We start from the raw sequence: 72,089 nt of genomic DNA on the forward strand, positions 1-72,089 counted from the left end.
GAATGGTTCTCTTATTATTCTGATTTTCTTTCCTTCCCTTTCTTTTTCTTTCTTTCTCTTTCTTTCTTCCTTTCTTTCTTTCTCTTTCTTTCTTTTGTATTTTTGTGGCTGCATCCGTGGCATAGGGAGGTTCCCAGGCTAGGGGTCAAATAAATCAGAGCTGTATCCTGCCTGCCTGCACCACAGCCACTGCAGCGTGCAGGATCCGAGTTACCTCTGCACCCTCATAGCTCAAGGCAATGAGTTCTCACCGTGGCTCAGCAGTAATTTCATCATTTCTTACATTACCATATAGAAAAAAAGAATTGTATTTCTTTTAAGTGATAAAACATTAATTTCAAGTTTTCTAGGACCTTTAGTTCCTCTGGTTTCTTGTTTAAACTCAAAGTCAAAACATGAAATACTTTCATTGAGAACGTTTTCGGTATACTTGGTAAGCTTTTGCAATACTCTCCAGGTCTACAGACTACTAGTTATAACTCAGCAGTTGTTTGCATTTGTCTTTAACAGGAAGCAGCAAGTTGACAAGGGCTTTGAGGAAAGGGGTGGGGGTGGGGGAGAAGAACTTCTATATTGGAAATAGTCTTGAATAAAACAATAAAATGCACTAAGTAATTCTGTAGTGCAGATCTTGACATCAAAAGGTAGCACACACACCCCCTTTTTTTGTTCTGAAAGTATTCTTGGGGGAAAATAAAATATATTTTCATCTTTATTTTTTCAGCCTTTAAACTCTCCCTCAAAGTATTTTTGTGTGTGTGTGACATCATACGTTCTTTTAAATGGGGTGAGTAAGTATGCATTGAAGAAACAGTCTGATTTGTGGCATAAATTCCAGAGAATATCTTTATTTTCAATTGTTTCTTGCAGGCATGCCTTATTCCAGACGTGGAAGTTAACACATCCTTTATTTTCTGGTTTTGAAGAGCTCTTCCCCCAGGAAGCAAGTGATTATAGAACTAGTAACTGTGTTTCAGGGAAGTTTAAGAGAAGCCACTAAATCATTTATGAGTAATCAGGAAAGGTACTTTTACATTTACAAGTTTGGTTCCTTTCCTCTAAAATCAGTATCAGTGGGGAAAACTCAAACTTTCTTGATAAAAATTTAAATAAATAAGTTATAGTCCAAAACAGTACTGATATTAATAAAAAACAAACAATTCTCAAATCTTGAAACCCCTTCAGTGTCTTAGGGTTTTACAAAAATCTCTGAACAGAAGAGGGTCCTGTGGTTAAAAAAAATTTAGTGCCTTTTTTTGGTCTTATTGGTATTCTATGGTGTTCTTTGAAGGGGAAGGTAAAGAATGAAGCTTATTTTAACCTTTCTTTCTTAGTTTCATGAAATAATATATTTATAAAATCCTATTACAAGGTAAATATACTTTTTTTATTAGCTTCCAAAATTTCTCAAATAAGTTATGGAATTTTTGTGGTGAAAAGAAAAGGAGAAAAGAGAGGTAGTGAGAGAGAGAAAAGGAGGGGTAGAGAGGAAGAGGTCTATGACTCTGAGACTGGGTTCTTCTATAACTTAATATATCTTAGTGAAATTTCTCGTCAGTCTACCCCCATTTGTGCCAAAATTCCATAGCATGAATGTATCATGTTTTAACCATTCATCTATTAATGGACAATGAACAATTCTTTCCCCCATAATTTTAAATAATATTGCCATAAATACTCTCATGTTGAATTAATTCACTCTTTTTGGTATCCCACTCAATTTTTTTTCATGCTCGCCACCATATCTTTACCAGCTTAATTTCCCTGCTCACTTATACACATAAAATGTTCTGGCTAAAACTGACTTAATAACCATAATTGTTCACATTCTATAATCTCAGTTCATTGCCTGCACCCAATATTTGATTGATTTGGGATTGCCTCAAGTTCCTCTCTAATGTACTAAATTTTGTGCATTTGTCAGGTTTTATCTCTATTTATTTTCGCCAGCAGTAATTGCTGCCTCTTCTGTAGCATATAGTTATCATGCACGGCTCAGTTATGTAAGATATCTTTTATTAGTTATGTGCATACATGGATTATTTTTACTCTGAGTTATAGACCCTTTAAAGACACCTGACTGTCCCTTGAGTTTCTAGCATAATTGCATAGTTTTCTATGCATGAGAGACACTAAATTAAAACTTGAGAGAGTATAGATTCCTAGATTTCCTTCTTAGAAGCAATATTAAATTTTTTAAAAAGTGAAACAACAGGACAGGCAGCAACAAATTAGAGTAGATGCTGACTGGAGTGCTGGAGGAAATTCCTACAGCTCGCCTGCAGTATCAGATGCTTCTCTTTTAGTTGCTTGATTATGTGGAGATCAGATGTTCCAAGGAAGTGCTTGGGCAGTTACAGTCACTGAGAAGATATATGAGGGCTCATGGCACTGATTACATAATTAGAAAACCAACATTTTAACAATAGGCCATACCTGTGATGGAGAAGGTCATCAAGAGGACGTGACCGCAGGTTAACCCTTGCGCTGAAATTGGCAATCAGAGGCTCCTCCCCCTCTCTCCCATCCCCAGAATGCCTTTTCTGACCTTGCTTTTCTTTGCGGGAGCCGCTTGGAGACTGCAAACTTAAGAGCTTAATGTGCTATTGAAAGAAACTCTCTGGAAGGTACTACATGTGACTTAGCCCCATTAAGTGTTCTGTATAAACTCCTCTAAGATTTTGGAGGGTGGATGCGGGGATCTGCTGTTGTGTGATGCCCAAAACAAAACTCTCATCAAGATTGTTAAAACTGCCACCTACCCATCTGGTGTCCATCTCCTGTTATCTCCCAGCCCTTTGTGAAGAGGAGCCAGTTTCGGGTTTCACCATGGAATTCTTGAAGCTTCGAGCTAAAAAGAGGTGAGTAATGTGTGAATGTTAGCTCTGTTAACGGAAATTTCAGAAACGGAGACCTGATTGAAATAGAGCGGTGTTTATCTGGGGTTTGTTAGGACTGCCTGGGAGACACAGATTCAAGAGGCACTTCCGTTACTCAGGACTGCAAAATGAAGGAGCTTATAAAGGCAAAAAGGGGCAAGACCACAGTTAGTTACATGAGTTGTTGGTCAAGAATTATAATTGGAGCTGGCAAGAAGTGAGGGTCTTTGTTAAGCAAGGGTTGGTTGGGGTCCAGAATGGTTACATACTTACAAGGGGAGATCCTGAAACCATAAGGTTGCAGCTGGCAGGTGTTCTGAATATGGCTGGTTGGTGTCCTTGGTTCTGGCACTTTAAACTTCAGTTCTTAGTCCAGGAACATGAATGAGACCAGCTCCACAATGGGCACCTGACTCCATTTCTGTGTGCCTGATCTGTGATCACTCCACTGTGATTTCAAGTTGTGGACTGCCCTGTTTTTGTCATGTAAAAATTTACCATTATCAGTAAAAAACTGATGGAAGCAGATATAATAGAGATATTTGGTTTATTGAAAGTTGAATGGAAGTTAACCATTAAACAAGGAGAAAGATAGATAGTGCTGTGTATTATTCCAAGTTGAAAACTCATGAATGAAAACTCATGAAACTCTGGGATTCTTGAGAAATAGTGTAAACCTCTGCTCAGCTGAAGGCAGTGGGCAGTGGGGAAAGTTGGAAGTTATTGGAGGAGATTATAGATAGATTTGTATGTCATAAAGAATAATTTGGACTTTAGCCCATGAATGTGGAACTCTAGGAGTTGTGTAGGTCTGGGAATGAAATGAGTAGATTTGTGTTTTGAAAAAGAGTCAGTAATGGCTGTGTGCAGGAAGTCATGGGACCTTATGGGAGATAGGAATCTCAGGTTATCCTTTGCAGTTGATGAGGTAGGAGGTGATGCGTAGCTGAACCAATGCAATGAGGAAAATAAGGGAGATAAGTGAAGAGAATGTAATGGAGTCCAGAGATACTTAGAAGGTAAAATCCACAGAATTCTATAAACAAATGATGTGAAGCAGGTAAAAGAATGAGGTGAAAGAAATGTCAGATTCCCAGTTTTTAATGGATAATGTAATTAACAGAGATGAAAAATATGGGAGGAACATATATAAACCCAGCAGTGTTTATTTATTTATTTTTGAAGGAGTAAGGAAAGAAAATTGATATGATCTAATTATAAAGTGACATAAATAAAAATATGAAAAATCATTGTTAGTAGACAGTTGACCCTTGAATAACACAGGTGTAGATTGCACAAGTCCACTTACACACAGATTTTTTTCATTAGTAAATACTACAGAACAAGATTCAGGATTGGTTGAATCCATGGGGGCAGAGCTGTGGATACAGAGGGATTTTCTACTGCATGGAGTGGGGTATCCCTAACCCTGGAAATGTTCACTGAACAACTGTAATGTTCCTATGTAGGTTTTTATAGTTTGGAAATCTATTTCAATTTCAATTGTTCATATACTTTCTGTATAAAATAATATTCAGATTGTGACCACAATGCTGAATATTTATATTCTTTTAGGTGTGATCTCAACCATTTATTTGATAATATCTGTTTCTGACTCTTCCCTAATTAGAGTTAAAAGATAAAACAGTTGCGGCTAATTGAGTATGCTTCAAATGATATACATACAAAATATTTTTCTTCAAGAGATAACATATCTGTAAGATGGATAAAGTATTACCAAGTATGACTGGCAAATTAAAGCATATAAGTAAAACTTTCTTAGTGGGCTGAATGGTGGTCCTTCCCAAACCATATCCATGTCCTAATCCCTGGACCCTATGAAGGGAAAAGAGATCTTTGTACTTGTAATCTGGATGAGATGAGGATATAAGATCCTGGGTTATGCAGGTAAGCCTTAAATCCAATGACAAGGGTCCTTATAAGAGACACACTTGGAGGAGGAGGACATGTGATCACAGAAGCAAAGACAGGCGTGATGTGACCACATCAAGGAATATGAACAGTCACTAGAAGCTGAAAGAGTCAAGGAAAGGATACCCCATATCCTCCTGAGGGAATGCAGCCCTGCCAACACCTTGTTATTTTCAGATTTTTGGCCTCCTCAACTGTGAGAGAATAAAGCTTGTTTTTTTAAGTGACCAAAGTTGTACTAATTTGTTACTGCAGCCATAGGAAATTAAAACCCTAAGTGTTTTGGGTAAAGGTGTAGAGATCTATGGCCAAGATAGCAATTGAATAATTAGCTCATAGGCTGTAGAAAAACCATATTATCTAAAAAATTACTATGACAAATGTAGAATTGTCTTATAATGTCCACTTTACTTAAGCTGCCATGAGTGAGAGACGATGTCTGTTACTGGGGATTTTCCTTTCATGTCCCAACAATGTGGCTTGTGTAATGCTAAGGGATAACTTTGGGATCCTGAGGGAATGTCAGGAGCAGGGGTTCTCTAAAAACAACAGATTATACTGAAATATTTATGAAACTTTGGCGTGAAAAAGCACATGAACAGATTATAAAAATAGGTCTAATATTCAAAGTAAATAAAAATGCATTTTACACATGATTTCATTTTTGTGAAATCATCTTTGCCAAAACAATAACATAGAGAGTTAACCCTAATGAGCTATACATGTTACCACTGGACCTGATCTTTTCAGATCCAAATTAAGTACTATTCATTTATTTTCTGAATGCTGTTCAAGAGTATATCATAATACTTTTCTTTTGAAATACTTTTAAAAATGAATTGTATTGCTTTCCTAGAGCTGCTGTAACCAATTACCACAACCTGAATGGCTTAAAACAAAAGTAGTGTATTCTTTCACAGTCTGGGAGCTATAAGGCTGAAATTATGGTGTTGGCAGTGGTGTTTTTTGTTTGTTTGTTTCCTGGAAGTTCTGATGGAGATCATCCTCTCTTCTGGCTTCTGGTGGTTGCCAGAAATCCTTCATGTTTCTTGATTTATAGATGCACCACTGCAGTTTCTGCATCCATTGTCACGTGATTTTCTCTCTGCGATGAGGGCAAATCTGAGGCCCTAAGGAACAGGGGTAAAAGTTGGGATTGTTTTCCCTTTATTTCCTTGAGATTTTTTTGGGAAGTTTAAAGCAGGTGAAGAAGCATTACTTGATCTATGCCTTAAAAATCTGTGCTTTAAAATCCTAGCCTTTTGATAGAGATATTAAGGGGCCAATAATGCATATGGATTAGTTCAAAGGTTTTTTTGTTAATTCAGGAATATGCTGATGGTTTGAAATAGGGTAGTTACAGTAGAATTTTTTGGTCATGTTAAGGTATTGAAAACCCAGTAGAAAGAACTTTTCAGATCCGGGTAGGTGAAAGTAAGTCTCTTTCCTACAATGAATTCTCTGTACACTTAATGACATATTAGCTGTAAATCTTTTGAGAATACTAATTACCGATTTGCTAAATTTATTTAAAAAATGAAAGATCACCAGATATTGGGGTTGGTCATTTGCATATCAGTGTAGGATGATTAAATGTCATTTACTAATAATTTCAGGTTTGACTAAAAGTACACTTGGATCTGTTTTTCTAAAAGAAAAAAAAAATAATAAAATGTGTCATTTATCCTAAAGGGCAGACTTCAAATAATGCTTTTGTTTTCGAAGTGACAATTTGAACAAAAATCGTCTAAGATATGTCCTGGTAGGTTGGGTACAAATAGCTTGAAATATAAAGGTGTTAATTAGTTCAGAAAATGTTAACCTTTCTCAAATGTTCTTTTTGCTAGTATGTTTTTTTAATCCATCTTTTCTGAGGGGAACTGACAGAATCAAGGGTTTCTCAGTAGAATATAAATTTGGATGTGGGAAATTTCATTACTATTGTTGAGTTAATAAATATTTCTCCCATCCCTTCTACCAGCCAAACCCTAGGAGAGGGTCATGGATACAATGGAAGAATTTACAGTGATAATGCTTATGCGAGACTATTAACTTGTACAGTTTTTAGTTTGCTTGTTAATAGAGACTATTAATAAGCATTCTTTTATTCATTGTTATATGGGATTAATAATCTATGGAAAATTATTAGAACTTTGAAAAGTTATCACATATGTTTCAGTTATCATTGCAACATGACAAATTACAATTTTACAGTTTAAAACAACATTGTTGTTATGCTCAGAGATTCAGTCATCAGGAATTTGATCAGGGCCTAGCAGGAAAGACCTATGTTTGCTTTACAATATCTAGGGGTAGGGAGACCCAGTGTCTGGCATTGGATCTGTGACCAAGAGTGGAATCATCTCAAGACTTGCTTACTCACATGTTTATGGCCTGGGATGGGTGACTGGACATTTAGGGCTAGTGTCTAGACTGGAAGTCTAGGCAGTATTTGGTTAAGTTAAAAATGCACATATCCCATGCCATAGAAATCTTACCTCAAGCTATATTTAGAATAATTTCTTTAAAGAATACATGAGTAGGAGTGCTTTCTGCATCATTCCTTGTGATAGCCTGGTACACAGGACTTCCAAGCAAGGCAAGAGGTCGCATGAGCCAGCCTTGGAAAGTTGCACAGTATCACTTCTTCCCAACTGTATTCTTAATGCCACTGTAAATCTTTCCACATTCAGGGGGGAGGCAAGTATACCCTAATGCCCATTGGGTCTATGCTGTGAGAGGTCATAAGGGCATATGGGAAGGGAGATAATTTGCTATCTGAAGAAAATGCAACCTGATATGACATGTAGGATATTTAGCACAGTGTTTAACATATAAGAAGGATGTTAGTATTATAAGATAATAGCAGTGGTAAAATGTACTAAAAAACCTAAAAAAATGAGATTTTTAATTATTTATGTAAATGATTATAACAAAAGCTTTGCCAATTAAAAAACCCAGATTTCAGAAGGAAGTCCACATAATAGACTTAGGTTTTCAATTGGTGAGAAAATTGAATCCATTTAATGAAGTGTAATAATTAGATTTAATTATTACTTAAATTTAATTTCAGATATTTTCCACACTTCTTAAAGAAATAGTTATTGCTTTTAAAATAATTTTAAAAATGTATATAAATGCCACAATTTCTAGAGCAGCTTCCTTTTTCACAAGGGAAGTTTCAAAATCAGCAATGGAACAGTTTGACCACAGGAAAAATTTGACAAAATCAACTTTACATGAAATTTATAGATATAACATATAAATGAAGGGGGCTTTCAAAATAACAGTTATTTGTTCCATTAATAGTGTTTAGGTCTTTTCCACATGAAAATATTAAAATGGCACAATATTTATAAAAAATAATAAATGTATGAACTGATTGAAATAACTAAGATTAATGATTTTAAAAATTAATTTATACTGCCAGATCACAAAAATAAAAGCTTGTAAATTAATGAATTGGATTTTGCTGGGACAACCTTTAAATGTAGGTTGACTCCATAAGACAGTTTGGCAATATTTGACTGGGATTAAAATGCACATATACCATGTCATAAGAAATGCACTTAAAGATACATCTTGAGTAATTCCAGCAGAGAACATATATGTAGGAATGCTTCCTGCGTAGTTGTTAGATATTGGATTGTTTCCATTTTTTTCCCCTATTGCTATCAGTGAGGGAGATATTAAAAAGTCAGTCTATTCATTTGATGTTAACTGGATTTTTAAAAATAAATACATTTGGGGAGTTCCCTTTGTGGTTCAGGGGAAATGAATCCGACTAGTATCCATGAGAATGCAGGTTCAATCCCTGGCCTTGCTCAGTGGGTTAAGGATCCAGCGTTGCCATGAACTGTGGCACAGGTCACAGACAGTGCTTGGATCCTATGTTGCTGTAGCTGTGGTACAGGCCAGCAGCTGTAGCTCCGATTTGATCCCTAGCCTGGAAACTTACATATGCTGCAGTTGTGGTCCTAAAAAGACAAAAAAAAAAAAAAATTGATAAATATATGTCATTTTGAATATCCCAAATAGAGATCGAATATGAAAGGCTATTTGCCAAAAAATATTTACAATAAATTAAATATATGTGAATATTTCATCACCCAAAATATAACATTATTTGTTCCTGTGGAACCATACTTGTAACAAGATGTTCAAACCTATTTGCAGGCAAATTTGAATTTTGTTAGTGTTCACTATAGGAGAAAGAGAAGGACTAGACTGTGGGGGGAAATTTCAGGGGAAAAAATGTAATTTTAAAAATATTTTGAGGGCATTCCCGTCATGGATCAGTGGTTAATGAATCCGACTAGGAACCATGAGTTTGCGGGTTCGATCCCTGCCCTTGCTCAGTGGGTTGAGGATCCAGCGTTGCCGTGAGCTGTGGTGTAGGTTGCAGACGCGGCTCGGATCCCGCGTTGATGTGGCTCAGGCATAGGTAGGCTGGCGGCTATGGCTCTGATTCGACCCCTAGCCTGGGAACCTCTATATGCCTGGAGAAGACAAAAAAAAAAAAAAAATTTTTTTTTTACTAAAGTATGACTAAACGTAATCTTTATTTTGTCTGGCCAGAACATCACTACTTGTTATATTATCTACTATATGTTTCTGTATTAAAAGTTAAGGTGAAAGATATTGGAAGAGGGAAGTTATGCCTCTATCACTGATATCTTAAAAATCTGGCATCATTGTGATTATAATTATAACTGGAGAATTTTCATTTGATATGATCAATTTCAGTCCCTTGTTTAAGGTTATTGAATTTTAAATAAGTATTTTAAGACTTTTGAAAAGAAATTGGAAAGGGGGAAACTAGCACTGTTTTATTTTCTTAATTCACTATCTAAAGAATTTCTATGTAACCATATGTCAAAGCTCTATACTTAATTCCTAAAAGGATAAACATCCCTGGAGTAAACACGGATAAGGAAAATGTATCAGGAAAATCAGGAAAGATTATATGAAATACTAAGCAGTGGCTATCACTGTGATTCTTTAGTTATTAGAAGTGTGAAATATTATTTAACCTCTCTGGGTTCTATTTGAGAGATACATACATATGTAATTTTATAATAAAGCTATTTCTGCTTTGTAAGTTTGGGGTTATCTCATCATACTCCCTCTGTGTGTGTGTGTGAGAGAGAGAGAGAGAGCAAGCAAGCCTTCATCCTCTGAAATAGTGCTTTTCAAAGCACAAAACATGGACTGTTAACTAGCTGATAAATTATTTTTTACCAGTCCACAGCAGGTTTAGGCACTTGTAACAGAATGTAAATCAGTCATACCCTTGAGCACACTGTTTATTTCAGTTGTTTTTAAAAAATACGAGTTTCTCAAGGAAGCAGTGTATTTATTTCCATTCTGATACTGATAAGGACTAACACTTGGAATAAACAGCAAGACAAATAAAAGCAGAAGTTGAAGCAAGGATAAATTACTCATATTTTATTTGGGAAAAGGATATACAGGGTAGCGAGGATAAGGGTAAAAGAGAAGGGAGACATAAAAGAAATAATCAGAAGTGAAACATCACGCCATTTGGCACTGTTTTGCAAGGATCCCCAAAGAGACATGGCAGTTCTAGTCATGCTCACTTTGTCCACAGCACTTTTCTAGAAGAGTTACAAAGAAGTACTGCTCCTTGAAGTACTCTGTTGGGGCAAGAATGGAAGAATTTATCTTTCCAGATTTTTTCCATCATGCCTTAACCAAAGTTTACCCCATGCAGAGCTAACTCTTACGCCCTTCCACTTTATTTTATCCACTCTCTTGGTAGCCATACGGAAAGCTCCAAAAGATTTATGTTCAAAACCAGCTTGTGTGTATGTGTGCTTGTTTGTATGTGTGTATATGCATGCATACAAATGTATGCATTTGATCTTAAGTAAAAAAAAAAATCATCTGCTACAAATAGAGACTGTTTATGAGGCTTCTATGGAGAAAGACATTAGAAGAGGGAGTCGATGACAATTTTAGATATCCTGCATTTGATAAGGAATCAAATGGAAAAGACTGAACAGAATATTTAGCATTTAGATTTCCAGAGCTGTGATTTAGATCAGTAAATAGGACTAAGACCCATCAGCAAGCAATTGGCTTTTAAAACATTCCATAATTATGGAATTAACATGAAAGCTGTTATATAATAATGTGTTACATCATTTGAAATATTTTTAATTATTACAAATATTGAAACAGATTTATTGGTAAATACGGTGAATAGAATGGATATCAAAGCCTTTCTTCATTGAGATTGCTATACAATTTTCAACAGATAAAATTGTTGAAACAATTTTTGAACAGGCTTTTGAACAGATAAAAATGAACAATTCTAAAAGGAGAGGTCTTAAAGAAGAGGGCAAATGAATATTCTTTTACAAATAGAAAAGGACAGATGTTTTTATTAACAAAATTTTTGTGAAATCTATATCTATCCAGATTGTGAGCTTTACTCAACTTTTGAATTGAAATTCCGTGAACTTGTATAAAGTCCACTTTCTATTGGTAAAATAAATTGGAGTTCAGCTTTTAGACCCTTGTAAGACCATGGGGCTAAGCCCTGTATTGATCATAGAGCCTTGAAGATTTTTTAAACATAAGTTTTAAAGTTGTAAATCCTTTCTAAGTTGTCCAATTTCAGCTTTTTTGTTTCTCAAATTCTATTCTAAGTTGTGTCTGATAAGCCCAAGCTCCTGATCCCTCCCACTCCCTCCCTCTCCCATCAGGCAGCCACAAGTCTTTTCTCCAAGTCCATGATTTTCTTTTCTGAGGAGATGTTCATTTGTGCTGGATATTAGATTCCAGTTATAAGTGATATCATATGGTATTTGTCTTTCTGGCTCATTTCACTCAGTATGAGATTCTCTAGTTCCATCCATGTGGCTGCAAATGGCATTATGTCATTCTTTTTTATGGCTGAGTAGTATTCCTTTGTGTATATATACACCACACCTTCCTAATCCAATCATCTGTTGATGGACATTTGGGTTGTTTCCATGTCCTGGCTATTGTGAATAGTGCTGCAATGAACATGTGGGTACATGTGTCTCTTTTAAGTAGAGCTTTGTCCGGATAGATGCCCAAGAGTGGGATGGCGGGGTCATATGGAAGTTCTATGTATAGATTTCTAAGGTATCTCCAAACTGTTCTCCATAGTGGCTGTACCAGTTGACATTCCCACCAACAGTGCAGGAGGGTTCCCTTTTCTCCATATCCCCTCCAGCACTTGTTATTTGTGGATTTATTAATGATGGCCATTCTGACTGGTGTGAGGTGGTATCTCGTGGTAGTTTTGATTTGCATTTCTCTTATAATCAATGATGTTGAGCATTTTTTCATGTGTTTGCTGGCCATCTGTATATCTTCCTTGGAGAACAGTTTATTCAGGTCTTTTGCCCATTTTTCCATTGATTGATTGGCTTTTTTGCTGTTGGGTTGTACAAGTTGTTTATATATTCTAGAGATTAAGCCCTTGTCGGTTGCATCATTTGAAACAATTTTCTCCCATTCTGTAAGTTGTCTTTTTGTTTTCTTTTGGGTTTCCTTTGCTGTGCAAAAGCTTTTCAGTTTGATTAGGTCCCACACAACGGGAACTTCTGACATAATTTCTTTATGATATAATAAAATCACATCAAAAGTATTCTGGAATTCCCTGATGGCTCAGCAGGTTAAGGATCTGGTGTTGTCGCTGCTCTGGCTCAGGTCACAGCTGTGGCACGGGTTCACTCCCTGGCCTGGGAACTTCTGCATGCTGCAGGCAAGGCCAAAACAAAAAAAGTTTTCAATAAGCAAACAGTAATGACAGCAAGGGGAAAACAACTCAAATTGACACTAACTACTAGCAGTGGGTCATGGTGGGATAGCAGAATGATATTCTCACATAATATTCACAATTTGAGAAATCAGTTCAAATCAATGCATTAGGCATTTGAGTTCTGATATGCATATGTGTTGAAGGTGCAAGAACTAGAAAAGTGTAGACTATCGTCTTTATTACAGGAAGATTATGAAATCAGCTTTTAACTCCAGCTAGGGAGAGACACATGTGACTGATTACTTTTTTGAATTTATTCTCACATAATCTCCTAAATGATGATTCCAGAATACTTATTACTTGAAGGTTGAAATTTGCATGTCAGTATTTACAGAGATCAAGATGCTATTTCTCTCAGTGTTAAACATCTATGCATATTACAGAACATGGTTTTCAATATATGACCTTGGGGTAGGATGCTCTTATTCTAAATTCCTTTTTTCTTTAATTAAAATGGCAATCTCATATTCTGTTTCCAAAACAACTTTTTTTTCCCCAGAACAAATCTTTTTGTACACTAGTAAGTTAAATATATTCACTAAATTTGATCAGTGGTTTCTTGTGTCTGATTTTGCCTTAGTGTTACAATTTTGTCAATTTCCACTCATAAGACAGAAAAGGAGGAATGTAAATTTTTTTGAGAAAGCTATTCTTATTGTTCTTTTAGTAATATATTTGCCTAAGTATGTGATTAAACCACTGAATCATCAACTCACACAAGAAGGCAATACTCATAGCGTAAAGACCTTGGTCTAATCAGAGTTAAGTCAGGGATGATAGAAATAGTCAGGAAAACCCTCATCTAGTGAGTCAGAGATACAGGACAAATGGGAACTTGGAGGCTGGTGACAATGAAGTGTCCCGCCATTGATTCTAATTCCCAGCTCACTTTGTTGTAAAAGTTTGTCCTATTTGGCTGTCAGTAGAGAAGCAAATAAAAATCAAAGGCGAGGAGCTTGTTCCCAGATCTGTTTCTTGAGTGCCTCATTCCTTTTGAGATGACTTTTGGCCTGACCAGCAACTCATCTGAGAGCTTTTTTATGTGCTATGAGGTCAAGACCAGCTATGTTTTTGACATTTGAAGGAATTGCATACTTGAAGAGAAAGTGCTTATCCTGTACATTTAGGACTTTTGGTACAAATGGAAACACATTCCTGACCATAGAATCAACATAAATTGTTTGCTTGCTGAGAAAATGTGGTTTACTAAAGGACTGAAAAAATGACTTTGCTAACTACAGATGGCTAAAGGCTGTTTTCTTTGTCTTTGGTAGGATGACCTATAGTTAGGACTTCCCTAATTAGATAGGGAAGTGGAAAGGATTTAAATGATTCATTGAAGAACTTTTAGGACAGAATTACAAGTTAACCAAGGTCATAACACGTATGGTATATATATATATATATTTTTTTTTTTTTTGGTTTAGATGAATATCTAAAATCCTTCAGTTCAACGATTTTCTGTAAAAATCTTTGCTATCTGGAAAGCTGAATTTTAATGTAATAAAATGTGAAGCCAAATTTCATTCATTATGCCTTTTATACCTCTAGGATGTCATGTAATGAATCAGTGGCCTAGTGTGACATATGAGATTGTGAATATTTTCCTCTATATGAAGAGCTATATATATATACATATATATCCATAAAAAAGATTTATTATTTTCATTTTCTTTAAATTAGCATAATACACAGTGTTACCAAGCATATGACTGATAAGACACCACAGTTGTTCTAGTTTCAGCTTTGAAAGTGCCAAGAACATACCTAATATCTGGGCAAGTTAGATGAATATATTTCACTGTGTGTTCTGTTTCAACATTTAATTAGAAAATGTTGGCATTCCCGTTGTGGCACAGCAGAAACAAATCTGACTAGGAACCATGAAGTTGTGGGTTTGATCCCTGGCCTTGCTCAGTGGGTTAAGGATCTGGCGTTGCTGTGAGCTGTGGTGTAGGTCACAGACGCAGCTTGAATCTAATGTTGCTGTGGCATGGGCTGGCAGCTATAGCTCTAATTGGACCTCTAACCTGGGAACCTCCATATGCTGCAGGTGTGGCCCTAGAAACCAAAATAAAATAAAATGTATCTAAAAGACAACTATCAGAAGTTTCCATTGTGGCTCAGTGGAAAACAAATTTGACTTGTATCCATGAGGATGTGGGTTTAATCCCTGGCCTCACTCAGTGGATTAAGGATCTGGTGTTGCTGTGAGCTACAGTGTACGTCACAGACATGGCTTGGATCTGGAGTTGCTGTGGCTATGGTGTAGGCTGGTAACTGCAGCTCTGATTCAAAACATAGCCTGGGAACCTCCATGTGCTGCAGGTGAAGTCCTAAAAAGCTAAAAAAGGGGAGGGGCAGCTATCAGTTTTGCCTGATGCTTTCTAAAGGTAGTATATGTTATGTATAAAAATGGGATAGTAGGGAAAAATGATAGGCGAATTCATAGGTAGGCAAGCAGGAATTCTTGAAATTTCTACACTCAAAAAGAAATAAAAAATCATTTTTATAAGGCCATGATGACCTAACTCAGGCAGAAATGGAGTCTTAAAACATTTTCAAGAGAAACTAAATATAAGGAAGCTATCAAGGGAAGGGCTCTTTGACCATCTTGCCTTTTCCTACTTTCCAACATTTTCAGATTTCTTTATATTTCCGCGATACCAGGTTGATTGAGGGCTCATGTATTTCAATTAGGAAATCTTAGTTTCAGTAAAGACCAACCAGGAGTTTGTCCAGTAATCATTTACTCTCTGGCATTTGGGGGGAACATTCTTGTAACCTTTCAAAAATATCTTTTCCATTGCAAATGATATTAACACCCAAGAGAGAAGCAATTGTTTAAACAAATGTATTTTTTTTCTTTTTTTTATTTTCCCACTGTACAGCAAGGGGGTCAGGTTATCCTTACATGTATACATTACAATTACATTTTTCCCCCACCCTTTGTTCTGTTGCAACATGAGTATCTAGACAAAGTTCTCAATGCTACTCAGCAGGATCTCCTTGTAAATCTATTCTAAATTGTGTCTGATAAGCCCAAGCTCCTGATCCCTCCCACTCCCTCCCTCTCCCATCAGGCAGCCACAAGTCTTTTCTCCAAGTCCATGATTTTCTTTTCTGAGGAGATGTTCATTTATGCTGGATATTAGATTCCAGTTATAAGTGATATCATATGGTATTTGTCTTTCTGGCTCATTTCACTCAGGATGAGATTCTCTAGTTCCATCCATGTGGCTGCAAATGGCATTATGTCATTCTTTTTTATGGCTGAGTAGTATTCCTTTGTGTATATATACACCACACCTTCCTAATCCAATCATCTGTTGATGGACATTTGGGTTGTTTCCATGTCCTGGCTATTGTGAATAGTGCTGCAATGAACATGTGGGTACATGTGTCTCTTTTAAGTAGAGCTTTGTCCGGATAAATGCCCAAGAGTGGGATGGCGGGGTCATATGGAAGTTCTATGTATAGATTTCTAAGGTATCTCCAAACTGTTCTCCATAGTGGCTGTACCAGTTGACATTCCCACCAACAGTGCAGGAGGGTTCCCTTTTCTCCATATCCCCTCCAGCACTTGTTATTTGTGGATTTATTAATGATGGCCATTCTGACTGGTGTGAGGTGGTATCTCGTGGTAGTTTTGATTTGCATTTCTCTTATAATCAATGATGTTGAGCATTTTTTCATGTGTTTGCTGGCCATCTGTATATCTTCCTTGGAGAACAGTTTATTCAGGTCTTTTGCCCATTTTTCCATTGATTGATTGGCTTTTTTGCTGTTGGGTTGTACAAGTTGTTTATATATTCTAGAGATTAAGCCCTTGTCGGTTGCATCATTTGAAACAATTTTCTCCCATTCTGTAAGTTGTCTTTTTGTTTTCTTTTGGGTTTCCTTTGCTGTGCAAAAGCTTTTCAGTTTGATTAGGTCCCATGGGTTTATTTTTGCTCTAATTTCTATTGCTTTGGGAGACTGCCCTGAGAAAATATTCATGATGTTGATGTCAGAGAGTGTTTTGCCTATGTTTTCTTCTAGGAGTTTGATGGTGTCCTGTTGTATATTTAAGTCTTTCAGCCATTTGGAGTTTATTTTTGTGCATGGTGTGAGGGTGTGTTCTAGTTTCATTGCTTTGCATGCAGCTGTCCAGGTTTCCCAGCAATGCTTGCTGAATAGACTTTCTTTTTCCCATTTTATGTTCTTGCCTCCCTGGTCAAAGATTAATTGACCATAGGTGTCAGGGTTTATTTCTGGGTTCTCTATTCTGTTCCATTGGTCTGTCTGTCTGTTTTGATACCGGTACCACACTGTTTTGATGACTGGCTTTGTAGTATTTCTTGAAGTCTGGGAGAGTTATGCCTCCTGCTTGGTTTTTGTTTCTCAGAATTGCTTTGGCAATTCTGGGTCTTTTGTTGTTCCATATAAATGTTTGGATTGTTTGTTCAAGTTCTGTGAAAAATGTCATGGGTAATTTGATAGGGATTGCATTGAATCTGTAGATTGCTTTGGGTAGTATGGCCATTTTTACAATATTGATTTTCCCAATCCAGGAACATGGAATATCTTTCCATTTCTTTACATCTTCTTTGATTCTTTGATTAAAGTTTTATAGTTCTCAGCATATAAGTCCTTTACCTGCTTGGTCAGGTGTATTCCGAGGTATTTGATTTTGTGAGATGCAATTTTAAAAGGTATTGTATTTTTGTATTCCTTTTCTAATGTTTCCTTGCTGGTATACAGAAATGCAACTGACTTCTGAATGTTAATCTTATATCCTGCCACTTTGCTGAATTTATTAATCAGTTCAAGGAGTTTTGGGGTTGAGTCCTTAGGGTTTTCTATGTATAGTATCATGTCATCTGCATACAGTGACAGTTTGATCTCTTCTCTTCCTATTTGGATGCCTTTTATTTCTTTTGTTTGTCTAATTGCTGTGGCCAGGACTTCCAAAACGATGTTGAAGAGCAGTGGTGAGAGTGGGCATCCCTGTCTTGTTCCAGATTTGAGTGAGAAGGCTTTCAGTTTTTCCCCATTGAGGATTATATTTGCTGTGGGTTTGTCATAAATGGCTTTGATTATATTCAGGAATGTTCCCTCTATACCCAGTTTGGCGAGGGTCTTGATCATGAATGGATGTTGGACTTTGTCAAATGCTTTTTCTGCGTCTATTGAGATGATCATATGATTTTTGACTTTTCTTTGGTTAATGTGGTGTATGATGCTGATTGATTTGCATATGTTGAACCATCCTTGTGAACCTGGGATGAGCCCAACCTGGTCATGGTGTATAATTTTTTTGATATGTTGTTGGATTCGGTTGGCTAAGATTTTGTTGAGAATTTTTGCATCTATATTCATCAATGATATTGGGCGATAGTTCTTTTTTGGTGGTATCTCTGTCTGGTTTTGGAATGAGGGTGATGGTGGCCTCATAGAATGTCTTTGGGAGTATTCCTTCTTCTTCAACCTTTTGAAAGAGTTTAAGGAGGGTGGGCACCAATTTCTCTTTATATGTTTGATAAAATTCACCTGTGAAGCCATCTGGTCCTGGACTTTTAATTGTAGGGAGTGATTTTATGACCTCTTCAATTTCATTTCTAGTGATCGGTCTGTTCAGTTGGTCTGTTTCTTCTTGATTCAGTTTTGGCAGGCTGTAAGATTCTAGAAAATTGTCCATTTCTTCCAGATTGTCAAACTTGTTGCCGTATAGTTGTTCATAGTATTCTCTTATGGTTTTTTGTATTTCTGCTGTATCTGTTATGATTTCTCCTTTTTCATTTCTAATTTTGGTTATTTGGGTTCTTTCTCTCCTCTTTTTAGTGAGTCTGGCCAGGGGTTTGTCAATTTTGTTCACCTTTTCAAAGAACCAGCTCTTGGTTTTATTAATTTTCTCTGTTGTTTTTTGAGTCTCTATTTTATTGATTTCTTCTTTGATCTTTATAATTTCCTTCCTTCTGCTGACTTTAGGACTTTTTTGTTCTTTTTCTAATTCATTTAGGTGGAGGGTTAAGTTGTCAATTTGGGATCTTTCTTCTTTTTTGAGAAAGGCCTGTATTGCTATAAATTTCCCTCTGAGCACTGCTTTCGCAGCATCCCATAGGTTTTGAGAGGTTGTGTCTTCATTATCATTTGTTTCAAGGTAGTTTTTAATTTCCTTTTTGATTTCCTCATTGACCCATTGGTTTTTTAGTAGCATATTGTTGAGTCTCCATGTAGTAGGATTTTTCTCTTTCCTTTTCCCATGGTTGGTTTCTAATTTCATGGCATTGTGGTCAGAGAAGATACTTGAGATAATTTCTATGCTCCTAAATTTATTGAGATTCACTTTGTGTCCCAATATGTGGTCGATTCTTGAGAATGTTCCATGAGCATTTGAGAAGAATGTGTATTCTGATTGTTTTGGATGTAGTGTCCTGAAGATATCAATGAAGTCTAACTTTTTTATTGTTTCCTTTAGGATCTCTGTTGCTTTATTGGTTTTCTGTCTAGAGGAATTGTCCATTGATGTGAGGGGGGTATTTAGGTCTCCTACTATGATTGTGTTCTCATCAATATCTCCCTTTATGTCTGTTAATATTTGTTGTATATATCTGGGTGCTCTTGTATTTGGGGCATATATGTTGACGATAGTAACATCCTCTCCTTGGATGGATCCCTTAATCATTAAGTAGTGTCCTTCTATGTCTTTCTTTATGTCTTTTGTGTGAAAGTCTATTTTGTCTGATATGAGCATTGCAACTCCTGCTTTTCTGTCATGTCTATTGGCATGAAATATTTTTCCCCACCCTTTCACTTTCAATCTATATGTATCTTTTGTCCTAAGGTGAGTTTCTTGTAGGCAGCATATTGAAGGTTTTTGCCTTTTTATCCACTCAGCCACTCTGTGTCTTTTGATTGGGGCATTCAGTCCATTGACATTTAAGGTGATAATTGATAGATGATTATTTATTGCCATTCGAACCTCATGTTCCAGTTGAGTCTATGGTTCTCCATTCTTCCTTTTTTTTTTTTTTTTTGGTTGGATGGTCTCCTGTTATTATCTGCTTGAGTGTATTTTTTTCATTTTTTGCAAATGCAATGTTTGGTTTTGGGTTGTGGTTGCCCTGTTTTTTAAGTATGCTAACCCCTTCCCATAATTGTGTGTTTTAGCCTGATGGTCCTATAAGTTCAAACACTTCATTACTATATTAAAATTAAGAAGAGAAACATACAAACAAACAAACAAAAAGGGTTATTTACTTCCTAACATCCCTTGCCCACATTTTATGGTTTTGATGACTCTTTTTTATTTTTTTCTTTTTAATTTTATTTTGTTTGAAGCATGTTCATGATTAAATCTGTATGCTGGCTTATTTGAGTGACTTCTCTCTGATTGCGGTTTCCTCAGTCCTAGTTCTTCCTCTTCTTCTTCTTTTTTTTTTTTTCTTTTCTTTTTTCTTCCCTTTCCTTCCTTTCTTTTTGGTTTAGAGAAGCCCTTTCAATATTTCCTTTAACCTGGGTTTTGTGTTGCTGTATTCTTTAAGTTTTTGTTTGTTGGGAAAAATTTTTATTTCCCCTCCTATTTTAAATGATATTCTTGCTGGATAGAGTATTCTAGGTTGCATATTTTTTCCTTTGAGCACTTTAAATATCTCTTGCCATTCCCTCCTGGCCTGTAGTGTTTCTGTAGAGAAATCAGCTGATATTCTTATGGGGGTTCCCTTGTAGGTAACATTCTGTTTTTCTCTTGCTGCCTTGAGGATCCTCTCTTTATCACTAACTTTTGCCATTTTTATTATGATGTGTCTTGGTGTGGGTCTCTTTGGGTTCAGTTTGTTTGGGGCCCTCTGTGCTTCTTGTATCTTGAACCCAGTATCCTTTAGATTTGGGAAGTTTCCAGCGATAATTTCTTCAAATATATTTTCCATCCCCTTATCTTTTTCTACTCCTTCTGGAATTCCTATTATGCGTAGATTGGCCCGCTTTATATTATCCCATAGGTCTCTTATATTGCTTTCCAGTTTTTTGATTCGGTTTTCTGTCTGCTGACCAGATTGAGTGATTTCCAGTATTCTATCTTCCATATCACTGATTCGTTCTTCTGCATTATTCATTCTGGTTTTTACTGCCCCTAGTTCAGTTTGCATCTCTGCAAATGAATGTTCTAGTTTTTCTTGGCTCCTCCTTATATTTTCTAGTTCCTTTCTGAGGGTATCTGCGTTACTGTTCATATCTTCTCTTAATTCCTTCAGTATTGTCACTATTTCTCTTTTGAACTCCAAGTCTGTCAGACTGCAAAGATCGGTTTCATTGTTGACTGTTTTAGGTGAGTTCTCCTGTTGGTTTGACTGAGGGTGGTTTCTCAGCTTCTTCATCTTGCTTGTTGTTTTCTTTTTCCTGAGGGAGTTGTACTCTCCATGACTGGGCAGTGTTTGCCTTGTCACTGCCGTGGAATGTTTCTTGAGGGCTGGCATTGTTGGTCAGTCTTTTTTGAGGCAGTGTGGCTTTTCCAGAGGGTGGGCAGGGCTGACAGGTCTCTATGGAACAAGGAGTACTTCCTGAGGGCAGACAGGACTGGGAGGTCCACACCACGATGGTAGCAGATTTCACTTGGTCAGGCAGAGCTTACTCTGGTGTATTTAGTCTGTGGGGTTCTTGCAGGGGGTTGGCAGTGTTGGGCAGCTGTTCCTCAGGAGTGCAGCACCCCCTGGGGGCTGGAGCAGCTATCTGGGTCACTGAGAACCTAAGAGGCTCTTCCCTAGGGCAGCCCAACTCAGAAGGACGGCTTGCGAATGTAGGCGGATCTTTTCACAGTCTGGCCGAGCTTGTTGCAGCTTTTCTGGGCTGCAGGGGGTCCTCCAGGGGGCTGGTGGTGCTGAGCAGCTATTCCACGGGAATGGGGCACCCCCTGGGGGCTTGGGCGGGTAGCAGGGCCGTTGGAAACCCAAGAGGCTCCTCCCTGGGGCAGCCTGACTTAGAAAAACCATCTGAAAATTAGGCAGATCTATTCACGGCCTGGCTAGGCTTGTTCTAGCTTTTCTGGGCTGGAGGCCTTTTCTCGGGGGCTGGTGGTGTTTGGTGCTGCTCTGCGGAAGTGTAGCCCCTCCAAAAGGCAAGCAGGCCTGTGCAGGGACAGCCCCTGCGGTGGTAGGCTTCAGGCAATTGTTGAGGCCAGCCCTCCTGGATGGCAGGCAGCCCCAGGTTCGGCGAGAGCGTAGGGGGTGGTGGGGGTGGGGGGAGGGGATGCACTGGGAAGCACAGCTTTCAGCTAGGTAGCGGGCCTGTGAGCTTGCTGTGGTGTGGGGTGTATTCTATGGGGACCCATCCCTTCTTCTCTCCCCTCCCCAGCATGGGCACAGACCAGGCTCTTCTCCCAGGTTCCCTCTGATGCGGCTTTCCACTTCCTCGCCCCTAGAGTATTGCTCCCTTCCTCTGTGACAGCTTTGTTTTCTAGTCTCCCAGGCAGTCTCTGCCTGGTCAAATGGTTTCTAGACCTCACAAGCAGTTTCCGCTCTGCCCCGCCCCCCCAGCCCTTTCCCGGGGACTAACCTCTGGAGCCGAGGTCTTGGTGCCCAGCCCCCACCCAGGTGTCCCTCGGCCCTTTCCCTGGGACTAACCTCTGGAGCAGAGGTCTCAGTGCCCAGCCCCCACCCAGGCGTCCCCTGGCCCTTTCCTGGGGACTAACCTCTGGAGCCAAGAATTCGGTGCCCAGCCCCCACCCAGGTGTCTCAATTTTTGGTGACTGTGCCCGTAGTTCAGATGGTCCGTTCAGTTCTTGATCGGCTTTTCCGTACTCCAACTTACTGCTACACTCTTCTCTGCATCTGGAGATTCCTCCAGTTCGTTTGATCTTTCCCTCGTGTAGGTGACTTTCCAGGGTGCGGGATCCCTTTCTCCTCCGCAGTTCCCTTTCGGGAGCGCCCGTCCCGCTCGGATTCACCTTCTCTCACTCTCCTCCTTTCTCCCGTTCTGCCCAGTAATTTCACGAACTTCTTGCCGTTATTGGAGTTTAGGTTCCTCTGCCAGCGATTGGTTGCTGTTCTGTGCGAGTCATTTATTCTGTAGATGTGCTTTTTTTGTTGTGTTTGTGGGAGAGGGCAAGCATGTCCCCCTACTCCTCTGCCATCTTGTCCTCTCTCTCCTGTTTAAACAAATGTAAAAGTAAAATAGCAAATTGAGTGGCTAATGACTGTCCTTTCCCTTGCTTTGGAAGTCTCTTAGATTTTGGTTCAGCTCTGTAGTCTCAAGGGGAGCTCACAATTGTTTTTGCACTGATTCTAGCTAATCTCTTTTCTATAAACCCCAAAGAACCTGTGCAGTTCTGGTTTTGTATTTACAATTTATCAGTGCATTCTTATATGGGACTAAAGTAACAATAGCTCAAGGATATTTTTTTGGCTTGATGATGTGATGTTTATAAAAGTTAATTGCTGCTTAGTTTAGTATAAGCATTTTCTCATCCAAATAAACAACTATTTGAATTCCAAAATTTATAATCATTCATATAAATGAATAACTAGTGCAGTATCAATGATAAAAGTAATTTTTCCACCAAATCTATTTTTAAGCAACTGATATATGCCAAACACTGCTACAGGTATGAGAGGGAAAGTAGTAAACAAAACAGACCAAAAAATTTTACCATGTACACATGAAGCTTACAATCAGAGTTAACATGTGATATGGGATACACATATGTTACCGTGGAACTTGTTCAACCGTACCTCCCCTCTAAACATGCATCTTAGACTAGGGATCTTTCTTCCTTGATCTCAAGGCATCTTGGAATTTACTCATTGCACCTACTAAATTGGACTAAATTTTTTTATGTTTCCCACGTAAGACTTTGTAAGAATCATTTCTTTTTCTTTTTTGTGTGTGTCTTTTTGCTATTTCTTTGGGCTGCTCCCGCAGCATATGGAGGTTCCCAGGCTAGAGGTCCAATCGGCGCTGCAGCCACCGGCCTACGCCAGAGCCACAGCAACGCGGGATCTGAGCTGCGTCTGCAACCTACACCACAGCTCACGGCAACGCCGGATTTTCAACCCACTGAGCAAGGGCAGGAACTGAACCCGCAACCTCATGGTTCCTAGTTGGATTTGTTAACCACTGCGCCATTACGGGAACTCCTGTAAGGATCATTTCTAACTCATCTTTATGTCTCCACTGCTTAGGTAGCACCTAGAACAGAATGGAGGGTTCCGTAATTTTTAATTGAATGAACAATCCACTTGCTTTAACTACTTATAGTTACTGTTCAAATTTATGAACTTCTAAAAATAACTAAAATTTTTATGGCTCCTTAAGGAATTCCCCATTCCCAGTTATTGCTGCCATGTGAAGCAGTCTAATATTTATTCTTTTAACTTATGGAGAATTCCTGTTGTACAATTATGTTGTGGTCTCTGCATGCAGGTGGAAAAAAATTTTCTAGATTTAAAGCAAGGTGTAGAAAAGACAAGTTTATTGAGGCAAGAGACACTGTTAACACAGTGGGCCGACTTCCTGATAATCAAGGAGAGCCAACCCTGGATGCTTGGTTGTGTCTGTTTTCATAGCCCAAAGATAACAGAGTGTAAGGTGTGGTCTTTCCATACACCTATCGACCTGATGATTGTTTGTTGAAGAATGGGGTCTTCTGATACACTTGCTGGTTGGTTGGAGGCTATGCTGCCCCTTTAGGGGCGGGATAAGGAGTGGGCCACATACGTTTTCTAGTAGGGGGCAGGAAGGAGTAGGCCAGGTTGATCAAGGGGAGGAAGTAAGGAGTGGGCCTCATATCTTTCCTGGTAGGGGGCAGGAAAGAGTTGGCCAAGTTGCTGGGGTGGGAAGGTCCTTAGGAACATTGTAACAGTTACAGTGAGACAGGTGGCATGATAAGTGTTTGGTAATTCTTATCTCTGCAGGAAGCTTTTTTAGTTTTATCTCCTTGGAGAAGCCTTGAGGTCCCACAAATTATATGAGATTTTCTTATTTTGACTTCCTAGAAAATGTCAATCATATTGCTCTGTCATTACCCACAAAATTTTTATGAGCTGTTAGTGATAACTAACTTTTAGCTAAGCTAGATATATCAAATACCATGAAAATTCAAATCTACTTTTTTATATTTGGAATATTGAAAACATGGGATATTAGGTTAGTTAATAATTAAGACTATAAGCTAAGTGAAATATAAAATATCAGTGAATAATTTAGATTCTGTGCTTAATGAAATGAGTGAAGTAAAATTGATATGGCTTCTTAGTATTTACCTATTATTTTAAAATAGATCAACGTGTGATAAGTTTTAGTATTCTTTTGCGAGGGCTTACATTTTCCGACCACAAAAGCTTCACTCTTATAATTTTACATTGAGAAGAAAAGATAAAAATAAATTAATAAAAAGATAAAAATAAATTAATAAAAAATAAATTAATAAAACATTAAGGTAAAGAACTTGAAGCTAAAGAACAGAAGCAATCTTCCAAACAGTAAGCCTGAGGAAAAGAAAACTCATCTGAATTTCATTTTAAAGAACCTCTGGGGAGTTCCCGTCATGGCGCAGTGGTTAACAAATCCAACTAGGAACCATGAGGTTGCGGGTTCAGTCCCTGCCCTTGCTCAGTGGGTTGAAAATCCGGCGTTGCCGTGAGCTGTGGTGTAGGTTGCAGACGCAGCTCAGATCCCGCGTTGCTGTGGCTCTGGCGTAGGCCGGTGGCTGCAGCTCCGATTGGACCCCTAGCCTGGGAACCTCCATATGCTGCGGGAGCGGCCCAAAGAAATAGCAGAAAGACAAAATAAATAAATAAAAAAAAAATAAATAAATAAAAATAAAGAACCTCTGGTAACCTCAGACAAATCACATAAAGAATTATATTCTCTGTATGACTCAGGGATTAACAGACAAAACATAAAGCTAATTGTAGCTATCATTGGCTGGACCATCACTAAGCCAATACTTAAAGTATTTTTTGTTAGCGATCCCTTTTTGTTTTATTATTTAGGTCCTATTTTTATTCATTTTCTATTGACACCTCTTCCCAAGGAGGACTTGTGTTCATTAATTTATCTTGATACCATTAATGTTTCCTCTCTTATTGCTTCATTTAACTCTTATTGCCTCATTTAAAGGCGTTAGCAAATAAGGGCACACCAGAAGCCCAATACCTGAATAATAAGAGAGTGAGAAACACGTTCTATGAGAATAAGGGGGTTGATTGCTCCCTATAGAGGGCTTGAAAACTGCCTGCAAATAAATGGAGTTTTCACAGAAAAGGAAAGCTCATGTGCTCCAAAGTCATCCCTAAGGATGAATTAGAATTGGTATAAACAGTGGAGGAGAAAACTTACAGGTGGACTATATCATGATTTCATACTTGGTGAGATTTTAGAAATAGTGGATCATTTCTTGGAATTTTATTTTTGATAATTTAAATCAAAATTACTAAGCTGAAGAGAATATTGTGTCCCCCATTTTGCCTCTCAGAGTTACTGTCTAGGTCTCTGCAATTGGACAAGATGTTTTATCTTTAAAATTCTCATTTCCTCATACATAAAATAATAGTAGCTATATTATAAGATTGATTTGAGGAATAAAAGAGAATTTATGCATACTTCATTATACAATATATAATATATAGTGTGTCTACTCCATAAGTATTTATAATTATAATTATAAAGTTCCTAAGGAAAAATTCTTTTATAAAGGCCAGAGATAGAGCTGAAATCTGATGACTAAGATTCCTTTAGGCACCTCATTATACAAGGTCTATTAAGATCTACCTTCTCAGTTTACTGGACCTAGAGACCAGAGCTTACAAAGATTTCAGTTAAAAGTTAAAATCTTTGTTCTCTTGATCTAGTTTGCAAGGCTTGAGACATCTTTCTATATATGATTTTTTTTTTCTTTTTAAGATATTCTTCATCATAATCCCCCTTTAAATCTTTTCGAAAAACTATTCCATTAAAATATTTTAAATTGACATCAAAATTTTTTCATTGTAAGTTTAAGTGGTTACCAAAGGATGTGGTTTCTGGTGTCTATACAATTTAAATTTTCTAACATCTGATTGTGTCTAAATCCAGAAATTTATTTAAAAATTTTTACTATATTTTGAATCTTCTGTTAAAATCAAATATTAATTTTAATATTTAAATTTTATATATGGAATTAAAAAGCTAATATATGCTATTGTCTTCATAAATTATATTGCATATATATCAACATTAGCAAGGAAAAGTTGTGAAGTAAATTAAAATTAATTAAGTATAATTATTAGATATACATAAGTGTATCCTTAAGAATGGTGGAAATATAAAAAGGGGATGATACAAAGTATAATATTGTTACCGTCACAATTTCCTCAGTCCCTGTCTCACCTAACAAAGCATTGAAATGGTGGACATTTTACAAATTTATTGATGTGAAAGTACATTTTCAGAGAGGGAGAGAACTTGTGTGCAGGTTAAAAAAGAGGGCCTGGCTCACTCTGCTATAGTCTTTATACTCCACAATGTGACCTGATGGAGACCCAATTTGATCTTCTGATTGGTCTGGGCAGGATACCTTATTTGCATGGGGAACAGGTTATATGGTGGCCTGGTGAGGAATGGGGGACATTCCTTCTCTAGTAAGGCATGAGCAGTCTAGGCTGGTCAAGGTGGGGGAAGGGGCATTACAATGAGATGGTCAGAGGCTTTGGAGTTTAATCTCCTTGAAGGGGACTTGAAGCCTGTAACAATATATATAAAGTTGTATGTACACAAGGAAACCCAAATCAAAGTGAATAATCTTAATATTAACAGTTCTTACTAGGAAGCATTTATGACTTTATAAATCATGGTTGTATTATAGAAGGAAGACATACTGAAACCTGAACCACTGGGCACATGCTCCCGGTGAGGGTAGGGGTGGGGGCGTTGTCTCCTCTTGGGTAGGTCTCTATCTGCAGCAGACAAATAAATTAAAGGAAGAAATGCAATATTCCAAGAAAGTTGTATATTTGAAAAAGGCTCATTTCACATGCATATAACTTGTTCCCTAATTTCACTATAGCTGAATTAAGTATTCGTAGCGTGAAAAGTTCTCAAAATATTGGGGAAAATTAAAAATATATTGGGAGCATGTGACTTGAACCATTTCTCTCAAATGTGGTATTAATTTTCAAAGGATATTTATTTGTTTAATTGTGGTAAGACCATTTAACATGAGGCCTACCTTCCTAACTTTTATAACTGTGCAATATAGTGTTAACGCTAGACACTATGTGTACAGCAGATTTCTAGACTTTATTCATCTTGCGTAATTACTACTTTATACCTGTTAATCAGCAACTTCTCCTGTCCACCTTCCCTATTTCCCCAGGGCCTGGCAATCATCATTCTACTCCCTGTTTCTGCAACTTTGAATATTTTAGGTATTTCATAAGTGGAATCATGCAGTATTTGAATGCCCATAACTGGCTTAGTTCACTTAGCATAATCTCCCCCAGGTTCATTCATGTTTCACATTGCAGATTTCTTTCTTACAGCTGAATGATATTTGATTGTATATATATATGTCACATTTTTATTAATTCATCTGTTGATAGACATTTAGGTGGTTTCTGTATCTTGCTATTATGAACAATGCTGTAGTGAACACGAGAGTGGATATATCTCCTTGAGATTCTGATTACAATTCTTTTGCATATGTACCCAAAAGTGGGATTGCTGTATCACGTGGTAGTTATATGTTTAATTTTTTGAGGAACTACTACATTGTTTTTCACTACAGATGCATTATTTTACATTCCCACTAACAGTGTACAAGTGTTCTAATTTCTCCACATCTTCAGCAATGGGTATCCTTTAAAAAATAATATCCATCTTAATACATGTGAGGTGATCTCTCATTGTGGTTTTGATTTGTATTTCCCTGATGAAAATTGAGGTTGAACATTTTTTCTTAGATCTGTTGGCCATTTATATATTTTGTTTGGAGAAATATCTGTTTAGCCTTATTCCCCATTTCTTAAACTTGGTTATTTGTGCTTTTGCTATTAAGTTGTGGGAACTCATTATATTTTGTTTATCAGTTACTTATCAGATGTATTATTTGCAAATATTTTCTACTATTCTGTAGGTTGCCTTTTTACTCTGTTGATTGTTAGCTTTGATGTGCACAAGATCTTTAGTTTGGTGTAGACTCATGTTTTGCTTTTGATGTTTGTGCTTTTGGTGTCATATCCCAGAAATCATTACCAAACCCAATGATATAAAACTTTTCCTTTAAGTTTTTCTCTAGAAGTTTTCTAGGTACAGGTCTTATATTTAAGTCTTAGATGATTTGGAGTTGATTTTTGTGTGCAGAGTAAGATAAAAACCCAATTACATTATTTTGCTTGTGGCTATCCAGTTTTCACCACTTATTGAAGATTGTTTTTCTCAATGTGTATTCTTGGTACTCTTGTTAAAAATCAGTTAACCATATATGTGTAGATTTATTTCTGGGCTCTTTATTCCGTCCCATTGGACCATATATCTGTTTTTATGCTTCTACCATTCTGTTTCAACTTAAAGCTTTGTAATACAGTTTGAAATCAGGAAGTGTCATACCTCCAGCTTGTTTCTTCTTTCTAAAGATTATTTTGGCTGTTTGGGTTTTTTTTTTTCATGGTTCTATATGAATTTTAGGTTGTTTTTTCTATTTCTGTAAATAATGCCATTGGGATTTTGATAGAGATGGCATTGAATCTATAGATTTCTTGGGAAGTATGGACATTTTAATAATTTAAGGCTTCCAATCCATGTACAGATGTCTTTATAGTTATTTATATCTTTAATTTCCTTCATCAATAACTCATAGTTTTTTTTTAAATATAATTCTTTCACCTCCTTGGGTGAGTTTATTTCTAAGTATTTTATTATTTTTTTATGCTTTGTAAATGGAATTGTTTCCTTTATTTCCTTTTTGAATGGTGTGTTGTTAGCATAAGTTTACCTAATTTAACATGTTTTAAATGAAGATAACATAATAAAAAATTGAATTTATGCTCTATCAAAACTTGCATGGCATTCATGGAACTTGGAAAACTCCTCAAGCATTGATAGACCATTTACAATTAGGTGCCTTAAATCTGCTTTGGAGTTGTTAATATTATTTCCTGAATTTTTCAAATATTTAATTTTTGATTCTTAAAATATAAAATTTACATATCAAATTTTAAATTAGATTTTTTGGTTAAATAAGCACCGTTCTTATATGTCAGTTACAGAATGTAAAAATCGACACTTGCTGCTGTGACAGTTCCAAAATTGTGCTGGATTGATTACAACAATAAACATTTATTGGGAGTTCCCATTGTGGTTAATGAATCCGACTAGGAACCACAAGGTTGCAGGTTCGATCTCTGGCCTCGCTCGGTGGGTTAAGAATCCAGCATTGCCATGAGCTGTGGTGTAGGTCGAAGATGCGGCTCAGATCCCACGTTGCTATGGCTCTGGTGTAGGCTGGCGGCTACAACTCCGATTTGACCCCTAGCCTGGGAACCTCCATATGCTGTGGGTGTGGCCCTGGAAAAGACAAAAAGACAAATAAATAAATAAATAGATAAACATTTATTTACTGCTTAATGGTACAGGAAGGCTGTGGGCCAAGTACAACTCTAATCCTTGCATTTTCTTATTCTTGAGCTCAGGCTAAAGGATCATACTCTGTACTGGGCACACTATTCTTGTGGCAGAGAATAAAAATTCAAGAGGATGAGCCAAACTATTACATTTAATCTACTGGGTGGGCACGTTTAATGTCTTTGTACATATACGGGCCAAAGCAAGTCACATAGTTAAGCCCGAATATAAGCAGAAGGAAAGGGTAAATAAAATGTACCCTTTTATTTACACATATTTACTTTCCTCATGCACACACACTTAACACATGTAGAAACACACATACCAACAAATTAAAACTCCAGGATCTTGAAATCTACTTCAAATCTGGATATGGCTTCCAACTTTCCTGGGATAAGTTATCTGGGTCCACATACCCAATAAATGCACTTAACAATGATGGGTCAAGAAATAGCAGCTGCAGTAACTCTTGCCATTTCAGCAGGGGGATGAACAGGAACTCCATTGGATAAAACAGTGTAGGGACTTTTTAGCCCAATGATGGCAGATTTTCTTTGATTAGGCCATATTCTTCTCTCCAAGAATAATTCCGTAGTTCATTTTTGCCTATAGATCTTGGATCCATTCTGAAAAGCATTCTTTGCATTTTCTTTCTTGGTCCACATATGATATGAACTTTAGGAATAAGCAACTTTCTCAGTCTGCTTCCTGTCTCAGAAGGCTGAGTGTCCAAAGATCATTTTACCAGTCTAGCAGTGTTTTTTTCTCCCAGGCTGCTGCTGATGGAAATCTCTATTGTTTTTAATCTAATTGATTCCATCAAGCTCTGTGCACCAATAATTTTTTTGTCTTGTTTTGTTTTGAGAATTGCTTCACTCTAAAGATATAGGATGTACTTTGAACTTCTCCAACTTCTAACTTTTGATTTCTGTGAGACAGGCCCTTTCCTTGAGCTACTTATCCAACAGAAAAGCCGCAGGTACGGCCTTAAAAAAAAAAAAAAAAAAAGAAAAGAAAAGAAAAAAAAATTTTTGACAAAAGTTCTTTTTCCTAGCCTCAGTTTTACCTAGAATGAGTCTGAATCAACTTTAATAACATTAAACATTTCTTTTTTACATTTTTCTCTGAGAGTAGAAGAGAAACGTTCCCTCTTTCAAACTTTACTGGCCTCAGAATGTCTGGACTTGCTATTTTTTTCCTTTATATCTATTTGCAAATGGGTGATTTTTTTCTGTGTTTGTCAATTGTGGAAATGCTACTCCATGCCACTTGAAATTCAGACTTCTTTGCCCAACGTCAAAATTTCAAGTATATTTTCTGCCTTCCAAATTATCATAGGAAAGTGTCATACTGCACTGCACAATAATGGTAATAGTTGCCATCTTCCCCCACCCCCAACTCCAAATACAGCCTGCATCCCAGCATCAGTTTTGTGTGTGTGTGTTTGTGTGTGTGTGTGTGTGTGTGTGGTTTAATAGCAAAATTCCACTGTTAGGTCTCAATTCTATGGTTTTTGCTGTGTAACAGTTTCAAAATCTCAGTGGCTTGTAAGAATGACCATTTATTTCTTGTTCTCTCTATATGAGGATTGCCATTAGCTCCACATGTCTTATACAAGAACTCATGCTAAAGCAATAGCCCCTATTTGGTTTAAGCTGTTCTCATGGAAAAGGACACAACATAAAGAGACTGAACTGACCTGTGAAGTTATATGCAAAGCTTTTGTCTTGAAGAATGTGGCGTATATTACTTGTTCCCACTTCATTGGTCAAAGCAGTTTATGTGGCCAAGTTTGACAGTGGATAGGGAAGGTTTATGCAAATGAAATAGGGGATGTGAATATCTGGACACAGTAGTACAATCTTACTCCATCATGTTAACCTTCCTGTGCCATGAGAAATGTTTTTGTAGATCCCCAGATAGGAGTGTTGAAGAGAAATTAATAGAGTGTGAAGTGGGACAACGAAATTTGTAAGATACAGGTTGAAATATTTTAGATATCTGTGTGCTAAGTATTTTAGGTAGCTTAAGCACGACAAAGACCTGGGTACTAATTTAAACCACCTTTTTAAGATTGAGAGTAGAAAGATAGCTTTCTCTATAAGCAATTTTGATGGCTTCCAGAGCCTGGGTAGATTAATGTTTGTCTCATAAGGGAGCATGACTAGAAAATTTGTTTCTCTTTCTGTTTTTGTTCCTCAGGCGTTGAGATGTATTTAAAAAAAAAAGGAGCGAGAAACCCCAATTATATTCTTTCTAACAACAACAAAAAATGGAGGAAAAGGATAGAGAGTAAGACACTTGAAGAATAATTCTAAAGGGTCTGTGAAATGGACCAAATATTTTACTGTTGTTGTATCAATGGCCATATGCATGTTACACTATGTGATGTTGGTTTTGTAATGCAAAAGGGTAGTCTTCTGGGTGATTTGAAGATAATTCTCTGAGACTGTGCAAATGCTTACAGGAAAGAGACAGAATATACTTGTATTTGCTTCCTAGAGATTAATATTGGGAAGCTGAACTATCTCTGCAATGCTTATTGTTCCTTTCAACTCCTGGTTAGTACTGCTTCCATTCCATTCAAAGAATGATATTTTCCTGGTTTGATTTTAGGGACTATTAATGTTTAGTGCTTTGTATGGAAACATTATTTCTACTCTGAAGGTTAATTAAGAAGATAGATAAGTTAAATATATACCTATAGTGAATCCAGTGATATCAAAAGCCTTTTCCTAGGAAAACGAATAAATGTGCTTCCTGCTTAATAAGATATTGATTGAAAAACATTTTGATTACCAATTATCTCTTGAGGTAGATGAACTGACTTATGTGTTAGTCATTAAATAACACTTTATGCCTTCTACAGTTTTACTTTTTGCACTACCTATATACTCTTCTTTCTCTCTGTTCTAACAATCATTTTTGAAATGATTCCTTGCTCTAATAAGGAAGAAAACTTTAGAAACCAACAGCTGATCTTTCATGAACTGATTTGGAATCACCTTTACTAATCCTTGCACCTTTTTTCTTTTGTTCTTAGAATAGGTGAATGAAAATCTGCTTTCTCCTGTGAGAAAGAGCTATAGATTTATAATCCTTTGAGACACATTTTAATTTTCTATTTTAAGCACTTTCTTTTGATAAAATGACATAATAATGAGAACAGAAAAGGTACAAAATTATTTTTTCTTAAGACAAGCTAAGAGTATAAAACCATGACTCTCCTTGGATTCCTGGTTCAAGGTTGATTACTTTTCTGGCTCTTGGCAGTACAGATAAAGGCTGCCCTGTAATTATGCTATGATTTGTTTCAGTCATAAGAAAAACTGACCTAAACACTGTAAATCAAGGGCTGATGTCAACATCTCTTGTAATAATTGAATAATCTTCTGATATTCTTTAAAATGATAATATAGGAGTGAGATCTGAACCTAGCTGGATTAGAAACATCATCATTAAAAGATATTATTTCCAGTATGTGTATGATTTCTGGTTGAAGGTGTTTATGTCTTAAGAGAAAATTAAAACACCAAATATGGTGCAAGTTCACTTCACAGCAGGTATGGATGGTGGCTTTATTAAATGAAGATAAAAAAATTAAAACCAGGAGTTCCCGTCGTGGCGCAGTGGTTAACGAATCCGACTAGGAACCATGAGGTTGCGGGTTCGGTCCCTGCCCTTGCTCAGTGGGTTAACGATCCGGCGTTGCCGTGAGCTGTGGTGTAGGTCGCAGACGCGGCTCGGATCCCGCGTGGCTGTGGCTCTGGCGTAGGCCGGTGGCTACAGCTCCGATTGGACCCCTAGCCTGGGAACCTCCATATGCCGCGGGAGCGGCCCAAGAAATAGCAACAGCAACAAAAACAGACAAAAAAAAAAAAAAAATTAAAACCAAATGTAGACATGAGTTTAGAACTCAAATTAGATCACAGGAAATGTAATTATTCCTTAACGAGCTAGATTCTGTCAAACCATGGTTGCTCCCTAATAGAAAATATGAAGCTTATTAACCAACTGCAGTAATTCTGTCAGGCCTCTGAGAAGGCTTATTTTAAAAATCATGACTTGGGCTCAATTCAGAAAACAACAACATTAGGAATCTGGGACACCTGTTATTCAGTGTGAGCATGCCCTTTTCAGTTTCATTTCTTATAATGCCAGTGGGAACTCTAAATGTAATTTTATCTCTAGGACTGACCAACTCCATAATTTATGTGGAACCAAGCTGGAGTTCTATATTTACCCTGCACTGCCTTTATAAGAAACTGCTTTGAAAACACTATCTTCAGAATGTCACAATAATAGTCTTCTGACATCATATGTACAACTTATAATTACCCCACGCTTATTGTATCTCCACATATATTATGTTGCACAGAGATTTATGTGGAGGGGGGAAACGTGTGGTGTTAACTTAGCCTCTGTAAAAGCGTTGTTTTTTTACCAGCATTGGTTAAGATAACCAAAAGGCAGAAACCCAAATGAAATGTCCTCCAGATGAAGGTAGAAAGGGAAGACCTATGCAGAAAATTGGCTGTAGAGCTTTGGCATAATTATGATCTAGTTAGAACAAGGCACTCAGTTCCTTGTGTGTCCTTTATCAGAGAAGAGACACAGAGAAGCTGTTAAACTGGGTATAATTTGTTGATCAATTTTGTGACTACTGATGTGTGTTGTAAAATACTTGTAGTTGTTGACTACATTCAAATAATTCCTATACCCACCTTATGAGACTTTAGAAGAAAGAGAGGGTCAGAGAGGTCAGGTGTTCAAGATTCCCACAAGTAGTCAGTGAATGAATGAGGCAGGATTCAAACCCAAGTTAGTGAGGCTAAGAATCAGCCTTTTCCCTCTGTAGTTCAGTTCATTTTTTTCATTGATTTATTCAATTCAGAATCCTGATTTCTTACTCATGATATTCAAAATCACTATATGATTGTTAGTGCTCTGAATCTCCTCATGCTGTTTATTAACCTTTCAGTCTCAGCTTCTCCAATCTTCTGTATCTCTACATCCCACCTACCCCTCCCACCCCTAACTCCAATTCAAGGAAAAATATCCCAGCTCTCTAGCAGGAAAGCTTCACTATTTTGACTGATCTGGAGTCAGATTAGTCACATTGAATCACCTTGCACTTACTAGGTGTGGGGTCTTGGGCACATTAATAAGCTGCTCCATGACTCAGTTTTTAATCTATAAATTGTCAATAATAGTTATCCTATGCTAAGGATGTGAAGGATGGGATAATAATTAATATATATAAAATGCTCCTAGTAGAGCTCAGCACACAAGTGCTCCTAGTATTAGAAACTATAATTATCATCACCAATAGCTGAATCTTTGCTTTTATGTTCCTCTGTTGGAAAGTACCTGCTAAACATATGATAAAAATTAGTTGCTCCTGTTGTTATTCTGCTCATGTAAAAGTAAATGATTTATTCTCCTGAATTCCAACGGTTTATTTTCGTTGTAATTTGTCTTGTAATGACGCTTTCTTTTTTGTTGTGGTCCTATACTACTTTTTTAAAAAAATCTTATTAGGACCATACCTGTGGCATATGAAAGTTCCCAGGCTAGGTGTTGAATCAAAGATGTAGTTGCCAGCCTATGCCATAGCCATGGCCACAGCAATGCATGATCCGAGCTGTGTTGGATCACCACACCACAACTCACTGCAACATAAAATCCTTAACCCACTGAGGGAGGCCAGGGATTGAACCAGCATCCTCTTGGATACTAGTTGGGTTCATAACCCGCTAAGCCACAATGGGAACTCCTACTATTTAAATATTTATTGCTGTCAAATTTCAATATATTTGTCATATGATTAAACATATAATTCTTAATTAGATCCAAGTTTTTATTAATACATCTTACTATTTTAAAAAGAATTATATATCATTATAGCCCCCAAAGCCTAACATAATGCATTGCTTATTTCAAGTACTCAGCAACCATTTTCTTAAGCCTGAATTATAGGCTCAACTTAGTTTTTTGATAATATCTTCTTAGAGGATTAAAATAAAACTTGAAGAGAATTCACTAATTAATTTATTCATTCATTCTTCCAGCAAATCATATTGAGTTCCTTCTAGGTGCTGGAGTCTACGGCAAATACAATGAATAGCTGAGAAATTTTTTTCTCATGAAATTTATAATAAGTCTTCTTTAATGTGCTTATGAATCACCTGGTAAATCTTGTTAAAATCTAGATTCAGATTCAGTACTTCTAGGGTACTGAATAGTCTGTGTTTCTTACAAGCCCAGAAGACCTGCTGATGCTCCTGGTCCCGGGAACAGATAATGACTAACAAGGGTTTAAACTCTCTCTTGATAAATACCTTTTTGAGTACTCAATATTGCACAACTTCCCTCTCATTCAACCTCTCCTGAGACAGTGGGCATCTTGATTGGAAGCACTCTTATATCCTCCCTAGCCCAGAATAAGTGAATGCATCGATGAGAAGAGTGGCCAAATGAGGTGCATGTGGTAAAGAGGCTTGCCTGTAGGATGATCCCAATTAATAAGAGACATATGGTTCTCAAAGGACAGTTCTCTCTTATAAACTAAGTGTTAACAAGTATGCTCACCCAAAAGGATTTCACTGAGGAGAGCTTAGCCAGAGAGTACCACTGTATTGCCTCTCAACCCATAGTTTTCTGCATTGGTGAGTTTTAGCTCTAGTCCTTGAATTATCGCATTATGATTATGTGATAAAAACCTGTTCCACAGTAGCACTGATTTCTGATGTGCTTGGACTTTGTGCTTAATGGAACATGGATAACAATGATCTACTGTTTCTCTCCATTAATATAGTGCAAGAATGTGAGTTATAGCTAGAATTACACAAAGTGATTTTCCGATTATGTCCAAACTTATGCATTTCTGTTTATCTCTAATTTAGATTGACCATAGCAGCCCAGTAATCTTATTAAATAACTTACATCATGCATACCTAGAATCATATTTAATATATACATATTTATAATTCTAATACAATACTGTATTAGAATAAAAGTATTCAAACCTTTTATTAGGAAGAGACAACTCTAGTCTCATATTTATGCTCTGAAATTTCACATGGAGTTATAATTACACACAATCTTTTTAGTCCATTTCCATTTTCCCATTTCCCATTTATGTTATTATTAGCTTTAGAAATTCCTTGCATTCTCTTTTTTCAACCATTTCTCATATGGCAGCTTATCCATAAGACTTTGTAGTAATTCCTTATTATCTTGATCAGATTTTTTTGTTTCCCTGCCCTACCATGCCCTTGAAAAGTGACAGTTCTAGAACAGATTCTTCTTCTTCATCTTCTTTTTTTTTGCCAGTTTTATAGTATGCTGCAAATAAAGATTAAATGAAAAATTATACTGCTTTCATAGTCTCAAGTTACATTTGGCAGCAAGCTTCTGGTGACTCATGCTCAGTAAGTAGCACCAGGACCAAGAAATATGCATGGTTCCATCACTAAAATGGAGAATAAGAAATTGACAATGCCAGGTAGGGACACAAAACACATAGTAATGATAGTGCTCTGAGTGGGATTCTGAAATATGGTGGTGAGTCTCCTCATGGGGGCTTTTGATTTACTAATTCAGGAGACAAAGAAGAATATTACTGGAGATTCCTCTTGTATTACAGATCCATGTGTAAACTCTATATGAGTAAACTAGAAAATTTATTAGTTACTGCTTCATCCTTTCTTTTCAGAGTTTCATATGAAGTTTAGTTGCTTTTTATTTTATTTTCCATTTATTATTTTTTTCATATGGCCCTTTAACAATAACTAGTCTTTTAAAAGTACCATTAATTTTAAGCTTAAGAGTACATCACCCTTTTATTGTCTCTAATTTCTCTAATGTTTCTTAGAAAAGTTGTTGTAATAGTCTTGGATTTGGTCTTAGGAAAGCACCACTTATTAAAATTTACCCATAGGCTTTAAAAAATCTTTAAGTGAAGGATGCAAATGAATTTAAACAAGAACGCTTTTTCCTACCCAGCCACCTTACTGAGATTTGTAATATTCATACTATGAGGGAACTTGTAGAACTTAAGGAAGATTCCTGGAGCCAGGGCTTAATTGTTATACATTTATTTTTTTTTAAATAAGAAAGTTTATTCCCCACCACTGTTTTACAGCAAAGGGTGTTTTTCTGAAATGCCCCTCTTGAGACTACTACAGAGGTGGATTAAGATACTTGAAGAATGGTTAACTGCCATTGCTCTAGGTTTTTCAATCAGTGGAAGTAATTTATTCAAATCTGTAGTCATGGAATTCAATATATTTTTGCTCTCCTTGCTCAGAGTCAATATAATGCCGTAATCTTCAGTAAATATTCTGCTCTGCAGAGACAAAATTCCCCTTGTTAAGGCCATTCCAAAGTCTGTGTGTGGAAGGGAGGACATGGACTTTAACTAGCTAGCAGACCTCTAATAGAAAGGTGATATTTTAACTTTCATCCATCTCTCCCTCTCTCTTACTTCCTCTCCTCTCTCCTCAACCCCAGGCACATGTCAGGCACTCTCTAGCACCCCTTAAACACCAACACACATCACTCTTTGATGATTTCTTACACTTGAGGCTATATGTTAGCCTCATTAATATAGGTTTCTTTAGATAGCCAAGAATTAATCAGATGTAAAGTTTTTGATCTCTATTTTTGTGTACTTTTCCAGAAGAGTTTGGTTATTTATTTATATGTATATAAATACAGATATTTACATCTTTAAATATATATAGCACAATGTGTTCATTGTATATATAATTTGTTCACAGAGACAAGAGGAATTTAACACTGGGTTTGGACTTTATGGATTGCCATGTTTAGAGACAATGTATTTGAGTGTTAGTAAGTATATAGTAGGTGACTAAATCTATGGTGTCTACTACTGTAAATTTTGAATTGGAATTTGTATACATTTTTCTGTCTATTTTATATTAACAAGTGTGTCCAATAGGCAGTCACATTAGCCCCCTTTATTCTCCTGAAGTATGATGACTGCCTATTGCTTTCATATTCCTATTGTCCTCCCTAAACTGTATTACGAAAACTCTGTCTACTCTACAAACACTTATTCTGACTAAACTAAATCAGCCATCAAAATTTTTGTGTCTAGCTATTTTTGTATGTAATGTATACAATTTTTTACACTTGGGTTCAAAAGAAATATTGTATTATTACTTCTTTCTTTGTTCTCCTTTTCCAGTAACCTTGAGATCGAGGTGACAGTAATTATTGAATTAAAAATAGAGCTTTCTACCTTATCCAGTAATTTGAGAATCAGTGTTACAATGCAGTTGTCAGGAAAACTGGAAAGATTTCTACCATTTTACAGTGCTTTCAAAAAAATGTATAAAACAGTATTTTAAGGAAACTAAAAAGAAAACAAAAAGACAACTTACAGAATGGGAGAAAATTGTTTCAAATGATGCAACCAACAAGGGCTTAATCTCTAGAATATATAAACAACTGATACAACCCAACAGCAAAAAAGCCAATCAATCAATGGAAAAATGGGCAAAAGACCTGAATAAACTGTTCTCCAAGGAAGGTATACAGATGGCCAGCAAACACATGAAAAAATGCTCAACATCGTTGATTATAAGAGAAATGCAAATCAAAACTACCATGAGATACCACCTCACACCAGTCAGAATGGCCATCATTAATAAATCCACAAATAACAAGTGCTGGAGGGGATATGGAGAAAAGGGAACCCTCCTGCACTGCTGGTGGGAATGTAAACTGGTACAGCCACTATGGAGAACAGTTTGGAGATACCTTAGAAATCTATACATAGAACTTCCATATGACCCCGCCATCCCACTCTTGGGCATCTATCCGGACAAAGCTCTACTTAAAAGAGACACATGTACCCACATGTTCATTGCAGCACTATTCACAATAGCCAGGACATGGAAACAACCCAAATGTCCATCAACAGATGATTGGATTAGGAAGGTGTGGTGTATATATACACAAAGGAATACTACTCAGCCATAAAAAAGAATGACATAATGCCATTTGCAGCCACATGGATGGAACTAGAGAATCTCATACTGAGTGAAATGAGCCAGAAAGACAAATACCATATGATATCACTTATAACTGGAATCTAATATCCAGCACAAATGAACATCTCCTCAGAAAAGAAAATCATGGACTTGGAGAAAAGACTTGTGGCTGCCTGATGGGAGAGGGAGGGAGTGGGAGGGATCAGGAGCTTGGGGTTATCAGACACAACTTAGAATAGATTTACAAGGAGATCCTGCTGAGTAGCATTGAGAACTTTGTCTAGATACTCATGTTGCAACAGAACAAAGGGTGGGGGAAAAAATGTAATTGTAATGTATACATGTAAGGATAACTTGATCCCCTTGCTGTACAGTGGGAAAATAAAATAAAAAACAAACAAACAAAAAAAACAAAAACAGTATTTTTGTTAAATTAAGATTTGGTAAAATTCATTGATAAAATTACACGTACCTATTCATTTCTTTTAAGATGTCTTTTATATTTGTTGAGTTCCTTTAATTTTCTATTATGGAGTAAGTCAATTTTGGCAATATTTATTTCAATAGAAAATTACATTTTGCATCAAAGTTTGACATTTTATTCTATAGCATTTACCTATCTACAGTTAGGTATCCCCTTTTATTTTATTTATTTATGTAGTTGAAGTATATTTGATGTACAGTGTTAGTTTCAGGTATACAGCAAAGTGATTCAGTTATATACACACACACACACACACAAACACAAATATATATATATATTCCTTTTCAGATTCTTTTCCATTATAAGTTATTACAAGGTTTTGAATATAGTTCTTTGTGCTATACAGTATGTTCTTGTTTATCTATTTTATAAATAGCAGTGTGTATATATCAATCCCAAACTCTTAATGTATTCTTCCTCCCAACCTTTCCCATTTTGGTAATCATAATTTTGTGCTAAGTTAAGTCAGCCATACAATGAGACACCAACATCAAGTACTTTCACTGACATGTGGAATCTGTTCTCTATGCCTGTGAGTCTGTTTCTATTTTATAAATAAGTTCATTTATATCCTTTTTAAAAATATCTCACATATAATGATTATATGCAGGTGATATTATACTATATATAAAAATCTAAAGACTTCCCATGAAAACTATTAGAACTGATAAATGATTTCGAAAAAGTAGCAGGATACAAGATTAACATACAGAAATTTGTTGCACTTCAGTTGGTCCGACGGCTGTGGGTTATTGTTAACTTGTTTAACAGAAATTTGTTGCATTTCTTTACACTAACAATCAAATATCAGAAAGAGAAAGTAAAAAAAAAAAAAATCTCTTTTGAAATCGTATCCAAAAAATACCTAGGAATAAACCTGACCAAGGAGGTGAAATACTTACACACTGAGAACAATAAAACACTGATAAAGGAAATTGAATATAGTTCAAAGAAATAGATATCCCCAGCTCTTGTATTGGAAGAATCAATATTGTTAAAATGGCCATACTTCCCAAAGGATTAATGATATCTCTTTTAAATTGTCCATAACATTTTTATAGAACTAGAACAAACAATCCCAAAACTTATAAGAACAAAAGACTTGGAATTGCAAAACAATCTTTGGGAAAGAGAACAAAGCAGTGGCATAACCCTCCCATACTTTAGACAGTACTACAAACCTCGTGCTATTTAAATGTCTCCTCTTTTTGTTGATCAGATTTGGCAAAACTTATGCACATTATAACAATAATAGATTGTAATAATATTTACAATAATATTTCGTAATAATTATAATAAAGTATTAGTCACCTTTTATAAAGATCTTTTATTTAAATTTTTTATTGAGGTATAGTTGATTTATAGTATTGTTAGTTTCAGATGTACAGCAAAGTGATTCATTTATACATATATAATTTATACATATAATATATAATTTTTTTCTGATTCCTTTCCATTATGGGTTATTACAAGATATTGAATAGAGTACCCTGTGCTCTACAGTAAATCTGTGTTTTTCATCTATTTTATATATATTAGTGTGTATATGCTAATCCTATACTCCTAATTTATCCCTGCTCTTGCCTCTTTCCCTTTGGCAATGATAATTTTGTTTCCTATGTCCCTAAGTCTGTTTCTGTTTGTATATAGATTTATTTGTGGTTTTTTTTTTGATTCTACATATAAATTATATCATATAGCATTTGTCTTTCTCTGACTTAATTTACTAAGCATAATATTCTCTATGTCTATCTCTATTGCCACAATTAGCAATATTTCATTTTTTATGGTCAAGTAATATTCTATTGTGTGTGTGTGTGTGTGTGTATGTGTTACACTTTCTTTATCCATTTGTCTGTTGATGGACACTTATATTGTTTTAATATCTTGGCTGTCATAAATAGTGCTGCTATGAACATTGGGGTGCATATATCTTTTCAAATATAAGTTTTCATTTTTTCCAGATAATATGCCCAGGTGTGGGATTACTGGATCATATGGTAACTCTACTTTTAATTTTTTTAAGGAAACTTCATACTATTCTCCATAGTGGCTGCACCAGTTTACATTCCCACCAACAGTGTAGGAGGGTTCCCTTTCCTCCATACCCTCTCCAGCATTTATTATTTGTAGAATTTTTGATGATAGCCATTCTGATTTGTGTGGTGTGGTACCTCATTGTAGTTTTGATTTGCATTTCTGTAAAAATTAGTGACGATGTTGAACATTTTTTTACATGTCTGTTGGCCCTCTCTATGTCTTCTTTAGAAATATGTCTGTTTAGGTATCCTGCCCATTTTTCAATTTTTTTTTCCTGTTTTTTAGGGCTGCGTCTGCACTGTATGGAAGTATGGAAATTCTTGGGCTAGGGGTTGAATCAGAGCTGCAGCTGCTAGCCTTCACCACAGCCACAGCAACAGGGTAGCCGAGCTGTATCTGTGACCTACATCCCAACTTGCAGCAACACTGGATCCTTAACCCACTGAGTGAGGCCAGGGATCAAACCCACATCCTTGTGGATTCTAGTCAGGTTTGTAAACCACTGAGCCACAATGGAACTCCAAATTGTCTGTCTGTTTGTTTTTTTCCCTTGCTTTTTAGGGATTCACCTGCAGCATGTGGAGGTTCCCAGGCTAGGGGTCAAATCAGAGCTACAGCTGTGGCCTGCACCTCAGCCACAGTGATGTGGGATCCAAGCTGTGTCTGCAACCTATACCACAGCTCACGGCAATGCTGGATCCTTAACCCACTGCGTGAGGCCAGGGATCGAACCTGCATCCTCATGGATACTAGTTAGATTCATTCATGCCACAATGGGATCTCCCAATCTGGTTGTTTATTTGATATTGACTTTTATGGGCCATTTGTATATTTTGGAAATTAAGCCCTTGTTGGTCAACATCATTGGCAAATATTTTCTCCAATTCCATAGATTGTCTTTTCATTTTGGTTATGGTTTCCTTAGTCGTGAAAAATTTTTAAGTTTGATTAGGTTTCATTTGTTTATTTTTGCTTTTTTTTTTTTTCTATTTTGCCTTAGGTCACTGATAAAGACCCAGGTTCTAAATTTTACTTTTTAAATTGCTATTTAATTTTCTGCTTAAAAAATTCTTTTATATTTCTTTTAAAATAATTTTTTGGGCTTTTTTCTTTAGATATTAAAAACTTTATTCTCCCCTCATAATCTTTCTAATAAATGCGCTAATTACAAAATCCATGTCTTTGCATATATGAACTCTAAGGCCTGTTAGTGCTTGCTTTGGCAGTATTCTTTTAGGGTTTTATCTATAGTGTGCTCATTATCATTAATTTCTAGATAACTGATTTATTTGTTTTCTAGGGCTGCCGTATCTATGTACCACAGACTGGGTGGCTTAAAAACAGAAATTTGTTGTCTCACAGTTGCTGAGGCTGGAAGTTAAAATCAAGGTGTTGGCAGGATTGATTCCTTCTGATTGATTCTCTGAGTGAAGGATCTGTTTCAGGCTTCTCTCCTTGAATCCTGTATTTACTCTATTTATATGTGTCCAAATTTCCCCTTTTCGTAAGGAATTTTGTTAGATTGAACTAGGAGCCTACTCTATTGAAGCATCTTTACTTAATTGCTTATGTCTGTAATGATCTTATTTCAAAATAGGGTAAATTCTAAAATACTGGAGGTTAGGGGTTCCCATTGTGGCGCAGCAGATATGAATCTGAGTAGGAACTGTGAGCTTTCAGGTTTGATCCCTGGCCTCACTCAGTGGGTTAAGGATCTGGCATTGCTGTGAGCTGGGTTGCTGTGAGCTGTGATGTAGGTTGCAGACGCAGCTAGGATCTAGAGTTGCTGTGGCTGTGGAGTAGGCTGACAGCTGTTGCTCAGCTTAGACCCGTAGCCGGGGAACCTTCGTATGCTGTGGTGCATCCCTAAAAAGACAAAAGACTAAAAATAAAATAAAATACTGGAGGTTAGGACAACAAATATGAATTGGCGGGGGGGAATGCAGTTCAATCTGGAACAATTACTAATGCTAAATTGTTTAGAATAATATTTTTAAATTCCAATAAGAAATATTTTTTGTCCCTTTTTTTTGCCATTTGTTTTTGCAATCAGCAAAACACATTGTTTCTGTGATCAGCAAGTGTAGTATGAACATTTACCCTTTTTGAAATTCATTGAAATTATTATTTCTTCTAGAAAATCTAATTGTTTTATTGACTTTTAAATCACCATTATTTGATCCAGAAAATTTCATGATTATTAAAACTTTTGATGAATTGTTTTCAGGAAGTGAATATTTTCATTTTTCTACAGTTAGGGATTTCTGAGCAAAGAAAACTAGACAATATTTAAAGGAGGTGCCTTGGAAGTTAAAAGGTAATTGAATAGCCAGAAGTCTCCTGAGAGATTTGGTGACCTACCTCTAATGTGTTTACATTTCTAAGAGAGATGAAACCTGGGACAACCATTTATGTTTAGAAGAATTGTAAACTACTAGGGAGGAAAGGGACAGCATGTTTATAAACCCCTGGATTCATAATTTCCTCCTCTGTAATAAGAGAACTCTGCTTTTGTGTCTGTGCTTAAGTTGCATTACTCCAGAAAGGGAAATAATTGGAGCATGAGGAAGGAATGTTGTAATTGTTGTAAGGAAATAATAAAAATTTGCCTTGACATAGGAATTTCATGTTTTCATTCAGAGTAATATAGATAAATATCCATTTAACAAATACATCAATTGTATATTTTATAAATGCTACTGTGAAGAAACAAAATCCCATTGAGTAAAGATCTAATTGGCTTTATTCAGTGATTCATAAATTGGGTATCATCCATATAGCAAATAGGAGCTCCAAGGAGCTGTACAAATGGAAGACTATGGGCAGAAATAGGTGAAGGACAAGGAAAGAACAGATGGTATCAGGCAGGGTCACCTTTTCTTTGGAGAACAAAAGGGATCTATCAGGTGGATTACTTCATTGGTGCTGACTAGAAAATTCCAGACTGATTGGTTAAGATTACATTCCTGAGGGAGGTCGAAGCTGCAGTTAGGCATTAATTTTGGCTTAGTGATGTAGATTTTGCAGAAGTGACTCTGTTTGGGGTGTGTTGTTTCTTTTAATACCACTTTGTAGGGAGATTTCTTGGAATGAATAAGAGATCAATCAGGTCTTTAATATTCAAAAATTGAAATTCCTTTTTCTTGGGGGAAAAAGAACGAGATGTTCTGAATTTTCTTCTTCATAATTTTATTTATTATCCTGCATTGTCCTATTAAGCACTTACCTGCTGATATTTTTATTAAATTTAGTTTTTCCTCCCTTTCATACCACCCTCTACCACCAAGTCTACATATATTTTGTCATAACTCTGTTAAAAGGCAAATGTATTAATAATTTTTGCTTTTGATCATTGAATGTCACTGCTTTAGATTCTGGTTTGACAAGGGAATCTACATCTTTTTTTTTTTTTTTTGTCTTTTGTCTTTTTGTTGTTGTTGTTGTTATTGTTGCTATTTCTTGGGCCGCTCCCGCGGCATATGGAGGTTCCCAGGCTAGGGGTCCAATTGGAGCTGTAGCCACCGGCCTACGCCAGAGCCACAGCAACGCGGGATCCGAGCCGCGTCTGCAACCTACACCACAGCTCATGGCAACGCTGGATCGTTAACCCACTGAGCAAGGGCAGGGATCGAACCCGCAACCTCATGGTTCTTAGTCGGATTCGTTAACCACTGCACCACGACGGGAACTCCCTTTTTTTTTTTTTTGTCTTTTGTCTTTTTGTTGTTGTTGTTGTTATTGTTGCTATTTCTTGTACATCTTTTTTAATGCTATTTTTCTCTATGCCTAAACAGTTGCAATATTTTAGAGGAAGAGCAAATCTTTAATAAATGCTTTTCTGCAGCAGGTCAGGATAACACAACCATTTCAGTATCCAAACCACTAACACAGTTTTGGCATCACTTTTAAGAGAAAGAGGAACAAAAGAAAAATTGGTTACATGACTGAAACAACATGGAATAAACTTGGAGAGAATAATGAACTTCTTTCCTTGAATGGTACTTTCTTGAACAAATAAAAGTTACCTATAGAAATGGTTTGAAGATATTTGGAATGCTGCCCTTTTGTTGAGAAAAGACTCCCATCTGAAGCTTCAGATACTTTATTTGTCTAGAATAGCAATTGGTGGCATCAAGCCAAAGTGCTGCTACTATACAGCATTACACATAGAGTGGTATCAGTCACTGAGGTGATTCCAAGTTTCAGCTCTTGCAAGTTTCCAAGAGCTGCTAAAAGAAGACTTTCCAAACAAGTGGATGCTCTTTTGCTGAGAATGGAAAGTGTTGGAGGTTAAAAGACTTCTATGACTTGTGCTTATAGTTGGTTGTAGTTTTATATTCAAAATCAACTGTGTTACTTAGAATAAATGAGAAAGCATGAAGAATTAGTGAAATTGAAAGCCTCATATATTTCCCTAAGAATTTGCTTTCTTAAAGTATTAAGGACTAAAATCATGGAGACATGTTTTATTATAAACTTGATTATTATATATAACTAGAAATTTGACCTTATAATGCTAAAGTTAGTAAAAATTTTAAGGTAGGTCAGTAGATCAAAGTAGAAAAGAATATAGTTCCTTGAAATGAGATGTAGTCCAATCTCAGTTTTTTAAGTAAGATACAATCCAGTCTCTGCCATTTAACTTGTTCTGTGTCCTTGGACAAATCACTCAACCTTCCTAAACCTCAGTTTCTTCATGTTTAAAATTGGAGTATTATCTATATTTGCCTTAGGACATTTAAGTTTAAAGTCATACATTTAAATTATCTAGCCAGTGGCTGGCACCTTAAAGCATTCAATTAATTGACATTATTATTACTAACCTTAAACTGGAAAAGATTTATCTTAAAGGTACAAAAATCCTCTATTTAGCCATAAATATTTGTTTGGGTCAGGCATTGTTACAGGTGCTTGGGAGAAAGTAGTAAGGACAGTAGATAGGCTCCCTGTCTTCAATGAGTTTACATATTAGAGGATGTAAGGAAGCTGAGTATAGAAAAATAGACAATATACATGTAAACTAATATAGAACCAAGTAAAACAATTTATATGATGTGAAAAACACAGTTGGGTAAAGAAGCAGAAGGGGACTAGAATGGTATGTTATGAGGTGGCATTCGAATTGAGAACAGCAAGGAGAAGGGACAGGAGCACAAAGTAAGATGCTAATGAGCTTGTCATCACTTTAAGAGTCATAAGGTCAGTTACCTGTTACCCCGAGCAAAGTAATATACAAGGTGAGGCAGTCATGAAAGGTATGTAATAACAGGTAGATAGGAATGTATCATAGAAAATTTTGTAGACTACGGTCAAGGAATTTGGAACTTGTTCATTTTATATGGGAAGTCATTGAAAGACTTGAAGCAAGAAAGTGACATGACCTGATTCACATTTTAGAAATGGGGATGGATTTAGGGCAGCAAAAGTTAAAGCCAAAGCCAGTAGAACGATAAAAAGGTTATTGAAGTAGTTATCAATACTTTAATGGGGGATGAGGCTGACATGAGCTAGGATTTTTCACTGAAGTTACTAAAAAAGTGTGGAATTTGGAATATATTTTTCAATTAGAGGCAAGAGGATGAGTTGGATGGGAGATATGAACCAAAGAGAGAAGCAATAATGATCTTAGACTTTGTTTAAGTAAACTTAGAGATGTACTTATGTTTTCTTTCTTGATTAAATAGAATGTATAGACTACAAATAAAGATATAGTAATGTGCAGAGGGGAAAAAAAACCAACAAAACTTTAAAACAAAGCAAGAACCAGCCAGCTTATTCTGAATTTAACATTTCAATGCAGAAATACTGCATTCTAAGAAACTATTGAAATATTTCCTTTGATGCTTTCTTTTACTATTTTGAGCAACTTTGACTTTCTCAAGCAAATACATCTCTATTTGTTGGCATTCTAGACTGCATTCCTGCTCCTCTTGAAAAATGAAGAGGATGAAGGATATTTTTAGTTTATCTACCCTGCTCAGGAAATTCTTGCCTTAGTTATTTGTGTAACATATGTGAAAAATTGTTTAAAGTATAATGAAGAAGGAGGAATGTGAGGTAGATATATAACTTTATAGTGTTGAATTTTAAATTATTATAAAATCTATCAGCCTATATGATGTTTTATCACTTCTGTTATGAACTTCCTCATAATTAAATATTAAAAAAATAGCTTCCTTCCTCAACAAAACAGAACACAAACCAAGATATGTCTCTTAAATTTAAATAGAAAGCCTTTAACAAAAAAGCAAAAACTAAAAAGTACCACATTTCTTTTGGCTTGAGTCTGAGGGATTTGAAATATGAGAGGGACTCAACTTACCATTGTTGGAGGAGTGGCCACATGGAAAGTAAGGGAAGGACTTCAGACAAACTCTAGGAGCAAAGACTGCTCACTCTGCTCCATCCCCATCCCCAGCAGACAACTAACTGGTGAGGGAACAGGGCCTCAGTGACACAAATAACTGGATAGAGGCAACAGCTTGGATGAACTTGGAGTTGGATATATCCTGCGAGTCTCCAACAAGGAAGCAAACTTGTGACATCCTGATTTTGGGTTTGTGAGACTTTAAACAGAAGACCCAGTTAAATTACATTCTACTTGGATTTCATTTATGGAAATTTATTATGGAAGCAAGAGAAGATTAAAACAACTTGTTCAAAAAAGACAACAGGCCCCTAACTGAGTCAATTGTGCTAACCCCCCGGTCAGCAAACCAAGACTTAATACCTAACCTAATGGCAATTTCAGCTCTCAGGAATGTTCTCTTAAACCAGTCCATCTAGAATTTCGTGGCCAGCACCAGTGATGTAATCCACTTAACAGACTCCTTCTTTCCCCCAAAAGAAAGATGAAATAATCTGCTCATTCCTTGTCCCTACCTGCTTCTGTCTAAAAAAGTCTCCCTTTTTATATAGCTCCTCAGAGCTCCTTTCTATCTGCTAAATGGAATACTGTCTGATTCATGAATTATTTAATAAAGCCCTTGATCTTTAAATTTACTCGGTTGTATTTTTTTTAACAAACTGTTGAACAGAGAAGGTAAAGAATACGACACAAAAAAAGAAAAACAATCCTTTTAAAAAATATTTGTGGATGTAAAATTATTGTCCATAATATATGCTGCTGAATGTGTGAAATTATTTGCCCTTCTCTTTGATTTTAAAAAGAGAAGTTTGAAGTGAAGAAAAAAATTGTTCTTGTGGAAGAATTATGGTTTATTTAAAGACAGTAATTTTCACTTGGAAAACTTTTTAAAAAATCTTTTTTAGCTATATTATTTCATTAAATAAAGCTTACGACTAGTAAAATTAAAAGATTCTTAGATTCCAAAGAAATATTGGAAATTGTTTTATTGATCTTTGAAGATTATATGGTTTGTTTATCTGAGCAAATAGAAGAGATTTCTGGAATATTTCAGCTACATAACTTTGCATGAACCTGGGAAAGTTGCTTAACCTCCTGGTGACATATCTTCCTTGTCTGATATTAGAACCTACCTCATAAAGTTGCTGTTAGGGTTAAATGAGTAGGGAATCAGGAGTTAGAATTATAGACTCAGAGAACCACAGTTTTGTCATGTTTTATCTAAAGGCATTTCTGTATGAAAGGTGGGATATTTGATGTAAATATAGAGCTATAGATGAATATCCCTAAAACCTACTTATGTGGCAACTCATCTGATTATTTGTAGTTACTATTTCAGATAAATGATTTATCTTTCCCATCCTCTCCAGTTTTATCATTGGCCCCATGCATCTTAGACATACTTATGGTCTCCATCTCTTACTGTTATAATAAGTTATTAACCCTCACAAAGCTGCTGTTTTGTAAGAGAACCAACATAAATCCATAAATAAAAATATTGTATTCCCTAGTTTTATTGCATTACTGGTGAAATGCCTGCATTGAAATAAACTACCCTGTAAACTGGAGTGCAAGGACTGTATCATATTCAGATTGAAAAGATGTTGACAGCAGTTCCTGGGGCACAGATTAGGTGTTTAATAGATGGTTGATAAACATATAATGTTTGGCTTCCTTGACATTAAAATTCATTGTAATCAAGAGTATTTAACTTTCTTGTTAGATTTTTTATGTTTCCTCTTCTTAGTTTTAACTAAGTGTCTAAATCTGTGTACTATTTAAGGACTCTTGATCCCAGGTCTCTGAATTCTGAATACTTCTTCCATTGACTAACTCTATTCTAAAATATCCAAGCTGTTTTATAGCTTATGCTTTCCTTGTAGCCTTAAAATGTCTTTCATAACCCTAAGCCATTCCCTGCTTTGCATTTTTTTTTTTTTTTTTTTTGGCTAGGATAAGAGAGCTCTTCCTCTTTCCTAAGAGTTCATGACCTGCTGGACTTATAGCCATTGCTCTAATATCCTCAGATCTGTCATTAGCCTTAAAATGATCTTTCTCCTATTAGAGGAGACAGGATTTGACTAATTCCTTTCCCTTCATCTAAAAGTGAATTGACTAGAGGAGAAAATGGACAAAGAGATGTGATGTTATCAGCATCATTGTCTATTTGAAAAGATACTACCTGAGTTAAGTGTCTTCTCAGATGTGACTCAAAGATGAACATCTGTGTCAGGAAGTTCTTTATAACACTAACAAGTGTCTGCTTAAAGCACTAAATGCATTTCCTTCTGACAGAAAAGGAAAGCTGAAACAGTTGACCCTGGTACCGCCAGACAATTACCATCTACATCTCTGTGATTCAGCGACTTTGTTTGAATCACTCAGACAGTGCTAAATTACCAGTTTTATGCAGTTGTCCTCCCTACTGATTTCATAGCAAGGTGATCTGTAACCTCACTTATTGCTCAGTAATCTTCTGGATCTATAAAGTGAATTAAGGAGTTCCCATTGTGGCGCGGTGGTTAACGAATCCGACTAGGAACCATGAGGTTGCGGGTTCGATCCCTGGCCTTGCTCAGTGGGTTAACGATCCGGCGTTGCCGTGAGCTGTGGTGTAGGTTGCAGACGCGGCTCTGATCCTGCGTTGCTGTGGCTCTGGTGTAGGTTGGCAGCTACAGCTCCGATTCGACCCCTAGCCTGGGAACCTCCATGTGCCGCGGAAGCGGTCCAAGAAATAGCAAAAAGACAAAAAGACAAATATATATATATATATATATATATATATATATATATATAAAGTGAATTAAGAGTACTGCACAGAGTAGCCAGTTCAAATTACAGTTATGGTTCATTAAAGTAGGCTCCACTCCTCACTTAATCAATTTGCCTGCATAAACAAATGCCAATTATGATGTATTTGTTTTCATTTTTTTCCTGTTCATCTTTCTTTTATTTGTTTATTTTTGCCTTTTTTTTTTTTCTTTTTTTTTTAGGGCAGCACTGGTGGCATATGCATGTTCCCAGGCTAGGGGTCTAATTGGAACTATAGCTGCTGGCCTATGCCACAGCTATAGCAACATGGGACCCAAGCCACGTCTGCCACCTACATCACAGCTCACAGCAACACCAGATCCTTAACCCACTGAGCAAGGCCAGGGATCGAACCCGCTACCTCATGGTTCCTAGTCAGATTCATTTCCGCTGTGCCCCAACAGGAACTCCCCGTTCATCTTTCTTGGGGAGTTAAGTATTCTTTAAACTTAGAATCGAGTTTCTCAGAAAGCTTAAATTGGGCCACTACTCACCAAGATAATTTCACCAGATTTTTTACATCAAATGTCTCATTGTTTTGATAACTTTGTCCTCACGACATTCTGATCTCATTATCTACCTGTGTTCCTGGTTTCTTTTCTAAGACCAAGCAAACATAAATAATAATGGCCCAGTGAAACAGAGATGACTAAGTGCCTTTCTTCTTTTTGAACTGTAAGAACTACCCCTGGCCCAGGTAGAGTCTGATCTGTCATCCAACTGGAGACTCTGTTTTCCAGGCTTTCCTGCATCCTGATGTGCTTTATTAAAGTTAAACCAATGGAAAATGAGCAGAAAACCAAGTGATCTTTGCCAGTTCTTGGCCTTAAGATATTAGGTAAGTGCTCTTCCAACTTTTTCCTCATTCTGCAGGCCAAAATAAAGAGGTAGCAGCCTCCCATTTTGTAAGTAAGTAAGATCACACCATGCGTGGCAGAGTAATAAGATAAGGAAACTGAGTTTCTATTGGGGAGAACATAGGCCTCCCCAGGAGCATGGACTCTTTCTTAAACTTGAAACTATTTATGAGAAATAAATTTCTATCTTAAACCATTGTCATTTGGAGGTATCTTTGTTACAGTGACTTCCAATTTACCTTCACCTATACGGATTATTGCTGAATTGCTACCTTGAATAATAATTTCAGTTTAGGTCTGTAAAAACTATAATTGAATTAGAGGTAGGATTTAATTGTTGGTTAACATAACACCAGACTGAGACACAGGAGATCATAGCTCAAGTTCAGCCCTGCAACTGGTGTGAACTTGAGAAATTATTTAGTTTATCTTATTCATAACAATTATCACTATCAAATAATATCCTGAGCATTTCCTTGTTTGTTTATTGTCAGTTTCCCTCTCAGAATGTAGGCTGCACAATTACAATTAATTTAAATATTTTAAGACCAATTAATTATCTCTAGCCCATAGAAGGCTTTGAATAGTATAGTATGTATGCAATAAATATTTGTTGAATTAGTTGAAATTTTCTGGCCCTCTATATAAAATATAAAAATTTCATAAAATAATCTCTTAGGACCTTTCTAACATTTTATGACAACTAGTTTTCATAAAAATATAGAAATAGTGCCACCTATTATGGCCTTATTAGTTTCAAAATTATGCACTTACATTAATATTCAGCAAATAGCTAATATGTAATAGGTACACAACAAAACCCCAGGGATAAAGTCCTGGGGGATAACACTGTTGCGATTAAAGGGATGGGTAGAATTAGGAAAAGGTCCTGATAGACAACAAAATGTTAAACCCCATCACTTGGAAATAAGATGTATTATACTGATAAAATATGACAAGTTCTTGGAGACATGTAAAACGTGCTCGAGAACACAGGGTGGGGATGGAATTTTTTTGCCCTCAGGGAATAAATGAGAAAGATCAGAGGTATTTAAGCTATCCTATGCCTTGAAAGAATTCCCTAGACAAAGACATTGAGAAAGTCATTTTGGGCAGAGATTGACACAAATTAAGTATATCCCAAAATAATAAGTAACTTGTTTAGCCAGGGTGCACGTTGAAAGGTGTAGAAATAGATGGATAGAAAAGAAGAATAGATTTTGATGACAAAGACATCTGACTTCAGTTTGTACCAACCTGTTTTTCCTTCACTCCCAAGGTAATGGCATGGTAGATATTTTAGAAAAATTACTCTGTCAGCAGTGGTTCTGTAAGTGGGAAAAGGAAAGCAGAAGGAGTGACACAGAGACTTAGGAGGTAGAAAAGGGTGTTATAGGAAACTGGTTAGGCAGTGCTGGTCAAAGAAAAGAAAATTATCACATACATGTAAATGGTCATAAATTGATCACCTTCTTGAAAATAGTCTGCAGAACTTCCGGCACATTCTAAAACTTCCATATATTAGGCCCTCAGATGCAATTTATATTGCTGTTGCTGTGTGACCTAAAGTATGTACCCTTGATGTGATCAGATATATGTATAAGGACGTTTGTATCAAGTAAGTCACTTATTCCTTTCTAAAATATATAATGTATACTATTGGATTGTTTCTCTTCTGCCTTAAGATTCTATATTATGTAATCCTCAAATTAATGTAACTGTTTTCCCAACATTTGTATTGGACTATATGTTAGAAATTTGATATATAAGATTGGAAAATGTGCTCGATTTAGTAAAATATTCATACATATTAACATTATCTCAATTAAAAAGTAATTTAAATATATTAACCCATTGGATATAGTCGGAATGAGGATAAGTGAAATATTACTTTATTAAAATATTTTCCTTTTGTGTTTTTTCTTTTCCCCTAATCTACCTCAGTTTTTAGAGGAAAATGTGTCCCCAAAACTTTTATTTTTCTTCCACTGTGTCCAGATGTGTCAAGAAACCTTAGAGAAAAATCGATTATTTGAGGAAGGCAAGATGAGAACAGGCTGTTTTAATTTCTTATGATATTTTTCTCCAGACACCTAGATTGGCACAGGAGGATTGCAGAATTCTTCTGAAGAGATGGCTGCAGTGAAATATCTTCCCATAGGGGAAAGAATAATAAAATAAAGCAGCTGCTCTTGGTACATGGAAAACCAGAAACTGTTAACAAAGTCATGATTTTTCCAAAGTAAAAAGTATATAACGCTTAAGACTATTCTTCCTTTAGAAATATGTATTGTTTCACTTTTCTCTCTCCAGGCCTAGAGATTTGGATAAAATAGGAAGATGTCTAATCTTAGGCATATTTGAAGGTGCTAAACTCTGATGAATTGGTATAGGGAAACTCAGCATTTTCCTGTAGTCTTTTTTATAAAATGTGTTACAGTAAACAACATTTTTCTATCTTCTGAATATTGATTCTCTGAAGCTTAGAAGAAGAAACTCATTCCCTTGGAAATGAAATTTTTTTTTTTAAACTAAGAACAAGTTGTTTTAGCAACACTGTACTGTCAGTGAAAGGGCTGGTATTTAAATGATGCCTTTCTCCAAAAAAAAAATCAGTTGGTCAGTACAAATTTTCAAAGGCCTTGATTGAAAAAACCCAGATAAGCTATTTCAATGTTATAAAGAAAAGTTAAGCTTTTATATTTTTAGCATTTCGAGTACTCAGAAAGGACTGCTAGGGTAACAGGTGACTGTTATATCCTGATAATTGTAAAACACGATTGCCATTTCATCAAATTGTAGAATCAAAGAAATGTGATAATGTTAATACACCTGTCAGTAGTCTAACCTTATCTCTACATAAATCACTTCTATGGTTTCCCTATTAAGTGTTTTTCAGCCTATGCTAAATAACACTGGTGATTAGTGATGGGGCTTAACTGAATTCTCAAATGCAGACTCTCAGCAGCTTTATTTTAGTTCACAATATGACTTCTGTAATTACATGTAAGTCTTTTTATGTCATTTTGATCACACAGTGTAATTCTCTTTCTACTTGTCTTTCAACTTTTCCACATGTGGTATGGTTGGTTACTCCCTGCTGGATTCATGTTGTTTGGTTACTATTATTTAACACAATGATGTGTGTTTACTAACAGAGTGAAGTGTTTTTTAGAACTTAATATAATACTGTAAGTTTGATTTGGTAAGTAATGCATTGAGCAGAGTGATTACTTCTTCAATTCTGGACATTTCTATTAATACAAACTGAAATTGGATTCACTTGTATAGATGTTATATATGGACTTTTACATATCTTTCATTCAATCAGAAACTAACAAGTTTTCTCTTTAATGTTTAAAAATGGCTCCCTCCCCTTACTCTACCTAATTTCATTCTATACATAGAATTCATTCTACACCTAATATACCTGATATAACCGAATTTCATTCTATACATACAGTTGTTTAGGGGATCTCAAAAGGCCTTATTCCATTCTTATATTTCCCCTTGTCCTATTATGTCCTGATCTTTCTGAATTTATGTAAACTGAAATCTAACACTTCAAAGTCCAAGATCCATCTTCATCATTTTTAAACTTAAGATAGAAGACACTAAAAAGGTCACTTGAAAATAATTCTGCCGGGGGATATAAATCGAAAAATGGCAAATCATTTAGAGGCACTTTTAAAGAAAATCGATAAAAATGCTTCTTGGAGCTTCACTAAGTTGTAAAGATCATCCCCTGTGCTAATAACAGTGGTAAATACAGTGTGTGGGTGGTTAATGTTAGATCACTCAAAAACCCTTTAGAAAGCTTCAAATATAAGAAAAGCCTGAAAGAAATGGACAAAAGGGAAAACTGTGTAATTGTTGTTAGGCTAATGGAAGATGCTGGATTGAATCTTTACCCTAGGAGACTAAATTACTATCATAGAAGCAATTATGTTTTGTCCCTTCATCTTTGCACGTGTTCCTTCCTCAAATAATTGAATACATCACACAGCTGGGATTGGGATGGTAACCCAATTTCCATCTCCATTGTGTACAGAGCCTCTCTCCTGTCTTAGGCACGTCTGGAAAACACTCAAAAGGCATTTAACTCACAGGAGGACTAAAAATTTATACTCTTTAATTACACAATTAGTTAAGGAAACTGTGAGTAAATAACCTTGCTTAAATATAAAAACTGTGGTTTTAAATGTCTTGTCAGTACCATTTCTCTTATGAAAGGTAAAAAAAAAAAAAAATTGCAAAATTTAGAGCTGAGTGGAGCATTATTTTACCTTTGTTTCTTGTGGCTGTGATTGGGGCTCACCAAAGGAATTAATGTGCATTGGGATCACCTGATGAATTAAAACATACCAACCCCCAGGCTCTTCCCCAGAAGAGCTTCACACTATCCAGGGCAGTGGATATCTTTGAAGGAAGAAACTTCTAAAAAGTCTAATGACAAGAGTTCCCATCATGGCGTAGCAGAAATGAATCCAATTAGGAACCATGAGGTTGCGGGTCCCATCCCTGGCCTTGCTCAGTGAGTTAAGGATCTGGCGTTGCCGTGAGCTGTGGTATAGGTCTCTGTGAGCTGTGGTGTAGGTCGCCGACATGGCTTGGATCTGGCATGGCTGTGGTGTAGGCTGGCAGCTGTAGCTCCAATTAGACCCTTAGCCTGGGAACCTCCATATGCCGCTGGTGTGGCCCTATAAAGACAAAAGACAAAAAAAAAAAAAAAAAAGTCCAATGCCAGGGCCACATTTCAAATCAATTAAACCAATCAAGTTAGAATCTCTGAAGGACGAGGTCTAGATATCACAATTTTTCTAAGTCTGCTGGATGATTCCAATATCCTGACAAGATTGACAACCAGGTGTAGGTGTAGGTCTCAGATATGTGACTGTTTAAAAAAGCTCTCCAGAGCATACTAAATTCAGGTTATTTACCGAATCACTGATGTAAAGAATAACTACCCTGTAGTTCTCATTGCGGCTCAGTGAGTTAAGGAACTGGTGTGGCTGCGAGATGTGGCGTAGGTCTCGCAGATGGGGCTCTGATTTGGTGTTGCCATCCATGGCTGTAATGTTGACCTCAGTTGCAGCTCCAATGTGACCCCTGGCCTGGGGACTTCCATATGCTGCAGGTGTGGTGATATATGAGAGAAAAAAAAATAAAAGGAAAAAAAAGAAAAAGAAAAAGTTATGTGAGCAACGAAAATTTATTGTGTTTGTCCCTTTAAATAAATAAGTCAATAAATAAAAAGAATAACTACCACCCAAAACAAGCAAATTGTCCAACCCATAGCAAGTAGATAGCCTTAATGAAGTCTGATTGCTAGGTCCAGTGTTCTTCCTGCTCCACTGACTTAAGTCAAACAATTTCTAAACTCTACCAATGTTCTATGAAATCTGGCACTGATATTTTTGGAACATTAAAGTAGAAGACCTTGAGTATTTACTAAGCTTTTCACCAAATTAAAACCTGAGGAAGACACTTGAGGGTGATTCAAATACTTGCTGAAAGAGTGGAATTTTTGGTGTGCTTGTAGGAAGAGGAGGTCAGGTCCCTGGAGCCTTGCTCTCAACATTGCTCTGTGGAGAGTCATCTGCTGGTTCAGTCATCTGTCTCATATTCCAGTCACATCAAGGTGGCTTATCCCAACTCAGAAAGAAAGTCATTTGCTTCTAAGTGTGGTGGTGTATTAGTTTTATAGGGCTGCCATCAAAAGGCACCACAAACTGGTGGGTTAAACAAGAGGAATTTATTTTCTTATAGTCCTGGAAAGGCCAGAAGTCTGAGGTCAAGGTGTTGTCAAGGTGTTGAGATCTTTCTTTTTGGCTTGCAGCTGGCCCTCTTCCCCCTGTATTTTCGCATGGCCTTTTCTCTGTAGGGGTACCTGTCTGCCCTAATTTCTTAGAAGGACATCAGTCCGATTGGGTTAGGGGCCACCCTAATGACCTCATTTTAACTCACTCAACTACCTCTTAAAGGGCCTCTCCAACACAGTCTCATTCTGAGGTACAGGGTTTAGACTTCAACATATGAATTTTGGGAGGAAGACACAACTCAGCCCATAACAGGTGATGAAACACCGTTTGAGCATGCTCACATGTCTTCTGTTTAAAATATAGAGCGGACACTGATGTTATCTATATCTAGGAGGATATTTTAATCACAGAATGATCACCAAAAAATGAGAAAATTTCAATGTTATGGTCCTCATTAATGTAGGATAATTGTGCCATCTTTCTCCCTGAAAAGCAGTGCTCACACAAGTGTATCAAAATATGTTTCCAGGGAGTTCCAAAGTCATGACTCAGTGGAAACCAATCTGAGTGGTATCCATGATGTTGCAGGTTCAATACCTGACCTCGCTTAGTGGGTTAATGATCTGGCATTGCCATGAGCTATGGTGTAGGTTGCAGATACAGCTCAGATATGGCATTGTCGTGGCTGTGGCGTGGGCCAGGAGCTACACCTCTGGTTGGACCCCTAACCTGGGAACCTCCATGTGCCACAGGTGTGGCCCTAAAGAGACAAAAAAAAGTTTCCTGGCTTATGTAACTGTCACTGACCTCACTATATACCCTGACACTGAAGGTTTTTCTTTGGATATTTTTGATATGCCAGCCTCTTTAATTCTATGTGAAAAGCCCCAAATTTCTAACTCAATAGCCCAAACTTAAAAAACAAAGCAGCAAATTTTGATTAAGAGGGTTTTTATGATTGGTTTTTGTTAACATGGTTCACATGTGTTTGTGGCAACACATGCATAAGCTTTCTGAGCATTCCATCATCAGAAACTATAAAAAAACATGGGTGAGTCAAGGAGGTTGATGGCACAGCACTGAGATAAGTGAAAAATATCTAATTTCTATAAACTAGAGCTAGTGAGGGCCTTTATACTATTTGAAAACCATAACAATCCATAAGTACTTTGTATTTTTCACAAATTTTAACTACAACACAAAGCAGCATTATGTATTAGAAAATAATTTCAAAAATCTTTCAAAATGTAATCTTTAATAAATTTTAAGGTATAATTTCTACTTTTTAAAAATTGAGTTTCAGCTTATTTGCAACAGGAAGTACTGATGTTAAGTATACAGGTTTATTTATTTATTTATTTTTTAGGGTCTCCCCCATGACATATGGAAGTTTCCAGGCTAGGGGTTAAATCAGAGCTACAGCTGCTGGATTACAGCAGAGCCACAGCAATGCCAGATCAAGTCTGCAGCTCATACCTCAGCTCATGGCAATGCCGGATCCCCAACCCACTGAGCGAGACCAGGGATCAAACCTGCATCCTCATGGATAGTAGTTGGATTCCTTTCTGCTGTGCCACAATGGGAACTCCCTAAGTATACAGTTTTAATGAATGTTTGTACCAAAGTAACCATTGTTCTATGAAGACAGAAAATAATTCATCCTAAAGAGCTTTCTGTGTTTTTTCTAAGTGAATTAATCCCTTCCTACCCCTGCCAAGGCAACCACTTTCGTTTTTATTTATTTATTTTGTCTTTTTAGTGCAGCACCTGGGGCACATGGAAGCTCCCAGTCTAGGGGTTGGATCTGAGCTATAGCTGCTAGCCTACACCACAGCCACAGCAGCTCCAGATCTGAGCTGCATCTGTGACTTACACTGCAGCTCAGAGCAACACTGTATCCTTAACCTAGTGAGGGGACTGCGTCCTCATGAGTACTAGTCGGCTTCTTACCACTGAACCACATGGGGAACTCCCAAGGCAACCATTTTCTATGGTTTTTATTATTTCAGGCCAGAGTTCTGCTAATTATCCTACCAATACATCAATTGAATTTTCTTTTCTCCTGTTTCCAGTAAAATTTTTCTCATGCTTTCCAACCTCACTAGTGTTCTCTTCAAGATCTTTCTGCCTTCTGTCTGTTGCCCAGTGCCAAAACCTGTGACATATGTCTTAGTTTTCTTACATATAAGTGTCACACTTGTAGATGATTTTAAATTTAATCACTAGAGTTTTGCCTACTTTTTAAAAAATATCTATAAATGGAATGATGCAATATGAATGCTATAGTGACTGGCTTCTTTTGCTCAACATAATATGTGATATTTATCTAATTTTTTCACACGTATCATTATTGTGTAGTGTTCCGCTGTATAACCTCAAATTTTCATTCTTATAGCATTTAGTGTGTTTTTAGTTTTGAGCTGTTATAAGTATAGTTTCTAGGAAGATCTTTGACTCATTTTTTTTGGTGAAATTGTACCCTTATTTCTCTTAGAGATATACTTAAGGGTGGAATATCTGAGTCACAGGTAATCATATGTCTAATTTGGATAACTACTGATAGGTACATTTCCAAAGTGGCTGAACTTATTTCTATTTCTGCCAGCAATGTATAAGAGTTGTAGTTGATTCACCTCTAACTGACCATGTAGCCACACCAGAAGCCCAGACATTGGGTTTTAAACTGAAAAATATGTGGTACTTGAGCAAATGCAAGGTTTGATGACTAAAGCATCAATCAAGTCCTTTTCAAGTAGAAGTAATAGAAAATATTCTTCAGGTATTCTTCCATATTTAAATGTGCTATTTTCTCTTTTTTCATTTGTAATTCTAATTACTGAATTTCTATTATGAAAATTTTCAGTAATATGGAGATACAATAGTTTGTGACTCTTATCCTGGTACGTGTACCAGACTGGACTGTTTTGCTAAAATGGTCTTAAGAGCCACATTGATTAGCCCTCCTCTTTATAGACCATATAAACTAATAGTATATATTAAAAAAGAATAGGGATTTAAATGCATGTATTGTTTTTAACAGAGTTTTATATACAAATTTAATTTAAACTTAACAATGTCCCTGAAGATGATATTTCCTTTTGTCCATAAAGGGGGAAAAAAAAACCCCAGATTTTATAGAGATTTAAGTTGCTAAAGTTCATAGTAATTTAATAATGTATGCGGAACTTCAATCTAGCTTTTCTGGCTACAAATCCAAAGTTCTCTAGTCTCTCCATGAACAATAAGCATATATTTAATGCATTAATTGAATTATTTTCAAGCAGAATAGGGTAATTTCAGGATTTAAATATCATGTTTATGACTGTACATTAAATATTTATAGATGTTACAGAATATATCTTTACTCTTAAAATAAGATCCCTATATAAATTTAGTATTATAGTCTAAAACTCATTGTTTGAAATGCTATGAATTTGTTTACAGTAAACCTGGCATCTTATTATAAGAATAATTTTTTATGCATTTTTTTATTACTCAAATGAATTTATCACATCTGTAGTTGTATAATGATCATAACAATCCAATTTCATAGGATTTCCATCCCATAACCCAAGCACATCCCCCCACCCCCAAAATGTCTCCTCCGGAGACCAAAAGTTTTTCAGTGTCTGAGTCAGCATCTGTTCTGCAAAGAAGTTCAGTCTGTCCTTTTTTCAGATTCCACATGTCAGTGAAAGCATTTGATGTTGGTGTCTCTTTGAATGGCTGCCTTCACTTAGCATGATAATTTCTAGGTTCATCCATGTTGCTAAAAATGCCAGTATTTCATTCCTTTTAATGGCTGAATAATATTCCATTGTGTATATGTACCACATCTTATTGATCCAGTCCTTTGTTGATGGACATTTAGGTTGTTTCCATGTCTTGGCTATTGAAAACAGTGCTGCAATGAATATAAATTTAGTATTATATTCTAAAACTCATTGTTTGCAATGCTATGAATTTGTTTATATAACCCTAGCATCTTATTATAAGAATAATTTTTAAGAAACCAATATTTTTAAGTTGCAAGGCTACTTCACATAGTTTTGGTTTTGTTTGTTTGTTTGTTTGTTTTTGTCTTTTGTCTTGTCTTTTTAGGGCTGCACCCATGGCATGTGAGAGTTCCCAGGCTAGGGGTCCAATTAGAGCTACAACTGCTGGCCTACCCCAGAGCCACAGCAATGCCATATATCCGAGCCACTACTACACCCTACACCACAGCTCATGGCAATGCTGGATCCTCAACCTGCTGAGCAAGGCCAAGGATCGAACCTGCAACCTCATGGTTCCCAGTCAGATTCGTTTCTGCTGTGCCACGACGGGAACTCCTTACTTAGATTTTTATTCTACTTTGCTAGTTAATAAAATATGTTGCAGGCATCAGGATAACTCTTCAGTCTGGTGCTCTATGGTTTTAGGCATGCTCTCTAGTTCCTTTGAAAGAATAATGAAGCATTCATAGGAAATTTCTTGTTATTATACTAAATTGCTTTGTCTTGCTAGAATGCTCACTTGGTCTGCAGAAATGATGCTAGACTAGGAAATTCTCATCTTGCCTATGTGACTAAATAGCTATAGCACCTAGGAAACTGATGTTTTCTTCCTTTTGCCACACTCTTCTCATCTGAGAAAGCTGACACATAAGAATTTCAGTTCTTTCCTATCTTAAATTCCATAGCTATTATGTTCTTACCAGTTGCTGCCTTCTACTATTTTTTCTTTGGTACTCATTTTTCTTAATGCTTATTTTATAGATACAGTTCATATAATATAACCTTTTTACTGCACTGTAGTAAAACAAAGAATTGCTTAATTTTCATTTGAAAATATTTACATTGAATGGGACTTTGAATTCAAGGCCTTCAGGATAGATGTTTGGATGTTCGGCAATGTTTCGAGATAGTCATGCCCATTTCTAAAGTAACAAGATGTTATATTTCAGATTCAACTTATGAAGAGTTTTATTGTCTGGCATGATTTCTTGCTATCTTGATTTCTTGCTTTGATGCTTTTTGGGTGTCATTTATCTTTTGTCAATAAAGGTGAGTAAGTGTTTAACATGTAAGAATTGTTGCAGGCAGTGTAGTTACATTTAGATCAGCTTTACTACTCTAATTAACCTGACCTATCTGTACCAACATTTACTAAAGTTAAGGAATATATATAGATCACCAAATTCACTCTGATTCTTTCAAATAAGTTAAGTGACATGCAGGGATTAAATGGCTCATCTAAATTCACTCATTGATAAATAATAGAATAGAACTTGGTTGTCCTAACTCACAGTGCATTGTTGTTATTGTACTACTTGGTGGCAAATAGCAGTATCTAGAAATTCTGAAAAAAAAAGTTACAAATAACTGAATAAAAATTAATTTGATTTTTGGAGGGTTTGTTTTTCCCCCTAAGAAGTCAAGCCAATTGGAGGTTGAAACTTGGATGAGTGGATTACTAAATCATTAGGAAAATTTTGTCATATAAATATATAATAATTTGTGACAAGTTTACTTCATAAAGCACCTTTTATTATAAGAGTGTTCACCCATGAAAAAATATAACCTCTAGAGTACAGGATTATCTTAAACTTGTTCAAGTAAATTAATTTAATTAAAAATTATACCCCTCTTTAGAATATATTTCAATGTAGGGCGTAGCAATACTTGAGAAAAGAAAAACCCCAAACTAGAGTTCTTGAAGAGTGATTAGTCTATCCTTTACTAGAGTGAAAAAGTATATGATGGCATGGTATGTTTCCTGATGAAATTTAGCTTATTTTATATACTTTTGTTTATAGTTACGGAATTTAATGTGAAGACTTAAACTGTCACTTTTTAAAAAAATGAGAAAGATACAAAAACATGTAATGATCTATACCTCTATACTAGATTTTGCCAATTAATAATTTAAAAAATTTTTAAATTGCAATATACAAGAAAAAGTGCAGAGATGATAAGTGTGCAGATTGCTTCATTTTTATAAATCGAAGACACCAACTGCATCAAAATAAATAAAGTTATTAACACTCAAGAAAACTCCTGGTCATCAATCCTACTTTCAAACTACCATTATTCTGACTTCTTTCACCAGACATTCTTTTTGTCTCTTAGGAACCTTAAACACATGCAATCATACGTATGTACATTTTTTATTCTGGCTTTTTACTCAATATTATATCTCTAAGATTTGACCTTTTTTTTTTTTTAATTTTTTGGTCTTTTTGCCTTTTCTAGAGCCACACCTGCTGCATATGGAGGTTCCCAGGCTAGGGGTCGAATGGAAGCTGTAGCCGCAGGCCTACACCAGGGCCACAGCAACGCGGGAATGCTGGATCCGAGCCGCGTCTACAACCTACAACACAGCTCATGGCAACACAGGATCCTTAGCCCACTGAGCAAGGCCAGGGATGGAACCCGCAACCTCATGGTTCCTCGTTGGATTTGTTAACCACTGAGCCACGACGGGAACTCCCAGATTTGGCCATATTGTTGAACGTATCAGTAGTACTTTGTATTACTATGAATGATTCCATGTATAAATATAACAACATTTATCTTTCCACATTATTTGGTAGACTTTTAGTTTGTTTCAAATTTTAGACTATTAAAATAGTGCTAGTATGAAAATTCTTATACATATCAACTGATGCACAGGTGTACATCTCTATCTACTTACATATTCTAGGAGTGGGATTGATAGCATATGCTATATGTAGATATGATTTCATTGATACCAGCAAATGTTTTCCAAGTTGATTTTACTCTCAGGGTTTACTCTTGCCAGCAGTGGTTGAATTTTAGTCATTCTAGTATATTTGTATTGGTGTCTTTTTAATTTGCATTTCCCTAATAGTTGTGATATTGAACAATTTTTCACGTGCTTGTCATCCATATATCTTCTCTTGTCAAATTGGTTTTTTTTGTCTTATTATTGGCATTTTAGAGTTCTTTTAAGTATCCTAGGAACAGATATGTGTTTTGTAACACTGCATTATGTGGCTTGTCTTTTTATTTTTGTAATAGTGCTTTTTGAAGAGCAGAAGTTTTAGATTTTTATAAAGTCCAATATAAGACTTTTATATTTTATAGTTTGGAGATAGCTTTTCATATCTAAGGCAATTTTGCCTAAAACAAGATTACAGAATTTTTTTCTATGTTTTATTACAAAAGCTTTTCATTTAAATTTTAATTATCTGTTATCCATTGGAGTTATTTTTTAATATCATACAAGGTAAAAGTATATATAAATGTTCATTTGTTTTAGTACTATTTATTGAAGAGGCTATCCTTTTCCTATTCAATTATCTGTACTTTTTTGTTGAACATCATTTGACTATATTTGTGTGAAAATCTTCTATGGGAAGTGACTCTTTCATTTTGGGTTTAATTGTGTCCTTTATCTCATATTGCTTTATAGAAATTCTTTACATATTAAGAATTTTAATCCTTTACTAGACAATATGAAGATGCTTTTTTCATTTTGTGGCTTGATTTTGCCCTGTAAATAATGCCTTTTGATGAATAAGTTCTTAAATTTAATGAAGTCCAATTTATCACTTGTTTTCTTTGCATTCAGTGCTTTTTGTGATCTGTATTCCTTGTGTCTGCCTGACCCAAGGTTGAGAAGATGTCTTTTTATTTTTCTAAAACTTTATTGTTTACTTTCATGTTTATGTCTATGATTCATCTAGAAATGCTTTCTATGTCATTTAGGCATCAACATTAATTTTTTCCTCCATATGGATATCCATTAGTGCAAATAGAATTTATTCTCTTTTTTTTTAAAAAAAGTTTTCCAATTTCTTTTTAATAGGAGGGTTAAATTTGGTGTTTTGTTGATTTGCTTATTGTTTGCAACTATTAACAGCTGGCCGTCAGTCCTTTCCTATCCATCCACACTTCTCTCAGCTTCTAGATTGGACAAGGGTATAGAATTTATTTTTAAGATCATCTTTTTATCACTTGAATGTACTTGCATCTGTCATGATTCAGGTAAACATATCTCTGGATCACTCTGGACCCTCAATTCTGTTTCAGTTGTCTATTTGCCTATCCTTTTTTAATTACTGTGGCTTATACAACGTTTTTTTCTTTTTTGGCCACTCTGTGGCATATGGAGTTCCAGGGTCCTTAACCCACTGTGCAAGGCCAGTGATTGAACCTGCATCCTGGCAGAGATGCCACCAATCCTGAAACTCCAAGGGCCAGGAATGGCCAAGATAATCTTTAGTAAAAATATTGGAGGTTTACTAGATGACAAGTAGGATAAACCTCTGATTTTATTATTCAAGATTGTCTTGGCCATTCCTGGACCGTTGAATTTTCTATGCAAATTTTGAAATCAAATTGTCTATTTTAACTATAACGTATCTTAATATTAGTTTTCATAGTGGTTAATCTGGATTTTTAAATCTCCACCCTAGACAGATTGAAAAGTCTGCTATTTTGTGTGACCGATTATTTTTTAAATATCCAGGTGAAATATACTAATTATTTGAATATAAACAGAGTTTTAAAAAAAATATCAGTAAAAGTGATTTTATGTTCTTTAGTCACTTGAAAATCGTACTAAATTTGGCAAACTTCTCTGACATCAAAGTGGTAAAAATAAACATCAACAATCTGTGGAGCAGAAAGAGAATATAGTTTTAGGGAACATAAAATATCTCAGTGCCCTTGAGCATGGTAGCTGAAGTGCCAGCAGTGCTTGAGAGAAGTCCCTCAGTTGTGGGTGTGTGGGGAGTAAAGGGGCATGTGCTTTCTAGAGTGTGGTGCTGCTCTGGCCCATCTGTGACAGAGTCAGGGAGATGCCTCACTCAAGCTATTGTTAGCAAGTTAACAAGCTTGAGACTTGACAATGTTATATATGTTTGCGGTCCTTCTTGGTGATGGAGGATTTTCATCTTGCCTCCCACATTTTAACCTTTAGATAACTACTTTCAATTTTCTGCCATTGGTATTAACATTGTTTTTAATGCATATAAAGCATTTTTCAAAGGAATCTGTGCCAATCCTCTCAATAACACAGCCTTCACTATGGAAGACAGTGTATTCAGACGAACACATTCTTATCAATCTTGTAAGGGGGTGGAGGCTTTGAAATGATGATTAAAAAAAAAAAATTCAGATTCTACAAAGAATGTTTAAGTGATTCCTGAATAAGAGAAATAGCCTGAGGAAATTCCATATCTGACTGCTGCCTATTGCTATCAAAAGAAACTGTTGGTGCCCAAGGATTTTTAAAATATACAGATTATTTCAAATTTGAAGACGTTGAATATTTTTGTATCAATTATTATTTGAAGTCCCTAGTGTTGTGTTTGGAATTGGTTTAATATGTTTTCCCTATCTTTTAAAATATTAGTTGCACATGTACAACATTATAATTCAGTATTTTTACAAACTATACTCATTAAAAGTTAATACAATATAATGGCTTTAATTCTCTGTGCTATACACTGTATCCTTATTGCTTATCTGTTTTATGCATAGTAGTTTGTATCTCTTAATCTCTTACCCCTAATTTGCATCCCCCCTTATTTTTTTCAGTTTTATTTATTGAACTTTATTTTTCTCCTTGTACTTAGTCTGCATTTCTGCTTCATTTAAAACTGTCAGATTGGTGATTCTTGAACTGGTGCATGACTGACTCTAGATCAAATATCATGAAGCTGCATTGAATATGTTAAAGCAATGATTTTATTCCTGTAGTTAGATGTTTCTCCCATAAATAAGTGGGGGCGGAGTTCCCATTGTGGCACAGCGAAAATGAATCTGACTAGTATCCATGAGGAGGCGGGTTCCATCCCTGGACTCGCTCAGTGGGGTGGGGGACCTGGTGTTGTTGTGAGCCGTGTTGTAGATCACAGACGTGGCTTGGATCCCACGTGGCTGTGGCTGTGGTGTAGTCTGGCAGCTGTAGCTCCAATTCGACCCCTAGCCTGGGAACTTCTAAATGCTGCCAGTGTGGCTTTAAAAAGCAAAAAAAAAAAAAAAAAAAGGTGAGGAATTTATTCTTATCCTTTATTCTTTATCCACTCTGGGATTATTATAACAAGCTGATTTGTTAGGTTGTCAGTAGACAAAAAACACCTATAAAAAGCACAAAATGTTACAGTTTTATTATATCATCTTTTTTTTGGACAAAATATATCACAGCTATCATTACATCTGCTTAATTCTAGAGGTTCTAATAGTATCCAGTTGGCAACCCCAGATGTTGTCCCCAAATATGCCTTTGATCAACTAGTTACAGTCTTTATTTGCTCCTTTCAAACATTCATATTTCATTCCTCCCCAAAAGTTATATTGCTGTTTTGAGACTCTGTCGGTTATTAATGAGGGTGTATTCTTTCAAATAAAAAATATTGTCTTTGACATAATTTATATCTGATAAGTCATTAAGAATACCACAGAAATCTCATTATATTGTAGTTGATAATGTTCTTATATTGTAAGGATTTTCCAAAAATGTTTCCATTCAGAGAATTTTGAAATAATTTTGTTTTATTATTATGTAAATAAGTGGTCAATAAACAAGGTACAGAATTTTTAAATATATATGCAGAATAGTACAGTCTCTCTTTCCTCTGTCCCTAGCCACTCAAATTACAGCAGAGACAACCATGATTGTCTGTAATTTCTAAAGCTATTATAAGCATTTGTACATAAATAGACTGAGCATATAAGATGGACATATATATATATATATTTGATCAATAATTGAGTAGTATACATGATGCTCTGTACTTTGACTTATTTAATGATGTATCTTCGATTCTTTTTCATAGTTATCCCTATAGAAATTCTTTTTTTTTTTTTTTTTTTTTTGGTCTTTTCTAGGGCCACACCCACGGCACACGGAGGTTCCCAGGCTAGGGGGTCTAATCGGAGCTGTAGCTGCCAGCCTACACCACAGCCACAGCAACTCAGGATCCGAGCCGTATCTGCAACCCACACCACAGCTCATGGCAATGCCAGATCCTTGACCTACTGGGCGAGGCCAGGGATCGAACCCGCAACCTCATGGTTCCTAGTCGGATCCATTAACCACTGAGCCACGACGGGAACTCCCTAGAAATTCTTTAATATTTTTGATGATAGCATAGTGTTCCCTTGTATAAGGATATGTTAAATATTAATCAGCTGTATGTTAAGATGTTTTCCAGTAATTTATATAACAAATCATATTGCAATGAAAATACCTCTACATTAGTTTACTCTACACACACATGAGTTCCAGTTACCCTCTGACCATTAATATTTAACTGTACCTTTTTTCACACACCCTCTCCAGCATAGTGTCACACTTTTTTTTTTTTTTGTCTTTACCAGCTTAATAAGTAAAAATAAATTCTTACTCTGGTGTTTGCATGTGTGTTAGTTTGAATGAAGTTAAGTTTCTTTTCTTACATCAGAGTCATATTTCCTTTATGTTGTATGCCAATATAGAGTCTAAAAACCACATAACTTCAAATATCATTCAATTTAATACTGTTCCTTCTATAGATAGGATCTGCTCCAGTCTGGAAAACTTTCTACTTTATTCTTTACTCATTTTTGTCAGTCCCTAAATTGCATCTGGTAATTACAGGACTGAAATAGAGAAAAGCAGGTGAGACAAAGATGAGGAAAATCTTACCTCAGTTGTGCAACTTGAATCTTTCATTGGAGTCTCTAGATGTTACAATGCCAATAGCTGACTATTTCACTTGCAGGATATTTTGTGGTTTCCCTGGAGATTTTCCTACTAGGAATCTCTGAGTGCCATGCTTTCTTTGGCTGCTTTTTATTCCAACACAGTCCCTGGGATTCCTCTAGTCAGCTCTTTATTGGGAGCCCTTTGCCTTTCCAAGTGGTTGTCTTGTATAGTCTGCATTTTAAGATGATGAAGCTGGCTTTCAGGATGAATTTATATCTAAATTCATGGCATTGTATATCTTTTTTTTTTCTTTTTTGGCCATACCTGTGGCATTTGAAAATTCCCCAGTCAGTGATTAAATCCTAGCCACATCTGTGACCTACACCACAGCTGTGGCAATGCCAGATCCTTAACCCACTGCAGTGGGCCAGGGATCAAACCCATGTTGCCTCAGGGAAAATGCCAGATTCTTAACCCACTGTAACAGTGGGAACTCCTCGTCACATATCTTTGATGTTGATGAACATGTAGGAAATTCACAAAGCATCTCTCTCTTTGTGTCCAGACCTCAGTCAGTTTCTTTCCTTTAGATTTATCCTGGCTACAGTTTTATTCCAGTTATCTGGTTCCTCTTGCTTGACCTAGGGTGAAGAGAAGCCAAAATTCCACTCCAACAACTTTACCCAAAGAAATTACCTTTATCAGCCTCTTTTGCATGTGCTTTCAGTCTTTCGGGGATTAGCACAAACTTCCAGAAAGCAGTGAGTCACATTCAGTATCATGTTACATATGTATGATAAAACAAAATATCCCTGCAACACATGGTCCTCTCTTTTTCCTGATATCCTCTCAAAGTACAATAATTAGTTTATCCTAAGAAGAGAAATAATAATAACAACTTATATAATACATACCTCATAACAGGGACAAATTTAAGCATTTGAAATACATATAACCTCATTTAATTCTCACAGATATGGTATCAAGTAGTAGTGTTATCTTCCTCTTGTAGCTGGGGAAACTGAGGCTGAAAGATATTAAGTAATTTGTCCAAAATAACATAACAAAATAACATCTTGTTATTATTGATCCCAGATTTTGAATTAAGTCTGTTTCCAGAGTCTGTGGTTTTACCTATTACAATATATTTATTCCCTCCACAGAATACTGACTCTTTATTATAATGTTTTCAGGAAAACAATATGAAATCTAAAGATAAATCACCTTAATTTCTGTTTGCCTTCACTTCTCTTATTGGCAGCTGAGTTGTTTTGATGCATAGACTCCTATTTGTTAGTCAGTTATTCTCAAATTATACTAGAAATTCAAAGAAGTCTAAAAGGAAATTTTATTTAAAACTTGAGAATTCTACTTACAGATTATTTAGAAGAAAATAGTAACTCAACTTATGAAATAAAGTGGGATTTGCAATTCTTGATTAAAAATGTAATCACAGGCCAACAGAAAATGTATATTATTAACACTGGAAGCCAATATAAGTAAGTGATATATAAATACTTGAAGCCAATGAAAATGACTATAGAGAAGAGAAATAGACACAGAGGAAAATTTATTATTCTAGTATTCATAATTTGAGGCCTTAAAGATATATTTGCTTAGTGGACAGAAATTCATGATTACTGATCCCTTGTATTTCTCTTCACTTAACAATATTGTCTACTCCTGCTTTCAATATAAACTTCTGGATCATTGACTATTTCAAAATTACAGGTTCAGGAAGACCTGACCATAAAATGCAATTGCAATGCAAAATGATTGCAATTGAATTGAAAACCTTGAATGAATTTCACGATGTAAAGTACAAAGATATTTTGGGGTTCTTTGAATCACATCCACATGTCATGGATAAAGGAGTGGAAGAAATTATCTTTATCAGTGTTT

General features: G+C 36.1%; 1 long non-coding RNA gene across 1 annotated transcript; it reads left to right on the forward strand.

The window, feature by feature from the left end:
- Positions 2,435 to 52,742, forward strand: LOC110256256. Its single transcript, XR_002337604.1, has 3 exons — positions 2,435 to 2,627; positions 2,795 to 2,861; positions 52,669 to 52,742. It is a non-coding gene; the product is annotated as an uncharacterized LOC110256256 (long non-coding RNA).

This window comes from Sus scrofa, chromosome 13 (genome assembly GCF_000003025.6).
Source record: "Sus scrofa isolate TJ Tabasco breed Duroc chromosome 13, Sscrofa11.1, whole genome shotgun sequence".
NCBI classification, from domain to species: domain Eukaryota; kingdom Metazoa; phylum Chordata; class Mammalia; order Artiodactyla; family Suidae; genus Sus; species Sus scrofa.